This window comes from Acanthochromis polyacanthus, chromosome 19 (assembly GCF_021347895.1).
Source record: "Acanthochromis polyacanthus isolate Apoly-LR-REF ecotype Palm Island chromosome 19, KAUST_Apoly_ChrSc, whole genome shotgun sequence".
Classification (NCBI taxonomy): Eukaryota; Metazoa; Chordata; class Actinopteri; family Pomacentridae; genus Acanthochromis; species Acanthochromis polyacanthus.
In genome coordinates, this window is record NC_067131.1 from 22,367,528 (window position 1) to 22,428,475 (window position 60,948).

Consider the following 60,948-nt stretch of genomic DNA (forward strand, 5'->3'; position numbering starts at 1 on the left):
TGAATAAATTTTCATATCGCGTCATACTAACATTATATTATAGTATCGAACTAGACTAACACATTTAAGCTTTGTTAAACAATGATACATAAATTGAAAACAAACGGAAACTCCGGACACGAGCTTTAAGATGATGATCAAATTAGTTGCCTGCAAATTTAAAGTACCTCTCTGGTTGTTGATTTAATTGCTAAAAACTCATTGTGACATATCACAGGTAGACAATTAGAAGTTTTGCAGATAACCGCTTCTCACCTTAAAATTACTTAGATGTAACTCTATATTGTTTCCTCTAGAGTGCATGGATCGATGTAGTCTTTGCCTCTATCTACTCCCCCTTCCCCACAAATAACAGCTTAACCTATGCCTCTACTGAAGAAAAACATTGATAAAGGAAGTTCTACCCTGCAAGTAGACAGGATTGATTCTTTGGATTTTTAGCACGTAAAATTCTGACTGTCTGAATCTGTGTTTTTGAGAATGTCAGTTGCTTGATGGTGGAAATTTTCAGCCGTGGTGCTGACAGCTTCTTTCATTCATAATGTATCTTCTAGCAAATATAGAAAACAACCTCGTTGCTGCTAATTCCATTCCTATTCAACGAAACTGGAGTTTCAATGACATATACTGACAGTCAATAGAAACTTTGAGGTAGAAATTTACGCAGAATTCTACTTGTAGGGGAGTTGTAAATATTCATTGTGGATTTACTGATGATCTAGTGCCCTGGTAGTTGAGATAATGATGAGTTGTCATTTTGTCATGATTCATTGCACATGGGTTGGTCACTTTGCAAAAGTGAACCAAATACACACCAAGCAATACTCAGTGAGTATCTGCACAATTTGAGAATGGGTTTTGAAGGCCTATATAAAGGCCCAAAAAAGGCCACCATTGTTAGTCCAGTGAACAGCATCATGCTGCGTCTATCACATGAACAACGTCTCCGGGCACTGGGTATGGTGGAGGCCGGTTTGAGCTACAGTGATGTAGCCAGGCATATGGACTGTTCCCAACCCACAATCAGAAGCCTGGTCCAAAGCATGTGCCGACGGATTGCTGCCTGCATCGAAGCAAATGGAGGCCATACTTGGTATTGGCTGTTGTGACTTTGTGTTTGACAGGTGCTGTTTTCTTTTGTGAAATTCTTTATTTTGAAATCATTCTTGAAACTTTTGATTTTTGTTTCTGTATGCCAATATGCTAAACAAATGATTCATATGAAGAAATCCAGTTTCGGGCTTCAAAATAAAAATTATGTTGAAAAATATGGTCTCAAAGTTTCTATTGACTGTCAGTGTACTAAGGGATTATGTTGTTTTAACCAAATCAGAAGTATGTCTGTTGCTTTATTGTGGATTTTTTGTCCAGCCAACCAATCATGTGTGAGACGCATGTGGACTTTTCATGCTGGTAACCTAAAAACTGAAGCAGTGCCAAACCTATAGTAAAAGGGTTGCACATCAAATAGCCACAACATTAAAACCACTGGCATAACATTTGCATAGGGGTTCTTCATGCAACTGAAACAGTTCTTACTTGTTGGGGCAAAGATACAGGATCTCTGATGGTGTCCAGTAGTCACCGGTAGGGATCAGGATGCGAGCAGATCTGGGATTTGGGTCCTGTGGGTTGCAAGGTTTGACTTTGGGATCGGACTTGTTCTGAAGCATCCCATTGACGATTCACTGGATTGGGATTTAGAGAGTTTGGAGGCTGGGTTAGTGCATTGAGTTTACTTGACTAGTTCCTGAGGTCTAGTAGAGCACATTGACCTGCTGGGGGACTGTTATTGCCATATAGGAGTGCTGTTGGTATGGAACAATGTTTAGGTAGGTGATACATACAAAATAGCATCCAGATGAATACTAGGACCCAAGGTTTCCTAGCAAAACATTGCATTATTACAAGGAAATCAATGCTGGACACTTCAGCTGTTGATAGTGATGGAATGTTGCGGTTGATCAGTGTATATTGATTATAATTTTTCTAAACCTATTCAAATCCAATATTGGTGCCTGAACTTAGCCAAGCTTCCAACATGTCGACATCGTTGTTTTAGTCAACAAACCTAACCAGAAAGTGAATTAAAGTTGGACGTAACTAACCACAGAAAACTAAGTGTAAGTCTAAGAATGATGGTCCATTATTTCTGACAGGACACAGGCTCTGGTCTTCTGTGTCTGGACTCCATTCAGGAGATAGGTGAGAGGAGGATCAATCAAAGTTTATTTCTATAGCACTTTTCATACATGAAGTAGCACAAAGTGCTTAACAAGTTAAAAACAAACAATAAAAAGACAATGCCCCACAACCCTCCGAACTCCCGCCCTAATCATACTCCCTATCAACACACACACACACACGTAGACAGTCACACAGCCACGCACACTCACACACACTTCTACAACAGAAATATTATGGTTGGTTAGCTGAGAGCAGAAACACCAGAAAGAGGAAACAACATCATTGAGAGCCGCCCGCACCCAAGGCAGCAGCAGGCCCCAGCAGGCCCCAACAGGCCAACTAGCTCAGGGGCCATTAGGCCCAGGCCCTGCCAAAGCCCCAGATGCGGACGGCTCCCCACTGAGGAAACACTGGAATCTAAAATAGACGCGTTGAAAATAACAGGTGAAACTAATAATTAAAAGACACAATAGATACTAGACTAGGCTTTGCACCCAGCAACAGCCAGCAGTCCTCGGCTTGGCGATGTGGCAGTGCGTCCGAGGCAGCCAGCATGGAGGAAGTAGGAGCCCCTCCGGGCCGGGGGGCAAGCTGGGAGATGGAGGCCATGGCAGCACTTGCCGAGGGCGGTGGATCAACGTCGGTAGCCGGGATGGTGACGTCCAACTCAGCTGAGTCGGCAGACGAACCTGCACCCAGCTTGACTACGGAGTCCAGTAGTTTTTCCTCATTTCGGATCCAGTGGAGGTCGGAGATACGTCGTTGAAGATCAGCGATTGACCGGGATTTTTGGAGACAGCCATCGCACCCATGTGAAGAGGTAAGTGGGGCCGCAAGGGAGGCAGCCATGGAAGTAGATTATAAGAAGGTTCTTGGATTATGATGATCGATTTGGCTACTAGTTTCGGGTTAAACTTGTGGATCTGATTGATCACAGTCGCTTGAAAAATGTGACAGAATTTGAGTTAACTGATAATCATTTAAAACTTGCTCAAAAACTCTCCTGGCTGGGCTAATAACTTGAAATGTTACCAGTTTTCCGTGTAGGATTGACTCAGCAAACAACGCTAGCAACAAGTGACCATTTTCAAAAGGATGTTAGCCGAGCTGTCATCCATCACGGGCAACACCTATCAGCACCTGCATGGAGACCTTAAGCAGCTCCATCAGCAGCAGGCTGCTACATCCATGATACAAAAAGGAACATTATCACAAGTTCTTTGTTCCTTCTGCGGTCCAACTGTTTAACATGGATATGTCAATGCACAGCCCGATCTCACGAGGATTCGTGAAACTGTCACGTAAGTTTTAGTTTCGGTTTCGTGCGCACCAACACGATTTCGTCATGTTTTTCGTGCCGCTCACCACGAAATGCGCACCAATGTATTTTAAACGGCGGACTTTTCGTGCCACTCAGAATGTATTTCAAAAGAATGTGTATATTATATTTTTAATGTAAAACCGTGGCGAATCCAACGCTATATTTTGCATGACATCGTTCCTAAACATAACCCTAACCATAACCATAACCATAACCTAACCATAAGCCGGTGGTACACTTACCAATTTGCATAGGAATTTCAAGAATGTCCGGCGGCCGGCGGCCGCAAACGCGATCACACAAGCAGTATACGCCGATGGACAGCTTAGATCGTCATGAATCCGCCGGTATAAACCACTTTCAGATGTGATTACCACAGCGAAAAACATTTCGTGGTGAGCGGCACGAAAAACATGACGAAATCGTGTTGGTGCGCACGAAACCGAAACTAAAACTTACGTGACAGTTTCACGAATCCCCGTGAGACCGGGTTGCAATGCAATAACATATTTTAATTCTGTTTTATTCCTTCACATTCTTTCAAAGTCAACAGTCTACATCATGCAATATTGCCTTTTATGCCTTGGTTCTTTCAGTGCAATTTCATTGTTAAATGCTGTATTTTCCCTTCACAGCACTTCAGGGCAACAATCCACATTATGTAGCACTGTTTTTATCCTACAGCTTCTCCCAGTGCAATCTAACACTATTTTCTTCCAGTGCCACATCATCCTTTAACACTGTTATTTCTCTCTACAGCTCTTCATAAACAATCAACCAATCCTATACAACCCAAAAACAATATGCAAAACTGTGTTCCCCCTTTACAGCTCTTCCAGATCAATAATGTATGTCAGAAAATCATGTAAACCACTGATCTTTTGCAGCAATAACATTTTTTGACTGCAGGAACAGAATTGTGGGTACATTGTCCTCTATGCCATACCTCTGTATGTAAATTCATCATGTCATATCTGTACATATCCATATGTGAACTGACCATATTTTAACAATAGCCATCCATATGTAAATTTTACTGTATCATAATGTACATATCCATATATAGATTCATCATGCCTGGTTTATTGTTTCTGTGAGACATTTTGTATTATTAGATCTTGATCTTTTAGTCCCGTTGTACTTTTTATAATTCTTGAGCGTCTTTCTGCCTCATCTGTATCCATCTGCTGTAACATGTGAATTTCCCTGGTGAGGGATCAATAAAGTTTATCTTATTTTCTCTTTGCTAAAGTCTGACATTTCCCTCAAAACAGAAATTTAGAAGGTAGTTTAGTTAGTTTAGTAGGAACATATTTTTCTGAGACAGGGCTATACACCATATGAACATACTGAAAAAGCTGATTTTCACTAGAGAGGTCTTTAACTGTCTATTAACTGGGGTCATCATCTTATGTGCGTGTTTTTGTGCTGACTCAGAATGCTCTGACATGTAGACATCACTGGTGACTAGACTGAAGTGTGTCACTGCCCAAATAAATGGGTCATGGCCAGTAAGGTCCAATATCTATAGTGGATTATATAAAAGTATGAGCCACCTTCTTGCACGCTGTGGACCTACATTGTGATTGGACAGTTGCACAGGAGAACTGGAGGAACATCGCATGAACCAACAAGAAAAGCAGTGAGAGAGCACAGTACCCCACCAAGGCTGTTCAATCGTACAATTTCTGATGACTAAAATCTTGAACAATTTCGTGGCAGAAATCATGGCACTGTAGAATGTGGCCATTTAATATAGATGTACCAGCAAACAAAATGACCTTGCGCTGAGCACAGGCATATGTTATGCATGTGCACGTTATGTACGGACACCAAATCGTGTGACCTAAATGTGTAGCAGGTGATGTGACTTGTATCATTTCTTTTTTTTTCCCCCAATATTTTATTTATGAGTTTTCTGGTTACAAAAAAAGCAATTAAGGCAAAACAAACAGGTAACAGTGAACACATGCACCTATCCCTCCCCCAGCCCAAAAGAAATTTTAAAAAATAGAACAGGCATATAAGTGTATACGTGCACACATACAAGCATACATATATATATATATACACACGTGGACAAAATTGTTGGTACCCCTCAGTTAAAGAAGGAAAAACCCACAATTCTCACTGAAATCACTTGAAACTCACAAAAGTAACAATAAACAAAAATGTATTGAAAATTAAATAATCAAAAACAGCCATTACTTTTGAATTGTTGATTAACATAATTATTAAAAAAAAAAAAAAACTAATGAAACAGGCCTGGACAAAAATGATGGTACCTCTATAAAAGATTGAAAACTATTTGACCAGAGTGACATGATTAACTCAGGTGTGTCATTTAATTGACATCACAGGTGTTTCCAAACTCATAATCAGTCAGTCTGCCTATTTAAAGGGAGACAAGTAGTCACCCTGCTGTTTGGTGAAAAGGTGTGTACCACACTGAACATGGACAACAGAAAGCGAAGGAGAGAATTGTCCCAGGACATCCGAAAAAAAATTATAGACAAACATCTTAAAGGTAAAGGCTATAAGACCATCTCTAAACAGCTTGAAGTTCCTGTGACAACAGTGGCTCATATTATTCAGAAGTTCAAGACCCACGGGACAGTAGCCAACCTCCCTGGACATGGCCGCAAGAGGAAAATTGATGACAAATTGAAGAGACGGATCGTTGGAATTGTATCCAAAGAGCCCAGAGCAACCTCCAAAGAAATTAAAGGTGAACTCCAAGGCCAAGGTACATCAGTGTCAGATCGCACCATTCGTCGTTGTTTGAGCCAAAGTGGACTTCATGGGAGACGACCAAGGAGGACACCACTGCTGAAAAAAACTCATAAAAAAGCAAGACTGGAATTTGCAAAAATGCATGTTGACAAGCCACAAAGCTTCTGGGAGAATGTCCTTTGGACAGATGAGACCAAACTGGAGCTTTTTGGTAAGGCACATCAACTCTATGTTCATAGACTCAAAAACCAAGCATACGAAGAAAAGAACACTGTCCCTACGGTGAAACATGGAGGAGGCTCAGTAATGTTTTGGGGCTGCTTTGCTGCATCTGGCACAGGGTGTCTTGAAAGTGTGCAAGGTACGATGAAATCTGAAGACTATCAAGGCATTCTGGAGAGAAATGTGCTGCCTAGTGTCAGAAAGCTTGGTCTCAGTCGCAGGTCATGGGTCTTCCAACAGGACAACGATCCAAAACACACAGCCAAAAACACCCAAGAATGGCTGAGAGAAAAGCGTTGGACTATTCTAAAGCGGCCTTCTATGAGCCCAGATCTGAATCCCATTGAACATATGTGGAAGGAGCTGAAACATGCCATTTGGAGAAGACACCCATCAAACCTGAGACAACTGGAGCTGTTTGCTCATGAGGAGTGGGCCAAAATACCTGTTGACAGCTGCAGAACGCTCATTGACAAATACAGAAATCGTTTAATTGCAGTGATTGCCTCAAAAGGTTGTGCAACAAAATATTAAGTTATGGGTACCATCATTTTTGTCCAGCCCTATTTCATTAGTTTGTTTTTTTAAATAATTATGTTAATCAACAATTCAAAAGTGATGGCTGATTTTGATTATTTAATTTTCAATAAATTTTTACTTATTGTTACTTTTGTGAGTTTCAAGTGATTTCAGTGAGAATTGTGGGTTTTTCCTTCTTTAACTGAGGGGTACCAACAATTTTGTCCACGTGTGTGTATATATATATATATATATATATATATATATATATATATATATATATATATATATATATACATATAGTGCCTTGTGAAAATATTCGGCCCCTTTGAACTTTTCAACCTTTCGCCACATTTCAGGCTTCAAACAAAGATATAAAATTTTAATTTTTTGTCAAGAATCAACCACAAGTGGGACACAATCATGAAGTGGAATGAAATTTATTGGATATTTTAAACTTTTTTAACAAATAAAAACCTGAAAAGTGGGGCGTGCAATATCATTCGGCCCCCTTGTATTAATACTTTGTAGCGCCACCTTTTGCTGCAATTACAGCTGCAAGTCGCTTGGGGTATGTCTATATCAGTTTTGCACATCGAGAGACTGAAATCCTTGCCCATTATTCCTTGCAAAACAGCTCGAGCTCAGTGAGGTTGGATGGAGAGCGTTTGTGAACAGCAGTCTTCAGCTCTGCCCACAGACATTGTTTTTCTTAAAACATTATTTAGAATGCACATTTACTGTACAGAAATGGAATATTTGGAAGACAAGCTTCTCCTTGCAAGGCAAACAATCATTGTCTGGTTGGGGCTTGTTACATTTCAGATACATATAATGTGTTAATAAAGAGTGACATAGTCTCTAAACTTCTTTGGACCTCAAGTAGCTTTATAAATGGAACTGTCCAAAGGGTCGATTGTCTAATTCTTAAAAAAAAAGAAAAAATTTAAGGAAAATGAGACAGTGAATAAATTTCTGTGACAGAACATTACTTTTGTATCTTTTTTAATCGTATCACGAACCGTTTGGATTTATGCTGCAACACGACTTTCACATTAATCACTAACAATATAATTAGCAGACCCACTACTAGTCAAAAATTTTAGAACGCCCCAATTTTTTCCATTTTTTAAAATTTAAATTCAAGTAGTTCAAGCCCAATGAATAGCACGAAATGGTACAAAAGTAAGTGGTGAAGTGCCAGAGGTTTAAAAAAAAAGGTAAGGTTACGAAAAACTGAAAAATAAAGTAAATTTCAGAATGATACAAAAGGCCTTTTTCAGTCAACAAGAAATGGGTTAACTACTTAAAGCTATTCTGCAGCAATAGAGGTTGATCAAGCCTTGAAAGTTGATGCTACCAAATCTTACAAGTGTCCCAGCTTTTCTGGATTACTTACACCCCCCTCTCTCTGCATAAAAATAGTGTTGTCACCATAACCTGAAGAGAAATATTTGAACAGTAGTGTACTGCAGGGCTGCACAGCGGTACAGTGGTTAGCACTTTCGCCTTGCAGCAAGAAGATCCCCGGTTCAAATCCTGGGGTGGGCCTGGGATCTTTCTTCATAGAGTTTGCATGTTCTCCCTGTGCATGTGTGGGTTTTCTCCCGGTACTCCAGCTTCCTCCCACAGTCCAAAAATTTGCTGAGGTTAATTGATTACTCTAAATTGGCCGTAGGTGTGAATGTGAGTGTGATTGTTTGTCTGTATATGTAGCCCTGCGACAGACTGGCGACCTGTCCAGGGTGTCCCCTGTCTTCGCCCGAGTCAGCTGGGATAGACTCCAGCACCCCCTGTGACCCTAGTGAAAATAAAGCGGTGTATAGAGAATGGATGGATGGATGGATGGTGTACTGCAGAGAGTAGTGTGTTGCTATAAAAATGGTGAGGATGGTAAGGAAGACAGTTAACAATAGAAGAGAGGCAGACCATTATTTATAGCACTTTACAATATAGGTCTTTCCTGCAGAGAAATTACAAAATAAGTCAAGGTGTTTTTGAGTATAGTTTTCTTCACCACCAGAAACTGGGGGAAATTCTGACAAGAAGAGGTCTGGAAGACCTAACAACATCATCAGAAGACATCTTTCTGAGAGTCAATAGCTTGGTGATAGGTGGCTCACAGGACAACAGCTTCAAACACAGCTTAATAGTGGTCATAGTAAGGAAGTCTATGTTTTACTGAGAAGAGAAGATTTGAGTTGCAAGTTTTCACAGGTCCAATTGCAGCAAGAAAGGCATTGCTAAAATGTCTAAGAAAAAGACTAAGAAATGACTAAGAAAAAGTCTAGGCCATGAAACACCACCAGTGGACTACTGAAGGCTGGAAGAAGGTATCATGGACTGATGAATCAAAATTTGAAATCTTTGGTTCATCATGCAGGATATGCTATGAATTTGAATGGGTCAAAGGATGGTCCCTTAATGTGTGACATTAACTGTCAAACATGGAGGAGGAAGTGTGATGGTCTGGGGCTGTTTTTCTGGAACCAGGGTCGACGGTTTGTACAGAGTGAACCCTGACCCAAAAATGGCTTCTACAGCTATGCCATAACTACGTTAGTTGAAAGATCAAGATAATAAGCTTGAAAACATGGAGTGGCCAGCAGAGTCTCCAGACTTAAACCCCATGGAGCTGGTTTGGGATGAACTGGGCAGACGAGGGAAAGCAAAGCAGCCTACACAGAAAAATGAGACGTTTACATGCATAATTTCCAGCAAAAAAATGGAAAAATTTGGGTGTTCTTAAACTTTTGACCAGCAGTGTATTTTAATGAGTTAAAGAGCCATTTTTCATTTGCAGCACTTTTAATATTTACTCAAATAGTAACATTGCTGTTACTCAAATAAAGGAGCTGTATGCTTCTTCCAACAGTTGCACAAGTTATATAAAATGCTCTTTAATTCTGGATCACAAGTGAATCCCTGCATGTACATTTCATTATTTTTGCGCTATAATAATTTATCGGAAAGGTCAAGGCGGAAACATGAATAATCTTGTCCTTTTCATGAGCAGAACATGACCAGATAGGACAGTAGATCATGTAAAGACCAGACAAGACATAATGTTACTAGTGTACTGACCTTAAAACTGATATATATCACTAATATTTGTATTTCAACTGAACAATGAGGAGGATAACACATATGCCTGTTCAAAGCCAGTTTTGTGCCTTCAATTGAATTTGTCGCTGCATTGTGATATTTTAATGAGTGAGACTTCTTAAGCAAGCTATTACCATCTCAAAGCCATTCTACGGCCTGAATACCGATTCCTTTGTTCACATGTGGAAAGGGTCTGGTGTATATTTATGTCCATATAATCAAAATGGACATCGTGACTCAGTGTGAAACTGACAGGTTTGGGTTTGGGTTAGAAAGGCAGAAGCCTTTGTGAAAACAAACCTACACTACATGATTCTGAAAAGAGAAGAGAAACAATAATTAGATCATTTTTACAAATGAGTGCAGACTCAATCTTGACCTAGATATTCCTTTTTGAAAAGGTTATTTTCAGACCAAGTTGCAAAGTGAGTAATGTTTTGCGCTTCTTTCAGCCAGGGAAATTGCTGTGAATTCAGACCCAGACAAAGCTGCTGCTGCTGCCTAGAAATATTTATCACAAAGAATAAATCAATGTTTCAGTGAAGGTAAATCAGCTGTCCCTTTTAATTAAATTCCTGTTGTGCTCATGTGAATGCATGAGCTCTGCACAGATGTGATTGGTTCAGTGTATGTTTTTGGTTTTCATTTACAAAATCTGGAAATATATTTTTCCACTTCATTCTGTATCTCCAGCCATCCATCTCAATTAGGCTTTTGTATTTGTCAGGAGGGAAACAACATGATCTAGATTCCCACTCAAAACTGTCCCAGGATCATGCAGAGGACAGTGCCAGGGGAGCGAATGTGGTTTATCAATGAGCTGTTTTTAGGTGGTGGGGATCCGATGATTAGCGGACTCCCACAGTGATAAGGTGGAAGAAAGTCCAGATGATATGGTAAATATAGAATGTTGTCTTAGGACTGAACTTCCCAGAAATCACTTTGCAGTAAAATAAGGCAGCACTGTGATGTTGATATTAAATGTTTGAGTTGTATGTTGTTGATTCTGTTCATCCAGTAATCCAGTGCCAAAAACGAACAACTCATCACTTCATGTGCAGGAAAGATGTGAAGCTATGGGTTTCTTCTTGTCAGCTGAATTGATGAAGCAAAGGAGTTTTCTGAGTCCAACTGACTTTTTAACATCCTCAGCATATGGGTTTTACAGTAAGATTCCTGTGTAAGGTTCTTCAATATGCTAGCTAAGTACATTAAAATGTAATGAGGCTATAGCTACAACCCCTGTCAAAAGTTTTGAGACGGGTTCTAATTTTTTTTGAATGAGAAAGTGTCTCAAAACGTTTGACAGGGGGTTTACATGTTAAAAGCAAAATATCTGCATTTGAACCAGCTGATAATCTCTGTAGAGTAAAGGCAGATATCTAAATCTGACCCTCTAGCAAATGAAAGAAATGTAAACCCCTAATACAACATGACCTTTAGTGTTTTGGTGAAACTTGGTAAAAATTAAAAAAAAAAATATATATATATATATATATATATATATATACATTTTTTATATATATGAAAAGCATATCTGGCCTCAAATACAAACCTAAAACAGTTTTATGATTCAATAAAACCCGAATATACACCAAAAGTCTGTCCACGTATAAAACAAACTAAATGTATTAGATGTACCCTGTTCCAAAGTGATGAGTGCATCAAGGTAAGAAGAGAGGCAGATGAAGTTATGCACTCATCATGGCTAGTGCCTATCATACAAGCCTGTGGGGGTCAGAGTTATGATCTGGGGTTGCTGCAGTTGGTCAGATCCAGGTTCCACAACATTATGTGCACAAAGAATGAGGTCAGCTGACTACCTAAGTACATTGAAAAATGCCAGGTCTTTCCATCAGTGGAGTTTTTCTTCCCTGATAGCACGAGCATGTTCCAAGATGACGATGCCAGGATTCATGGGGCTTACATTGTGAATGAGTGGTTCGGGGAGCATGAGACATCATTTTCATATGTGGATTGGCCTCCACAGAGTCCAGACCTCAGCCCAACTGAGAATCTTTAGGATGTTCTGGAGAAGTCTTTGCTCAGTGGTCCAACTCTCCCATCATCAATGCAAGATCTTGGCAGAAAACTAATGCTTCTCTGGACAGTAATAAATGCTGTAACTTTGCAGAAACATATCGAAACGATGCCACGGCAAATGTGTGTTGTTCTCAGAGCTAAAGGTGGTCCAACGAAATATTAGAGTGCGCAACTTTTTTTGGACAGTGTATATTTGGGTGGGCATAGTTGCAACATATCCAACCAGTGTCAAGCTGCTGCAGTGTTGTTACCTCTGAAGAATTGCAAAAAGTTAGCTTTTGAATGAAGAAAAGAGACAAACATTAGATATTTAATCTGGGAATCAGGAAACCTACTGTTCTACACACTGTCTGCTCGCTGCTGCTGCGACTGATATTATATTGAAGCGTAGATTTGTAAATGTCAGGAGCACAGGGAACAACGTATCACTGCACAAGAAGGTCGCTTTGAAGGGGAAAATTTAAAACATACATATTTTTTATTATAAAAATGAGGTCCTGCGATGTGGTGATTGCACCTTGTACAGTATATGTGAGAGCAAGAGCACTTACAATAGTGTAACATGGTCATCTGATAAATGTTAAAACTTCAACAGAAATGCAAATGAAAAGTTGTTCATTCTAAAATACAAGGTTTGGATTTTTTTCTATAGAAAAAAAGTTGCACACTAATATTTCGTTGGACCACCTTTAGCTTTGAGAATGACGCACATTTGCACATGGCATCATATCAATACGCTTCTGGAAAGTCACAGCATTTATTACTGTCCAGAGAAGCATTAATTTTCTGCCAAGATCTTGCATTGATGATGGGAGAGTCGGACCGCTGCACAAAGTCTTCTCCAGAACATCCCAAAGATTTTCAGTGGGGCTGAGGTCTGGACTCTGTGGAGGCCAATCTATTGTGAAAATTATCTCCCATGCTCCCCAAACCACTCATTCTCAGTGTGAGGCCAATGAATCCTGGCATTGTCTTGGAATATGCTCAAGCCATCAAGGAAGAAAAACTCTGTTGATGAAAAAAATTGGTCATTCAGTATATTCAGGTAGTCAGCTGACCTCATTCTTTGGGCACATAACGTTGCTGAACCTGACCAACCCTGGATCATAACCCTAACCCCCACAGACTTGTACAGTAGACACCAGCCATGATGAGTGCATCGCTTCATCTGCCTCTCTTCTTACCTTGATGCACCCATCACTTTGGAACAGGGTACATCTGGACTCATCAGTACACATGACCGACAACATTTGTTCTTTGAAGGTGATGGTTCACCACTATCTTTCCAGGTTTTAACGATGCGTTGGATGGTTCTGAACCCGATTTTTATAGTTTCATTAATCTCCTTATTTGTTTTCTTTGCTTGATGCAGACCAATAATTTGACCTTCCTGAAAAGATTAACATCCTTTCTATGACCACAGGATATATCTTCCGACATGGTTGTCTTAGAAATGAGACGCTCCTCACTGCATCAGCTAGGGTTAAATAAGTTGTTGTCAGCTAGAACGCATTCATCACTGCAGTAAGTTTTCAATGTAAGGCTCTTACCTGTTTGCTTTGTTAAATCCAGGTCACGACTTTGTTTTTGGACAGGCAATGTGTAAAACTGCTAAATAATGTGTTCATTTTATGACAAGCCTCTTCAGGAATAAACATGATCATATCACAAAAACCATGTGTGAGTCTGGTGTTCTTATCAGTTCAGACCTAATGAAGAGCTTCCAAAATATACAAACAAATCAAGAAATACTGTAAGGAGATGGCAGTTCCACACCCTGTACTGAACTGCAAAGGGCTCCTGTGACAGAAACAACTAGATGAGCCCTCAGTAGATGGCAGAACCACGCCCTCTGCTGGCGAAAACCCTGTCCTCCCTATACAACTGATGCAATATGTATCAATTTTGATCATCGTACGTATCTCCCTCCCTACTTGATCTGCTGACCTGTAACTCCACAGCTGAGCAGGGGACCTTAGACTGATCTTCAGTGCCAAGTTTGATTATCCTGACTTCAGCGGTTGCAGAGATATCGGACCGGACATAGCCACATACATACATACATACATACATACATACATACTGACCCAGCCAGATACCGCACCGAATGCAGTAACCCCGCCGACGTACCCGTCGGGCGTGGTTAATCAGGTGTACTTCAGTATTCTGTCCTGTTTTTTGTTTCTTGCTTGGAATCACACACATATCCCAGTACAATGATCTCTCTCAAGTTTTTGTGAAATTTCCAGTGTTTTCATACCTTTTGCAAGGCATTGCAATATTTATTTATTTTAATAATGTGAAACAACTTCTTTAATTAGTTTACCTTTAATTAGGCTCACCTTCCAAATTAATTATCAAACCTGTCTGAAATTGATGTCAGTGTTTTTTTCAGACATGAGAAACAACCATAATATCAAAATATTTGCTGTGTGCTTTGACAGGGCATAGGAAATAACTCAAATATTGATTAAATTGTTCAAAAATTACAGAAATAAAAAGACATTATCTTGTTTGGATTGAATTAGATTCCCAGCTGTCTGTCCCTGTTATCTTTTTCCAACTTGGCTGTTTCATTGGTTTGTCATCAAAGTTACTCCTGGATCATCACAGCACAGCGTGACAAAGACATTTATACGCACCAAAGGAAAAAAACACTGAAAATAGAACAGTCGGGCTATTTGGAGGGTTATTTGTCATTTGCAATTTGACAGAACTCAAACACTGCGGTAGGTTAGGTCCTTCTCTCCAGGGAACTTTTTGAAGAGGGGGATATTTTGTTTTTGCAGAGTAATTTGCTCATATTTTTCTTAAACTTTGCTCTCAGAGGGAATATTTTACAGAATGAAAACAGCCTGACCTCGATGTTCTGTCTATGTCTGCCAGCTACTATCTACTCAGTCAATACCGTGTCAATGATTTCTCAACTGTGGAGGTCAATTGTGTCTGCTGGACTCTGGGGTCAAATGGGAGACACTGAACCATAGTTGCATCTTACCATTTTGTTTGTTTTTAAAATATCCTTTTGCTCTGCTTCATTTCCAAAACTTGGCCCCATTTGACTTTGGAAGTTTCTTTCCAGTATGCGGTTACATTTTTTATGGGTTTTGGGATTTGGTGTCCGTCAAAGCTTTTAGCTGAACTTTCAGAAGCACGAACTGATCTTGTATGCACGTTCAGCGTTTCGTGATACAAAGCTGGAAGATGTGAGTGAACTGAAGACATCTATTAACTTTTATGACTCACCTCTGAGCTTTGGTAAGTGGAAATTATGTGAGTTTCAGTGCCCTGCACACCGTCCTTGTAGCAGATAATTTTCAAACCCTAAAAACTGCTTTCACTGTAGTGCTCTGGTCTAATACAAAGGGATACATGACTAACACAGAACTACATTTCGATTCTCCTCGGAGCCGATGTGTAACTGGTTTTGTTATTACAGTTTTTTACAATTGCTTAAACACGATTTTGAAAACAGGGCTCGGAATTTCAAAACACTACACACAATTAGCACAACCACACACACAATATGGAAAACACTTCAGATCCTGTGCAAAATGAAACACCATTGTAAAAACTATATACACATTTACAAAAACCATACTATGTTACCATATGAAACATACATTTCATAAGGCTTAGTTCTGTTTGAACCAGTTACACACTGCTGTGTTTAACTTAAAAACTTCTGGCAGTTCTACCTCTGGTATCTCAATCTCAATTCTCCCTTTGGCAATTCTACCTCTGGACCTCTCAGTGAATAGATTACTGTAAGTGAAGTACACAGAGAAAGTGCAAATATACAACATAGTAAATTCAAACACATCACAAGATCAATGCTGCAGACTTTTGAAAATATGATATAATTTTCTTCATATAACCACATTCAGTCAACATAGACAATCACAAGAAAACATATCCCAACACTGTAAACCCACAAAATAGACAAATAAAAATACTGTACTACCAGTACAGGTTAAAAATATGTAAAGAATATGAAGAAAACAAAAAGAAATCTGAGTAAAATAAATTAAATACGAAACATCTCTTTGCCGAGCTGGATCTGGCCAGAGAATTTCATCTACATCACAGGCAATATCTTCGTTGGCAAGACAACGTGGGAAGAACCGTCTTGAATGACGGATCCATCCTTGCACAGCTGCAGCGTCAATTTGGTCACAAGCCTCTTCCATGGCCTGAATGAGGGGCATCTGAGTCTGGGGCCGGAGATCATAAACCTTCCACTGCCATGCCAAGAAAAATTCTTCGATGGGGTTTAGAAATGGAGAGTATGGAAGGTATAGGACTGTAAACAGTGGATGGTGCTGAAACCAGTTGTGGACCAGAGCAGAGTGGTGGAATGACACATTGTCCCAGATGACAATGTAGTGGATCTGGTGCATTTTGTTATTTACTGGGAGAAGGTTGTGCAATCTGTCCAAAAATCTGATAATTTGATCTGTGTTGTAAGGGCTCCTATTGGCATGACGGTGGAAGACCCCATTCAGGGAAATGGCTGCGCAAAGGGTGATGTTACCCCCACGTTGCCCTGGGACATTAATTATAGACCTGTGGCCAATGATGTTTCTGCCTCTCCTTCTGACTTTACTGAGGCTGAACCCTGCCTCATCGATGTAAATAAATTCATGTGGGATTTCCTCAGCATCCGTCTGTAAAACTCTCTGAAATACAGTGAAAGACAAGATTGTGTAGTTCAGCATAGGTCTAGTATGCAGTAAATTTACATGTAAAAATTATTACGTGTGCAGTATGTAACATCACAATGTTAAAGTGAACAATACATACCTACACATACTCATGCTGCAGCTGTTTGATCCTCTCTGAATTACTCTCAAAAGGTAATCGATACAGTTGTTTCATGTGAACTTGATGTGTTTTCAGGATGATTGTTGTCAGAGAGACCTGATGGACATTATTGAAAATGGTGTTGTCACTAATAATTTTGGCTTGAAGTTCTCTGAGCCTAATGGCATTATTGGCCAAAACCATGTTTATGATTTCTGTCTCTTGCTCTGGTGTGAATATAGGTCCCCTTCCTCCTTGTCGTTCTCGGCCCTCAATCCTATGTAGAAAAAAATACATGTAAGCTATTGTAAAATGACACAGGAAGAGGTATCAAAAGTGCCGATATGGTGCATACAATACAGCAAGCATCTGATTACTGTAACTGTTGACAACTTTTTTTTTTTTACCTGTTTTCTTGTCAAAATGTCCTTATGACAGATACCACTGTAAATCTGCTAAGATTTGGCTGAACTCTTAGTCCAGCTTCCTTCAGGGTCAATCCATGATTCATGACGTCATCAACTAGTGTTGCTCGAATCTCATTAGACAAATTTGGTCCTCTTCTTCTTTGAGGGTGTTCTCCTCCTGCTTCAGGTCTTCCTCTTCCTCGACCTCTGCCTCTACCTCCTGCTCGTCCTCCACGGATTCCCCCTCTCATCCTCACTCGTCTTCCTCTGGCTGCTTCCATTTTGGTGGAAAGCAGGTGAACTCACCTGTTGCATTTTTATAGCGCTCAAACCTGATTGGTGTGTCTACAATAAAGCAATCGTGTTTGCACACCTGATGTGGGTGTTTAACCAAATGGCTCATGGGTGTGGTGATTTGTTCATCAGTGCTGTGGAATTGCAAGGAAGTGACATCATGATACATGTCTGTCTAATGTATACAAGTGTGTTTAGTGTTTTGCAAATGACTGTGTGTATTGTTCTGCAAAAAGTGTGAGGCTGACTTTGTCTTTATAGTGGTGAAAATCTGGTCCCGTGTTTTGCTCCTTGAGTGTAAGGTATTGATAATTATGTGATTCTTTTGTTTTTAGTGTTTATGCAATCATAAAAAACTGTAAGCACCAGTGTGGCTTATTATTCAGAGTCTTGATAAAATGTTCTGTGGAGGTGACTGTCATCCACACAGCTACTTTGTCTTCTAAAGTGAATATTGACACCAAAAAATGTTTTTTCTGTAAAATGTTGTTTTTCTGAAGCATCAGATGCAGGCTCTACAATAAAGATCATTTATTGATCAGTATAAGTCGAATTTTGGCAAAGACTAGCCCTCTGACTGCTTTGATTTTTTTTTTACTAATAGCCACTAATTCTCTCAATCTCTCTCATCTCTCTAACTGTCCTTTATTCTTCACTCTTTCGTTCTATTCTTTATATAGTAGAGTTTATACTGGACTTGACTGTAATTCTACTGCACTGTCAATATTTTCTCAGACTTTAGTGTAACAAAATGTTGTTAGCATGTCACAGCATCAGTGAAGGCCTGCATGATGTCGCTTAGTTCATCCAGATATTTACTGTTCTCTCTGATCTATAAGTTCTCTGGGACATCAGGGGTAAGTGAAAGTAGCTGTCATGTTCCAGCAGAATCTGGAGATTGACACAAATAATCACATGAATGTCCTGGATAAAGGTCAGCTGCAGCATGTACACATAGCTGCCTGTTCAAGAAACAGTACAGTCTGTAACTTCCTTTTAATTTTGTAGTCCAAGTCCTGAAAAGTTTAGCTTTTCTCAGTGTAGCATGTACAGTTGCTAATGTATTGTATTTTCACTCTGTGTAGCATTTTTCCTTTCTTTGAGGAGCAGAACTGGTGTTTGACAAGATGATTATAATAACGACCCAATGATGAGCTCATTCTGAGGCTTTTAACCAGAAGTGGAACAAAGTAAGTCTCTGTTCAAGACCAATAAGACTCGCATCAAGTCAAGACCAACAAGTCCTGAGTTAAACACCATTGTAGGACCAACAAGTCTGAAGTTCCAAGACAAAAAGCACTTCAAGATCCAGTCCCAAGTCCAAAATCAACAAGTCCCAAGTCAAAACCAGTGAGTCCCATATCTATAGTCAACCATCAAGTATCAAGTCCACAAATAAAATTAACAAATCCTGCATTAAATCCCATATAAGAACCAACAAATGTAAAGGGCCAAGTCAAGACAATGATGTCCCAAGTCTAAGCACACAAATCCTTAGTCATATCTAAAGTCAAGACCAACAAATATCAAGTCAAAGCCAACAAGACTTTTGTTAAGTCCCAAATGAAGAAGAAGTCCAAAGGCAAAACCAGCAATTCCCAAGCTAAGTCCCAACTCAAGACCAACAGGTCTTAAGTCCAAAGAGAAACCCGACCAAAATCAAAATTCATAAATCTAAAATCAAGTCTAAAATCAAGACTAACAAATATCCAGTGATAACTGAGAAGTCCCAAATTAAATCCAAAATTAAGAAAAACAATTCTTAAGTCCCAACTCAAGTCACAAGTCAAGACTAACAAGTATCACATGAAGAACCAAATCAAGACCAAACAGGTGTTCAAAATCCAAGTTTAGACAAACAATAGGTAAGTTGAAAGTAAAGATGAACAAGTTTTATGTCAAAACCAACAAGTGTCAAGTCAAATCCCATTTTCTTTTAGTCCTGAACTTTTAATTAAAGAATTAAAGCATGTGCCCTCCTGCTTGCACTATATGGTTGACTGCTGTCAGATAAATTCCAACTTATTTATATACTTAGCGTCAAGTCATCCGACTCATGACTTCAACTGAAGAAAACAGGGAGATTTCAATTATCTTGAAAAAGCGGCAAATTATAACATCCATCAACATGAAACCTTCAATTTATCAAGTGACTACTACATCACCTTTATTTAAGATCTATTTTTTTGCAAGGCTATTGCTTCAGAAGTCAGCAATGAACTTTTATGCTCAACCACAAAGCTACTGATTGTGTTGACAGCTTTGTACTGTAAGAAAAACAATAATTCCGGCTGAGTATCTTTGCTTTGCTTTTCATTTTAGTGAATTTGCACAGGAGTGTGTTGCATTTTGTACAACAGATGAATCATAAAGGGAAAATACCACCAATAGCTTTATTTTTTGTCTTCTGTAAGAAATATTTGAAAGAGAATAATCACCCTTGTGAATTTATTCATATTTGCAATGCTTAATCTTTTGTCACTTATTCGTCAAGAGCTAAGTCATACCATTTTGAAAACACAAAATAAACCACATAAATAAACACTCACATAATTCCAAGGGGACAGTAGCTTCTGTTTTGCCAGTCTACAGCATTAAAAGGCACAAAAAGTGTCATTTTCAGACTTCAGAAATAGAAGAATCAGAATTGCTGTCTCACTACTGTTTAATTCATATTATTATTAATATTTCTTACAGCCAAAAAGAAGGAAATTGTTTTTCTTGCATGCATGCCCCTATCTACAGAGCTGAACTGATATGCTGCTCAGCTGAGAATGAACTGAAATAAAAAAAACAAAATAAAAGGCAAATACAATAACACAGAGAAGCAGAAGAACACTATAATGTATAGTGAAATTGCTCGTGTTACGTTATTAAAATGGGGTTTTCATAGGTGTTAAAAGCTCCAGCAATCCATCTGCCAATCTTGTACTTATTCCACACAAGGCTACAAGATTACACCTCTGGGTCTTGATAACCCTACAGTTTTTAATCATAAAAGGGCTCAGTCAGAGTGATGCTATATGCTTATTAAATGGTAGTTCGCATTCAAACGTGACACATCCGGCTTGCAAACTGACCGCAGAATTTACACAGTAGCAGATAACACATTTGTCATTCAGCATGATTCACTTTCTGAGAAATATTTCTGCACAGCCTTGAAGGTTTTGTACCCAAGACACACTTTTCAGCAGTCATGATGTCATCATATGTTGTTTAGCTGAGTGAAGATTTCTGACGTAAGCTCACAACACCAAGACAAGAATGTTTAACATTTAATTTAGACTGCCGGCTCTGTGCCCACTGGCTATGTATATGTAGCGGTCTGAATCAGACACTGTTTTCGGTTTATTGCCTAAGTCCAGTTTGTACAGCGTCATGTGAAACCTTGGTTTTACCCTCACATCTGCACAAAACAAGCTCAAAATGGGAATTTTCACTTGGCCTCCAGTATTGCTTTAGGCCAAGCATTTGATTGGCCTAAAGCAATGGAGGCTAAGCCCAATTTGATTGCTTGGCCACCAGTTTTGCTTTTGCAGCTTTTTTACTATCATCAACCAGCTGCTAATCCAAATTGCTTTTCTCCTGACACTAACTAGATCATTAAAATATTAACATTAAAATTAGTGTCGCAGTGGGCCTGGAGTCTATCCCAGTTTATTTAGGTGAAGGCAGGGAACACCCTGAGGTCGCCAGTCTATCAGGAGCTACATATAGAGACAAACAACCGCTCTCACATTCACATATGGACAAATTAGAATCATCAGTTAACCTCAGTATGTTTTTAGACTGTGGGAGGAAGCTGGAGAACCTAGTAAAAACCCTTTGTTGGGTTAGCTTCAGCGCTAACCCCGAGCCATTGTACAGACGGCCCATTAAAATTCAAATGTTCTAATTTCTTTAGTCATAATCAGCATTGTTGAGAAAGAGGGTTAACCCTACCCCCACCATCTACTTAAGGGCCTTGTGAGTAACTATAAACTGTCTTTTCTTTACTCAGTAAAATAAACACGTTACCCATTTGATTGCCTGTTTTGGGCCCTTACAGAGCAAGCTACCCCTACAAGTATCCCCAATATCACCAAGTTGAACTGTCTATTATGAACGAATGTGTGAATAAACTTCAGTGGCACTTAGTGATGTCTTCTTAGGATACATCCACAGAGTTTATTATAACAACTTGAGATTAACCTCTTTTTTTCAGCCTCTTGATGAATTGCTAAAATGAACTGCCAACTGTACACAAGACAACAGAGTCACTGGCAATGACTACAGCAATGCAAGCTGAAGATCCAAGCTTTCGGACTACTCTTTTTGTCAGAGCTCCCTTCTCATCCCCTGTCTTTCCCATCTGGCATCCCAAATACCTTTTTCCTCATCTCTCTCCCTCTCATGCCCCTCTCCCATCTGCTCCTCTGCCCTGTCTGTCTGGCTGTCTCCCATCCGCTCCTCTGCCCCGTCTCTTCCCCCTGCAGCTCGGTGCCTGAGTGGAGTCTAGCTTCTCAGCTGACTCCACTCAGGCAATCAACCTCCTCTATGGCTCCCGGACAGCTGACGATCATCACACTGATTACTCACCTCCACAATAAGAACCGGCTCATCCTTCCACTCCCTGCCAGATTGTTGAACAAAGACCACGCAACCCAGCTGCCCGGGATCCAGCCACCCAGAACCCTCGTCCATTTTCCCCAGCAACTCATCATCGGTTTCCTCCTGCCTGGACCCTCCGTTCCCCTGCCTGGACCCTCCGTTCCTACCTGGACCCCTCCTGTCCCTGCCTGGACCCCTCCTGTCCCTGCCTGGACCCCACCGTTCCTGGCCAAAACCCCCCACTACACCAGCCGCTCCTGCACCCTGGATTTTCCCCCCATCGAGCCACCATTTCACCTCCAACAATAAACACTTTCATTCTAGCCAGCCTTGGTAGTGTGGCTCTCTGCTTGGGTCCGCTCGTTCGTGACACTTTTTTAGATACACAACAAAAAAGATGAGAAAAAAGTATTTTTTTTTTCATTGCAAAAAAACAATGCCAGCATTTAGGATGGAGCTATCTTAACATAAAATCTGTTGTAACTAATGTTCAGTTATCTTTCTGCCTGTATCTGTTGTCCAAATGCTGAGTGTCTTTGAAATGCTGAACTCTTATCCACTTTCCAACTATTACATTATTCCACAAAAAATGCTAGACTTCTACAATAGCTGAACTGAGCTTGAGATTGCAGATATAATAAAGCAGACAGTGTGACAGTCATGAAATTCACCTTTAAATATTTCTAATCTGACACCTACATTTCATCACATTATCTGATGAAAGCCATTGCATCAGTGTCAGGATTTCACTCACACAAATGAGTGGAGATGAGTGGAGGGGTGCGCACATAAAATTCAGTGATTACAAAGTGGTTTGCAACACCACACTTTAAACAATTAAAGAAATAATATATAGCAATGAAGTTAAAATGAAATGTGAAATAAAGCTAACAAAATGAGGAAAAATGATCAAAACACTAATTCACATACAGTGCTGTGTAAAAGTCTGAGATGTCTTCTATTTTGTATATTTCTCATGCTAAAATGTTCCATATCATGAAGCTAATATTTATATTTATTTAAAAAGAGCCAATGAACCATTAGACAGAGCTAACCCACAAAACACAACATGCAGTTATTAAATGACACATTATTGGAAACCTATGTCACCCCCGTAAAAAAGCAATTACCCCCTAACCTAATAACTGGTTGGTTCACCCTTGGTACCAACAACTGCAGTCAGTCACTCCTTATCACATTGTGTATGTTTAGGTGTGTATTGCAGTATTTAGTAAAGTGCTTGTGCAGAGGATTAACAGTGGATCTGCTGTAGCAGAAAGTTCTGGGAAAAAGTTAGACAGCCTTCCCTCATCTCCGGTGTCAACTGCTGTACATACTTACGTTCAGATGCAATTTTGGACCCTCAGCAGGACCTAAAGTTCTTTTAACAAGAAGGAACAACTGCAAGGGCATGTAAATTCAAGCACAAAGATATACAATGACACATAGACACACAAAGACTTCCGAGATGCAAAGTGCAAAGTGAGTACAAGGGCACAAAATTACCAAAACAGATGCAAAATGACTACAAAGAAATCCAAAATGCATTCAAATACACTGATTAGGCAAAATATTATGACCACCTGACTACTATTGTGTTGGTCTCCTTGATGCTCCTCTGAAACTCTTCTGATCCAGTGGGGCATGGACACAGGACCTCTGGGGATGTCCTGTGGCATCAGGATGGTGGCAGTGTGTCTTGTGGGTTGCAGGGTGGGACCTGACGAGATCAGGTTTATCCTGGCATATTCCACAGATACTCAGTAAGATTTGGATCTGGAGATTGTGGAACATGAGTGAACAGCTTAGCTCTGTTGTGTTCCTTGGGCCACTCCTGACAGGTTTTTGTGGTGTGTCGGGGTGCATTGTCCTGCTGAGGCTGGCAACTGGCATCAAGGACTGCTGTTGCCATGGAGGATGGGGGGTTGCTTGACCGGCAATATTTGGGTGGCTAGTACATGTCAAACATCCAGATGAATGTCAGCAGAGTTGGCTGATAGTATTACCACGAGAACAGGCAGAAGAACCTGGTAAGGATTGTTTTGTTTCAAAGCAGAGTTTAAATACTGCAGCAGTGGGTGAATCTCATGTGTGTCAGGTGATTACCCGGGAAGAGGAACAGACACACATACAAACTCATGCTGCATTCCAAAATACATATTTTTTATTTAAGTACAAACTAGAGCTGCCCTCACAAAGTACGTAAAATCTCATGCAGTATGCACACATCTGGGTCACACTACTTCTTTAAAATAATATACCTTGAAGTTTGACTTTTTCTTTAGTCTGTCGGGCAAAATAAGCTGTCATCTATGGGTACACTTTCAGCAGCTCAAGACTGTTAATACTCACGACACTGCAATGTATGTAACGTAACTTTGCGGAAGATTCTGAGTCAGAATGGCCAGAAAAGCATGCTGGTTTGCATACTGCAACATACGACTGGATGTACACTACCGGTGAAAGGTTTTAGAGCACCCCAATTTTCAGTTTTTGATAGTAAATTATGTATGTTAATGTGTCATTGTACTCTGAAAGGAAATATGGAACAAATAAAAAATGTAATTTTAAAAAATCAATTTAGAAACCAAAATGGAATTCTAAACTTTGGATTCATCAAAATAATCACCTTTGACAGGTATAACAGCTGAACACACTTGTGGCATTCTTTCCACAATGGAAACCAAATATTCTTCAGAAAGTTCTTTCCAACCCTGTTGCAAAAGTTGGACTTAATTTTTGTTCCAACTAGGTGCATGCCAGAGGGTACTGCATGGCACTGCAGAATGCTGCGGTAGTCCTTTTGGTTCAGATTACCTCTCACTCTGTACAAGTCACCAACCCTGGACCCAGCAAAATAACCCCAGACCATCACGCTTCCTCCTCCATGTTTGACAGTTTATGTCACACGCTGAGGAGCCATCTTTTCACCTACTAGACTGTACACAAAAATCCTGCGCGCTGACCCAAAGACCTCAAATTTTGATTCATAAGTCCATAATAACTTCGTCCAGTTGTAGGATCGACCAGCCATTATCAACAGTGGAACAGGACAAGAACAGATTTAACACCTTCACAGCCACAGTGGAGAACAGGCTCCCCTTTTGATCAGCGAAGCAAGAGGGACACCAGGACACCACGCCAGATGTGGGACATGCCTGGCATGGGGGCACGAAGCACCAAGTCAGCAGGAAGCGAGGCCGAGAGCTGACGTTAAAGGATTCCCCCCGATACAGACCTCCAGGATGTGTTTTGGACCTGTCTTAGCAAGAGACTGGCTCAAAACACCCAAGTACCACCAAGCCTTCAAAGGAACCAAATTGAGGGCAATAAAATTCTGACTGATTCCTGAATCACAGAAGAGGGGAAGCTCAGAAACCTGGAGAACCACTTCAAAGACATTCCATTCACATACAAAGGAACTCTGGACTCATCTCAAAGCTAACAAAGACAATCATCTCCCAATTTGGACAAAACTCCCTTTATGTACATCCATTTCACCAAACAAGTGAACTTTTCGATGACTTTGTGATTAATCTACCTCTTGTCTTACTTTTAATATTTTATTCCTCCTGATTAGTATCAATGTCATAATTTTAACATGTCTGCTGATCACATATGAGCATGTTTGGTACCATTTTAATCAGCTATCTATCAGTAATGCTCCTAGATAAACCATGTTCAACAGATTGTAATATTTTGGAAAGTTACAGAAATTTCCTGAAAATGTAACTCTGTGGGACATCTGGACATCAGCCCCCCCTGACAAGGGATGTACCAGACCCCTGCTGAGTTAATGATATGCAGAGGCACACTTTAAAAGGCCACATCTGAAACCACCATTTTGAGTCCTCCTGAATTTTGTGAATTCTCCTGAGTTCTTTTGAGTTCTCCTGAATTTTGAAGTCGACTTGCTATCTATCACTCTGAGGCTCCACTCTGTCCACCGTTGTTCCGACCCACATCAACCAAGGCTGACCGGACCATCCACCAAGGCAGCATCATCATCATCATCACGGCACGCAAGTACCTTTCAGTCACTGGAACTTGGTGCAACTTTCTCAAATTATCTTTTCAAAGATAATATTTACAGGCGAACAAATTAGCCTACTATCAAATTGACGGCTGCTTTCAGGTGTGGTCTATTTATACCTTTTCCTTCAGAACATCATATTTTAAGTGTAATATTAATCCCAGTGTTACATTGAAATATTGTGTTCTCTTCCTTCCTTTTTCCCCATCATTCACATCTCACCATCTTATTCGTTTTGTGTTGTTGTTTTTCGTCTTAATGTGTGTTATTGTTGTTGTTATTGTTTAGCTTAGTTTAATAAATGTACATAAATATAAGTTCAGTGCCTCAATTATTTTGTTGTTCACATCTTGGTCCCTAACTTGTATAGATTCCAGCTACCTCAATTTTATACATAACCTTTCAAGCTAAATAATTTCCCTTATGATTCCTGAAACTCTTCTTGACAGCGCAACAAGAAGTGTTTCATAGGCTAATTATTATATTCATCTAATCTAAATACTTCGCTGGTCGAATATCAGGTAGACTATATAATAATTCTGTATGAAACTCTTAACCCCATTTGAGCAAACATTATCCCTACATTAATATTGGTGGAGAAACATTATTATAATCTTGCGGTTATAATTGGTGGAGAAAACCCTTACAAACAATTTAAACGCATACCGTATATCAATATATCCAGAAATCCTACACAGTCTTCAGTAGTCCATTGGTGGTGATTCATGGCCCAGGCAAGCCTCTTTTTCTTATTCTGAGATCTTAGCAATGTCTTTCTTGCTGCAGTTCGACTTGCTAAACCTACAACTCCAAGTCTTCTCTTTACAGTTGAAACTGAGACGTCCTTTCTATGACCACTATTAAGGACAAATGAGGACAACAAAAGGACATAGGGAAAACAGTGGATGCACAAAGATCAGGGAGCAGAAATAAAGGCACTATGACAAATCTGTGCAGTCAACAACTAAAAAACAAAATGCTGAAATCATTTAAAGATTTATGTGAGGCAAAAAAAAAAAATATGTGGAGAGAGTATTTCTGGCATGAATGCACATTGAAAGCAAACTTTTTCCTATTCTAGCCAAGCAGCAGTGAACTTGACTGTGAGGTGACGGTCTTTTTTGTGTTGCCCTTACTGTCACAGAAACTCAGGTAGGAAAAAAAATTCAAAGAAATATTCAGAGCTCTTTGACCTTGAGGAGCAGTATGTTTCTCTTTGTCCAGGCCATGTGATTCGTAGATATAGAGCCCCTTTGGCTCTTGCTCTCTGCACTAGTGGCATTGCATGAACTGGGCCAGAATATGTGCTACAGTGCTGCTCTGTCACTGAGAGTCAAGGTGATAAACAGCAGATAAATCATGTCACAGGGAATGCTTACTTTGACTCCGGCACACAGCTTTTAAGGTTCTTCACTTTGCGGCAGTATTGAATCTGTCACATTTGTGCCAGGAGCCATGAAGCATATGTGAAGGCGGCTGAAAAGAAGGCAAAAGAATCGCTCTTGACAGGACAACAGGGGAGAGCCGCTGGGTTGCAGAAGGAACAAGAGTCGAACATGGTGTGACACTTTCCTCTTGTTTATTCGCTCTTTCCAGTAACGCCTTGTCTATACCATGAAAACAATGCGTCAGTAGCAAAGCAACCACAGCTAGTCGTACATCTGTGTCTGTTGTGGATCTGTTTAAATGGTTTGACAGATCTCACAGAACAAAGTACACAATTATGAACTAAAGCATCTAAGAGAATTACAGTCTCCTTTGTTTGCATGAAGAATATGGGCAGATTCTTCTGTGTGCATTGTTTATAAGACAGGTGAGTGAGAAACTATCTAATCTCTGCTTTTTATCTTTCAGTCTGATCATGAATGGACTTCAAACTAGGTTTCATGTTGATTGTGTCAGAGTTTAAGGCCAAGCAGGGAGTCATTGACCAATGACTGTTCCAGGTTGTATGTGTGTTTGCGCACAGAGAAAGTCAGAGACCCATTACATGTGTATCATGTGTCTAAAGGCACAACGTAGTGTATTTTGAATGTGGTCTGATGAGACTGCGACCAACAAACAGCACATGATTTAATGAAGTTCCATCTTTCTCATTCTCTTTAATCATTTTCTTTAAGCGGGATACTCTGTGGGTGGTAGTATTGAGCAGTAGAATAGACTGATTTAAAATACTGACATCATTTTTGAAATGCTCTGCTATTCCCTCATAAAGCAAACAGCTTAATTAGCCTCTGAGGTGTAGTGTAAAGTGATTTTTAGATGCTGCAAAATGAACTTGCATGGTTCTATTAACACAGCAATCAACACACACAAAAACAAAACAAAAAACAAAACAGAACAGAACAACCAACTTCTATTGAAATTCTGTTCAACTTGCAAACTCCATTGAGTTGCAGGAATTAGCTGTAACACCACAATCAAAGATATTTATATTAAAAACTTTTAACTTGAATTTACTTTTAAATTAAATAATGCAAAAATGTGAGTTTAAATTACACACAATATTAAGTTGATACCATTACAAACATTATGTCCATTAAACTTATCAAAACAATGTTTGCACTTTTAAAGGTTTGTCTATATCAGTAAATTTAGATTATCATTTAAGTATTTTATCCGACAGCATGCATTGAAAAATATAGTGGGCATAGGTCCCGTACACATGTGACTAATTACAGAAATAATAATTTTGACCTCAATGCTGCTGTTTCTCAAAACCGGCCTCTCCAGATATTTATATAGTGACAGTTCCCAGCTCTTCCTTGCCTAACTGGTACAGTTCTGTATTTTTGCTGATAGTGATGCAAAGACATATTTCTTTCAGCTTTTTCCGATGTCTGTCACAAACAACAACAAAAAATGGAGCAACTCATTTACCTTTCAAACCAAACCAATCACTGCTCTCTTTGCCGCTGTCATACAATCAATAGTGGTTGCCGTAATAGGCATTAAGTTCAAAACCCTGTATTTGCTTGAACTATTTGTAGTATACTAATGATGCAACCATTAGCGTGGAATTGACTCAAAGAAAAAAGGAAAATGGTTTGACTTAAATTCAATCAAAAGCCACTAGCTTGGAAGCTTAGCTTGGCATAAAGAAACAGATGGCCTACCTTTCTGAAAAGGTAGTAGAATCTGCCTCCCAGCACCTGGAGGGTTTGTCCTTCTTTAAATCCATTCAGTGGGTGTTATGTGCTTGAGTATTTCATCTCCCTCACCCCCCTCTAACCTCCCCCCTCTTAACATTTACGAAGAAACGCCCCCCTCCAGAAACTTGCGTAGGACTCGTGAAGTTGCCTACAGCCGCAGTATAATACAATAATACCTGTCCAGAAGGAATTTAGCAACCAAGGCATCGCCCAAATGACTCGCCAATAATCACTTTTGTTTTTGCATTCTCGCGATCCAGTTGTCTTTTATTTTCTCTGACCTCAAAAAATGCCTTTCTTTTTGCGGCTGTGTCCCCCTGGATCTTTATCTGCCATTATGTCAAAAAAGATGAGCAAAACAAGTCGCCAGCTAACTACGAAGCTATACCAAAGCAACACATACACAAAACACGTAAGTCCAAGGTGTACATAATCTACGTAACTAGGCCTGAGCCGGAAGATTTTTGATTGACAGGAAAGGGAGCAAAGCAAACGCCTCGGTCAGAGCGCGTTGATTGGCTGATGTTTTTCAGGTCCTGTCATGTCCACAGTTATTTTTTTTACATTTTTTATTCTTTTAGAAACCATACATACAAGTCCACTAAAGGTCAGTATATTCATTTTATGTGAATCACAAAAATTAAACAACAAAAACATCCTCCATAATGCCTTTAACGTCAAATTTGCACAGTAACCAATTACAGTTTTGCAACGAAAAAACAAATTCCTATGACCCAAAAAGCATTTTCCCCACAGGCCATGATTTTCAGGCAAACTGCTGACAGCACATGATGAAATACAGTAACAGTTGGTTTTTACTTATTCTGTTATAAAGTCTTAATACAAATTCTTGTTCTTGCCCTGTGCTGCTGCAATACCTGAATTTCCCCTCTGGGGATCAATAAAGGATTATCTTATCTTATCTTATCTTATCTTATCTTATCTTATCTTATCTTATCTTATCTTAATTAAAGGCAACTTAATATAATGACATTATGCATTTATGAATTTTACAGCATTTTTGGCTCATGCACAAAGGGAATATCCACTAGTATTGGCTACTTCTTAACACAGCAATGTCAGAAACGCACAAACACACTGGCAGACTCAACCTTGTCAAATAGGTTATGCAACAGCTGGAGCATAGGGATAGTATACACAATAAGACAGATGGTCACCTGAATGACAAGAAGCAATTGTAGATTTTTTTTTCATCTAGAAACACCTTCAGAGGTGCTGTTAGGTAGATACCAGGACTCTCAGACACAGTATAGCTAGCATTTTTTCCCTTTTTTAAGTCTTTATGTTAAGTTAAATATTTAATTTTATTACTTCTATTTTTCCTCCCTGTTCCTTTTTCTATAGTTTCTTTATTTTTATTATTCTCTTCCATATTCATAGGGTGACACCAACAATCAAAACCAAATTCCTTGTATGCTGGCCATTAAAGCTGACTTCTGTCTGACAGCCAACAGAGGGTGACTCCACTGATTCCAGGAAGAAGTTTGATTGCATAGAGGTCTATGAGAAAAATACATTCCTTCCCACCTGATTGGTTAGCTCAGTAAGCATTTTCCCAATGAGTTTATGGTCTCAATTGGAAGTTTCAAGACTTTTTGAATACAACATGATGTTCCTTTAGTAAATGAGATGAAAATAATCGATGATGATGATGAGGTAATGCTTTTACGTGGTGCTATCTTATCACCATGCCCAATGTCCTTTGGTGATCCCATCAGATCCACCCCTCCTTTGTTGTGGTCAGTTTCAAAAGACCAACATGGTGATGACCAAATGCCAAACTCAGAGTATCAAAACTATCGTCCTCAAACTGATGGGTAACATCAGCGGTGCTATCTATCTTTTATACCCAATCTATGTCAAATGTCAATCATTTGCAAACAGAACAGCCATAGTACTCAGCAATTCTGCTGGACGGATGGACAAAAGACCTTCTCTCATTTTGTGTTATGATGATGGTAGTGGAAAACATTGGATGGGAATCCACCATTTTGGGTCCAAAATTTCCCATAAGTGTTTCAGTGGGTTGGGATCTGGTGACTGTGAAGTCATAATAAACACTGTTTCTACTGTTTATTCTGTTTATACGGTAACATACTACCATACTGCATATAATGTACTTCACTGCTTCTTTTGCACTTTTGGTTGGATAATTAACTGCATTTTGTGGTCTTAGTACTTGTACTCTATGAAATGACAATAAAGTTTATTCAAATATAAAGTTGATCTGGAGATGATCATTTCATATTCATCGAACCATTTAGGGACCCCTCATGTCCTATCGATGAGCTTTGTTTCCCTGGAAGAGGTCAACCCTCTCAGGATGTTTCATTGACTTGGTGTTGATTTGCAGTGGCCCTTCCCTCTAAGGGGACAACTGGATCTAAACCATGCCAGCAAATTGTTCCAACAGTACAACAGAGATAACCAGATCTCTGTAGGGACCCATGGGTTCAGGTTTCCTTTCCTGTTACCCATCTGTTGCTAAATATTTAGCATCAGTCTTCTAATCCTGGCACGAAAATCTTCAACTATTCTTCAATAATATTAGAAGGCTACAGGGTCACTTGTGCTGTTAATGATTTCCAGATCAACTGAAAAGGTGACTGGATTGATTCGGCTCATGGTGACACAGAAAATAATGAACTCACCCAGAAAACTTGCTGACCTCAAACACAGCAAGCACACATGTGAACCAATAACCCGTCTGGCTGCATACTGATCTACACTGATGGAGCTCTTTGTTCTGAGTAACTAAACACAAGATTTCCTCAGAACACCTCTTTTTATCAACTTTTGTTTTTTAATCGTGCTTCCCAACTATAACTATCCCTAGTCTCTACTATTATTTTGGTCCCAAATAGGGCTATTAATCTTTAATAGGACGACAGCCAGTATAAGAATAGCTGCACTTTTTAGTTGCTATGCTGAGAGAAGTGGTAGGACATTTTCTCATGGAGCTCACCACTGAGAGAGGTCATGGAAGATACCCATCATCTGCACTTGCTTGAGAACTCCTCCTACATATAATGACAAAAGACTGGCTGTTGGATTGGCTTCATCTTCAGCTCCGGATGCCATCACTGACAGTTATCTACATGTGTAAGGCCTGGGTAACACTTGAAATAATTTCAGTGGAAGCTGACAAATTTGAATAGACAGTCTAATTGTGGTATCATTTTCTGGAGCATTTTGGAGTTAATTTCCCTGTTCATTGATGTGCTTTGCAAGAATCCACACACAAAAAAAAACATTTCTGATGCATCTGGAGGACAAAGGAGAACACACATTTTGGCACTGCAGTTGTCAGAATTCAGGTATGTGCTTCATATATCGATATTCTTGATCGATCCGAAATCATTTGGTGTAGTTTACATCTAGAATGTTACAATGATGCAGAAATAAAGTCTGTATGAAAAGGCACGGGAAAAAAAGTGTCAACTCGTTATGAGTGACTGAAAATCAGCACATCTCCGCACAAAGACGCGCAAGAAGACACGTGCTCAGCGTTTCTAATCAGCCTCTCTGTCCATCCGTCCGTCCATCTCTCTCTCTCTCTCTCTCTCTCTCTCTCTCTCTCTCTCTCTCTCTCTCTCTCTCTCTCTCTCTCTTCGGTGCAGTCCTGCTGCTTCGTCTGACTCGTCGCGGAGCGTCGGGTGCCAAGGCTTTACTCATTGGACGCAGCGCACTCTGAGCGCATGTCGGTTTTCTTCTTCTGTTGTTCTCTTCCGTCGGGTTGAAGCAGCGGTCTGCCAAAGTTTTCTTTACCATTGGAGAATATTTCTTGGAGATCAAAATGACCTGAGAGATGTAGTGCAATCAGCAGCTCTTGTTAAAGGTGGCAAGGGGCGGCTGAGCCCCAGATGCGTGCGCAGCACTGTCGGAGCAGGTGGATGGAGAGGCTGGTAGGATGCAGCTTTCCAGCAGGTCAGAGCCCCTTTGGAACAGGTGGATTCCGTATTCTCCGCGGAGGGACCGCTTGTCACTGTGGACGTGATGTGAGGGGGAAGTTTTCTGTCTCAGAGTAAGTGATGGAAAAGATGTGCTGATTTTTTTTATGGTGTTCCTCTTTCCTCATTTGCAGGCATTTCTGTGTGGGCTTTGGTTCGCTTATGCGCACGGTAATGTGACCCTTACATTGTCAGATCTATTTTTTCTGTTAAAGTTGCATTTTTATCAAATCCGTAATGAAGTACGCGCACTTGCGAAATCATGGCGCAGCGTTTCCTTAGTTTTTGGTACCAAATTAAATATGAAAACTGCAATTTGAATGCCAAACTTGTGCTTTGTGTGTGATTCTAAGTCTCTTTTCCATTTTTGGTTAAAGTAGAGCCCAGTTGTACACAGAAAGATAACGGAAACAGTTGCAAATCCATTACACAAACAGGATAAACTGAGGAGAGCAAACAAAGAGCAGTTGTGTAGTTGGGTAAATTAAATGGTTGGTGTCGAGAGGTCAAAGGTTTGGTGTGCGCAGCAGCCATGTTATGTCAAAATGTCCTTCAGTAGAAAGCAACCTGATCATTATTGGAGGCGTGTTTTCACTTCGGAGTGATTGAAAGCCTCCCGTTGTGCTGGACAAAGCGCACACACCTGCAGGTTAACTGTGAGGCTGGATCAAGCCGAGCTCCACTCAAATCCCTTCATCTATTCACATGCTGAGCTGAGAAGCAGCTCCTAACAGCAATACTGCAATTTGAGTTTCCATTTGCAAGAGTCGTAATAGCACTATATCTCCTCTTACACCCAGGAATACAATTACACTGCTTTATAATTAAACCACAAAAATAGGCTGACACTGCACACTAATTACCAGAGTTTACTCCTGCAAGCCAGTAACACTGAATATCCTTTGTCACTCTGACTCACTCTCAGCCTTACAGGCAACTATGCCTAATAATAGGGCTCCACCAGTATTGTATTTTCAAATGCTAATTCCCATTATTTTTGTGCACGCAACATTATTTTTCTTTGCATTTTCACAAAATCAACCCCCCCCCCCCCCCCTTTTTTTTTTTACAACATTCATTAATTCTTAACCAAAGTATTCAGTGTATTAGAACTGAGGAATGACCTCCCTCTACAGCAGTTCTTATTGTTAGTGGAGGGGTCATCATGTCTGCCTTCGGTGTTAACAGCAGCAACCACAGGTGTTGCCACATCAACCCATGTTTTAAAGGATGCAATTTCACTGTATTTATGCTTCACACTTTTTTTTTCTCTATTTGTGACAATGCATTGTGCCTCAAACTTACTCTCAGTTTGGCCTCTTGAATTCTGCAATGATTCTTTAACTAGTGAGTTTTAAGTTATTTAGCAGATTAAGAAAGCAGACTGATGCAAGTTCTATTGTAGATGCTTTCTTCCATGCAGTTGTCAGTTCCTATTCTACCTCCTATGAAAATCAAGTTTTCTACCTTGTTAACACGTCCACATGGTGTTTTTATATGCTAGAAGCCACACAATGCATGTAATACACAGTGTATCCAATGACTGAGCATTTCTGCCTTGAAAATTGCAGCTTACAAACAACAAAAACACGTATTCAGACTTCCTGAGTTTGCATAGGTAACAAATCCAGGAAACTTATTCTGTCAGCTTGCAGGGTTTGATGATCAGTAACACTATTTTTCTTCTGAATTAATTTCACGCTCAAACATTTATGGCTAAGTTACACCAGTGCTACAACTTGTGTAATGTAGAGTTGTTCTAGAGTGTTGTAGCTGAATTGTAAGTGAGCTGGTGTGTTCGAGTTGCAGCAGGTGGCAGAATGGAGGGTGGAGCGAGAGGCATAAACTTCATAAATCTGCACATTTTACAGAAAGCGACAAAATCGAGTTAGGAAATGATGACTTTCCTGGATAGGAATAAATGAATGTGTTACTCTGATACACAGAGATGAGTGTTTATGGGTTTAATCAATGACTAATGGCAAAAAATATTTTTATAACCAGACATGTTGCTCTAGCCTTGACTCCCTTTGGTTGTTTTCACTGCAGAGAAATAAAACACATTGTGTGATGACGTCCCTTCCAGCTCTGGCAACTGCTCATGTGTCTTTTGTTGTTGTGTTTACCTTTTACAGAATAAAATAGAAAGTATTCCATATGATTGTCCCCCCAAAAAATCTAAACATATAATCCACATGTATTATGATCCTTATCTTTTAAAACTTGCGGTTAATCTTTTATGACCATAATTGTCATTACCTCCAAAGGCAATCTAAATGTCTACGTGCTAATCTCACGTAATTCAGCTAAATTACGATGGCAGGAATTGGACTGTTGTCCCCGTTGAGCCAGATGCTGTCACTGCGGGGGAAGAGTGAGTGATCCTGCTCCAGTGTCAGAGCTGTTTGTCCCCCAAGATCAATTGAATAAACATTTGTCTTCAGTAGCGCGGTGCCCTCATGGTTCTTTTGCTCAGGCGTACCTTTTTACATGTATGCATGCTGGGGAAGGCATACACACACATGCAGCCAACCTGGACTACTGGACTCAGTGTTGCCTTAGAGGATTTATGATCTGACTTAGACAGCAAGGAAAAGGTAGAAAAACAGATAAGACTCAGTAGATATCAGCATATACATGTACAACAGTAGAAAACATATTAATATGACTGTAATGCAGAAGTCATGATAAGCTTTGGTGTCACCTACACCTATGTTTGCCTTATATATGAGCAAATGTGTGTGTTTGTCTGCGATTTCACATGTCCTGGTGGCTGTTATTGCAGCAACTAGCCCTCCAAATCCCCGTTTTTCTATTAAACTGCGCATCATAAAATCTGGACTTGCCCACTTCCTCCACATCTCGATCTGCCAGATTTTTGCTGTGAGAGTAATAAGCTGTATTGGGGATAATTAGGAGGAATAAGAACTGAACATGTGAAATGTAATTTGGAGCATTCTTGAGAGAGAATATTTTATATGTAACTCTGATTGTGTCTGGGTGTGAAAGCGCGTACGTTAGATAATCTTATAACTGTTGCCATTGATCTTGAAGTCAAATTACATATTCTCTGTTCTCCAGCTAACCTTACTATGTTTTCACTCTGCTCTCTCTCCCCATAGAGCTATCTTGCTCTTTTGCTGTCACTGTCCTACTGGGATGTGATAACTGCAAGTCATCATACATGAAAATCCCCTGTCATCCCAATCCCCAAGGTCCCAGACCCTTAAATCACAAATTCTCCAATTCCCAGTACCCCAGGCTCTTCTATCTAAGAACGAACTCCCTGACGTCCCTTTAACCTTATCTCTACAGCCTTGGGTAGTAAAATAAATGCTTTTAAGCATGTGATTCAGAGCCATTAAAAATTACCATCACTATACTCCTTGACTCCTCCTGTGATTACACCTTCATCCCTCACATTTTTACTAGCATTAGACACTTAGAACCCTTTGATAGTTGAAAATCGTCTCAGCTATCATGGCCTTGGATCCGTGGCCCTTCCTCTCTGTTTCCCCCAACATCTCCATTCCCGAGCCCCTCCTGTATGACAGCTATATCCAAGGGAATGAGTCAGAAGTCCAGAACATCACCGAGACCAGGGAGTCTCACCAAGACAAGACCAGCTCAGTGGTCATCACCTTTATCTATTTCATGGTGTGCGCCGTGGGATTGTGTGGCAACACCCTGGTCATCTATGTGATCCTGCGATACGCCAAAATGAAGACAGTGACCAACATATACATCCTGAACCTGGCAGTGGCAGATGTTCTGTGCATGATGAGCCTGCCATTCATCGCCCTGCAGCTGGCACTGGTCCACTGGCCCTTTGGAGAGGCTCTGTGCAGGGTGATCATGACTGTAGGTGGGTATAGAGCAGAAGGCTAATGGTTCACTGCAGAGAGTAGAAACAGTTTCACAAAGAGGAGCTTTAGGTTCCTCAAGAGTGAAATCGTCCTGGAATTATTATCTACTGTGGTTGCAACAGGAAAAAATAAAGTTAGTTCAGCTGCAACTGAAAAAGTGCATGTGGATATGTACACTACCGTTCAAAACTTTGCGGTCACTTAGATATTTACTTATTTTGAAAGAAAAGCGTTTTTTCAATGAAGGTAACATTAAATGAATCAGAAATACAGTCGAGACATTGTTCATGTGATAAATGACTATTCTAGCTGGAAATGGCTGATTTTTAATGGAATATCTACATAGGGGTACAGAGGCCCATTTCCAGCAACCATCACTCCTGTGTTCTAATGCTACATTGCATTAGCTATTTGTGTTGAAAGGCTGATTGATGGCTAGAAAACCCTTGTTTTCGTGGAAAACAAGGGTTTTCCAGTGTGAGTTTTCATGGAAAACATGAAATTGCCTGGGTGACCACAAACTTTTGAACGGTAGTCTATGTATTTTAAAGAAATAGTTTGGTAAATACTTGACAGATCTTAGATGAAAAGACCTATCTTATAGCTCACAGTTGAATATAAAACTAAAGGCAAAAGACTGCCACCTTAGCTTAGCTTAGCATACTGACAGGAAGCAGGGGAAACAGATAGACTACCCCTGTCAAAACAAAACTAAATCAAAACACTTTGAATTCTCAGTCACAAAAAGTGTATCTTGTGTGTTTTTATTTGTAAAAAAACAACAACACAGTTATAAAACCAGATGTGAACTTTTCAAAGAGATTGTGTGTAGGACTCCTTTACAAAGGTTCAGCGATTTCCTAGCATCTTCTTGTTATCAAACCAACAAGATGCACTATAATGTCCACAGATACATTATAATAAGCATGGTTTCCTGCAAACCAGTTTTATTGCCAAGTTAAAATATCATCTCTTTGCCATAATCTCAGCTTTCAGCTTTGGCTTTAGCCACTGGTGGCACATTTTTCACTGTAATATAAAGTCCTAAATGTGTATAGAAACAGCACAACCATGGCTAGAAGAACTCAAAATTGTCTTCTGTGCAGCACAACACAGTTATAATGCCACAAATCAGAAAAAAAACAACTAAAAGGTTTTTATCAATATCAGTGAAAACACAGATTCATGAGCTATAGAGGTTATTGAAATGTATCTTCCAACAACCTGATGACAACTCATTTGCTTTTCTACAGTTTCTAAACTGTGTTGCATTTATTTTATTGACCAAGCCTGTTTTATTTTCCTGTCAGTGTCTCTTATCATCTCCTCTCATTGCTGTGTAATCACAGCCTGCAGTTTCCCTAAAACTTTTCAGGATTTTTGTCACATGAGTCACTCATGACTGCTCAGCTGTACAGAAATTTTTATTTTTTTACAGAATCTGGTGCAAACGATTTAGTTTTCTTCAATTTTCAGTACATTTTTAAAGGAGACATGCAGAACAGTGATTTTCATGAAATCTTACAATGAAAAGGTAATATTAAATCTGATGCTCTTTGTTGTTACACTTCGTGGCTCTGATAAATGAAGTAATTTTGGGTGTTATTTGCATTTCGAAACCATTGGTGGGTTTTGAGGTTTAAAAGAGTCAATTGACAGATAGAAGACTGGTATCAGTCGTTGGGACACCTGACCAATAACATCAGACTGGACTTTTCAGAAGAGACAAGAGATAAAATGGCCAGTTTGGATAATATGAAAAAGTAAATGTGTTTTTACAACATTAAAGCACGTAAACACATATAATAGGAGTCGCTACAAATAAACTGATAAACCTGTAAATTCTCATAATAAGGGTTCTTTAAAAATTTTCAGTCTCACTTTAGAGATTTTTAAGTATGCAACATGTAACGTCACCTCACCTTCATCCTCTCTCCAATCGTCTGCTCCCTCTTTCACTTCATCCCAGACTCTCTTAATCAGTTCACCAGCATCTTCTGCCTGATGGTCATGAGCATCGATCGATACCTGGCTGTGGTCCACCCTATTAAGTCCACAAAATGGCGGAAGCCGAGGGTAGCCAAACTAATCAACCTCACAGTATGGGGTGTGTCGCTGTTAGTCATCCTACCAACAATGATCTTCAGTAGGCTGAACAAGGTGCCAGTATGTGGCATCGTGTGGCCAGAGCCCAAGGATGTCTATTCCACAGCCTTCATATTCTACACCTTCTTCATTGGATTCTTCCTCCCGCTGGCAGTAATATGTCTGTGCTACCTGCTCATTATAGTCAAGGTGAGAGTCTGCCTATGCATGTGTTGCTTTTGCATTTTTTGTCTTGTATACTCAATTCCAAGCCCGTTCAATATTGTCTAGGCCTGACATAGAAATACATCATGATTTTTAAAGTATTTTGATTGAATTTTATTTTTGATTTGTTGACTGTTTACCTCTGGTTTTATATTTCATGATTTGATTTTTGTTAAAAAAAAAAAAAGAAAGAAAAGAAAATTTCATTATTCTTGCTTTCCAATTCTGCATTTGGCACTTGTAATTGGATTATACCATTAGCATCGGGGGAAATAGCCTACAGCCAGCCATGGATGCAGTGCATCACACCTACATTACGTATTATATAGCACATCTGGTCAAGCAATAATTTATGGTACACGCTAGTCTGGGAGGGTTTGGACACACATGAGAGACATACATGTGTGGAGGCACTGGCCAGTGTATTATTGTCAATGTTTTTTTGTTTTTTTTGTATTTTTACATTAAACATAGAATAGTCTTCAAATATTTTTTTTTTACTGTGTCTCTGCCCCCAAATCCCAACTGACCCAGAGGATGTATGTGTAGTGTGTATGTATGCACTGGTCCTTAACCCTCAAGCGATCGAATGGGGTCATTTATGACCCCAGCCATATAATTATATTTGCCGTTTTTATATCTTTTATCTGAAAAATGTTTCCTACCATGAATTTGTCAATCTACTTGTCCAACAGCTGCTCAAAGTTTTTTGTAGAGATCGGCCAACAAAGATAATGGAAACTTGTCTGGGGTCACTTATGACCCCAGAAAGATGTATAGATTTTTCACTATTGTAGGCCTTAGTTTTATTCATTTTTTATTCATCGCTATATTTCAGTGTTTTGCAGTGCACTATAGCTGGTAGACCTACATTTTTAGCCACAGCTGCCCTGGGGCAGACTGACTGGCTGCCAATCCACTCCTACTACCCCTCTGACCACCACCAACATTACACAGCATACACATTCATACACCAGTGTAAGTGGCAGCACTGGAGGTAAGGTGGGTAAAGTGTCTCGCATTGGATGAATGGCTCTGCCACCTGAGCCACTGCCGCCCCTAATCTAAATACTTCTCTGCATGTTACATTGCACACATACAGACAAGATGTTTGTGTAGATTTTGTTTTTATGTACTTTTGATTTACTATTGAGGAAACAAAAAGAATAAAGTTTTAAAAGAAGTGGCAGACAAAGCGTGTCTAAATAAATGTTATTGCGTTCTTACAATGCATCATATTGTTCATATGGTTTTACTTTAGCTCTGAGTCAAAAATGATTAAAATCCATGAATAATAAAAGAAGGTTATTTTAGAATATCCATCTTAAAATGCAGTGGAGTGGAATAGGTAAGAAAGCACAAAAAGAGGCAATAAAGTAGACATATTCCTGTGTAAAATATAGTCATAAATGACCCCAGTCGGTCATTTTAGTCGCTAAAATAGCTTGGTCGCTTGAGGGTTAATTACAGCATGGAAGTTAAAAAAATAAATGAATGAATGAATAAGTAAAATCATGAGTGGCTGAAAGCATATGAAAGTAAAGACAGTCTTATCATAATAGCCCGTTAGGCTACCATTTTATTAATGCTTTACATATAATTTACATACAGCGTAGCTAATACATACATACCATTGCATGGTTACAAGTATGATATAATACTCAATGTAGTTGTGCGATGGGGTCTGGGTGGCTGTAGACTCCATTGTGCTCCAATGGTACCATTTAATCATTAGCACAAAAACACAGAAATTCAAAATGCGAAAAAACATTTTATTAATTCATGACAATGCCACAGCCATTTTTCATTTGATGCATTTCATGGTGCCAATTGATCAAAGGACTGCAGACTAAACAGGAGCTAACTCTCCCAGGAAGACTATCCAGGCAACCTATGGAAATCATAGTAACGATTGTAATTTCACAGGCATTTATTGAACTTGTACTGAAATAAAAAAGAAGGGACATTTCGATTAAAAGTGACTTAAATTGGTCAGGCAGATTTAAATGAACAAAAGCATGATTTACTCTGATACAGATGTGGCCTTCAATTAAAGTCAATACAAGCCATGTAAAATAAAACTGTGCAAGAATTCTTCTTCTTTATCAGCTGCTCTACTGGTTGCTGGAGGTAATATGCAAAATTATTTACCTTGCTTAGCTATTTATTTATTCACTTTCTTGCAAGGAGGTACATGAGAATATCACCTTCCTGTCTGCCCTCTAAAAATAAAGCTTCAGCCAGGAGCCTGTTGACTCCAATTAGTAGAAAGATCAGCTCATTAATGCTCACTAATTACCATATTATAGCTTGTTTGCTAAAGTGTACTAAAAAAATAGTTAAAGTATGGCTAACTGCATGTTATGGTACGTGGTGTGTTCATCAAAACCCACATCACTGCCTTTAGTCTTGAATAAAGCTTCATATTTAACATACTACAGTTGAAAAGTTTGGGTTCACCCAGACAATTTTATGTTTTCCATGAAAACTCACACTCTTATTCTTGTGCTAACATAATTACACAAGGGTTTTCTAATCATCAATTAGCATTTCAACACAATTCGCTAACACAATGTACCACACAGAAGTGAAGGTTGCTGAAAATGTACCTCTGTATACCTATGCAGAAATTCCATTAAAAATCTGCTGTTTCCAGCTAGAATAGTCATTTACCACATTGACAATGTCTGGACTGTATTTTTGATTAATTCCATTCTATCTTGATTGAAAAAAAAAAAAGATTTACATATACAGATGAAATACAGATATTTCTAAGTGACCCCAAACTTTTGTACAGTAGTGTATATTGGAATCTTTTAATCCACGTGAAAAAGCATATATTCTAAAATGTCAACTTAGTTTCTTGATGTTTCTGCGTTAACACTGCGTTCAGGTTTCAAGTCACTGACAGTGATTCTCTTTACCAGGTGAAATCTTCTGGCATGCGTGTGGGTTCCACAAAGCGCAAGCGTTCAGAGCGTAAGGTGACGCGGATGGTGTCCATCGTGGTGGCCGTGTTTGTTCTCTGCTGGCTGCCTTTCTACATCTTCAACGTCACCTCCGTCACCAGCTCCATCAAACCAACCTCCGCCGTGAAGAGCGCATTTGACTTCGTGGTAGTGCTCGGTTACGCCAACAGCTGCGCCAACCCCATCCTGTATGCCTTCCTGTCGGACAACTTTAAGAAGAGCTTTCAGAATGTTCTCTGCCTGAAAAAGGTGGCGGGCCTGGACGAGATCGAGCGCAGCGACAGCAGGGTGGACAGGAGCAGGATGGTGAATGAAGCCATGATCATCAACGCCAACCTAGAGACTCACAATGCCGCTCTGCTCAATGGCGAGCTGCAGACCAGCATCTGAGGAGGAAGGCTTGAGAGCAGTCTGTAGGGCTGCCAGTGCACTGCTCGTGACCCCGGCTCAAAGATGTGGGGGCTGAAGTGTGATGTAATAGCTGCTCATGGACACATGAGCAAAGTCTAAATGAAAAATAAACAATTTCTTAAGGGGGTCAGGGAAAGTACACTGACTCCAGCTCGAAACTCCTGATAACTGGGTTAATGAGCCAACTTAAGCTGTTAACCCTGAGGCGGAGCACACATGTATTTTGAATGAAGTTATTTTCAATCACATACTAACAAGTGGTCTTGAAATTAAATGTTATTAAAAGTGCTGTTTGTGCTGGCCAGCTTATGGCTCCTATCGAGTCATCTTAAGTGATCCTGACTAAATCACAATTGAAACAAGATGCAGGATCTGAGAAAGGGCCACTGTGGATCCAGTAAAGAACTTCACCAGTGGTAGATGGAGGTCTGAGGGGATTGAGCACCATCCATTTTCTCCTTGATGGATTTTTTTTTCCTGAAAGATAAAAGGGTTCAGCATTGATTTCTTTGAATACGGAAATACTACTGAAGAAGTAAATCCAACATTTCTCTGGAAAAAGGCACAGCACAGTGTTTCTCTCGAGACATTCAGAGATAAAAATCTGAAACTACAACCCAAAGATGAATAATTTCACAGTCATATTTTATTCATGCCAGATGATTAGTCTGGTCTTGCATGATCAGGCCAACAAAAAGGCAAAGCCCCTCTATTTACTGAGAATGTGAGGATGCTCTCTTCCCTCTCTGGTTGGCCTTTTCACTGGAGAAGCTGCATTGATCTGTAAACTCTTGAATTTAACATTTCAGATTATTGTTTCGACTGAAGGGTGGTAAATCATCTCTGCAGAAGCTCTAACCTTGCTCTTTCATAACAGTGACTTTGTATATAGGAAGCATTTTCTGTCAGAGTCTTGGGGAGACATGGATGACTCAAATCAAAATGAATTTAAAGGCAAACTCTGCTGTAACAGTCTGTATTGTTGAGATATACTTTGGGTTTGTGAAAACCATCATCCATACTTTATAACATGTCCTGATCTATACAGTAGTCGCCCTTGGTACTGTTGTAAAGAGCCCACATCTACTTGTGAATTTCTGTCAAAATGAGACCCTCACATTCCCATATGGCTCGGTCAGCGCTGTGCTCGCCAAGATCCCTAACAATCAGAAGAACACGTGTCATGCAGTCAAACTCGGAGGGAGACGCAGAGTGGGATATCAAAAGAACTCAGTCTTGCATTGTATCCACTGAGAACACAAGAAACACGAAGAGAGCTACTAGGTGTTTGTGTGTGGGTGAGTGAGAAGAAGAGAGACAACTTGAAACGTCTATATAATCATTTCAGAATCCTTTTCAGTTCCAGCCACAGAAGATCATTTTGGAAGTTTGTTGCTCTCTGCAGTGACGGCTTGGAATAGCCTTAAAAACGCATATAGCGATAGATCAAACACAGTATATGTGCCGTATTTTCCTTTCCGTATTTTGGTTAAAGATGTGTTTCAGCGATTTTCTTTTGACTTCCATTAAGTTACACTGGTATGTTTTCAAAAGAATTGTCAGACTGAAAGCTGCAGGAGCAAAGATACACACAATCTCCAAAAACAATCCATTTCCCAACATGCAACTGGATAGCATCTTTAATCAAACCCTTCCTGTTTGGTTAATGTCCATGTCTTTCTAAATCTGCAACATTTGTAACATAAACTATACATATACTGTGTATTACAGTGTTGGCAACATCCACTCACCTTGTCACAGTAAAGTCAGAAACAAGCCATAGGCGGTGTTCACAGTCAACTACACTACATGTTGTCTTGTTGCCATGACTATCATGTCTTCTAATGGTTCAAAATTAAGGTTGCAAAAATAACACCAAAAACTTTGATTTAGTGCATGTTGGGCAGTAGATGAATCATAACAACAACAGAAAGGCAGCTCTTGTTAGGCATGCTCTTGCTGTGGCTCCTAGCAATGCAGCTGAAGACATGACAATGCTGTTGTCTCAGTTCACTATAGACATTCCATGGACCCTTGGAATTAATCGCAACAACCTTGAGGATCCTTTAACATTCCATCTATCAACTAGGGCTGGCCCGAATAGAGGTTTCTAGCCTCCGAATATTCGGGCTCTGTTAAAGACGAATATCCGAATATTCGTTCCGCCCCCTAACGTCTGCCGGGGGGGGGGGGGGGGGGGGGGGGGGTTGGCGGGCGGCGGCGGCAGCTTGTGGCAGAGACGGCCCTAATATTCGGATCCGCTCGTCTGGTCTCCCGGGTCCCATTTTCGGATACCAAAATTAATATCCGGATACCGCCGTAGCGAACGAATATTCAGATATTTGGGATATTCGGGTCCAGCCCTACTATCAACACTATAAGGTTACATTTTTACATTTTCCAATGCCTTAGTTCATGACCCGATACCTGCCAACCTACATGACAGGCCCATCTTCTTCAGCTACATGCATTCCAGAAGTGTTTATCTCCTTTTGGGATTTGGTTTTTAAATGATTTTTAAAATTATATTTTAGTTGTTTCTGGACATGCAAATGCAAGATTTTCCCAAATCTTGTGACTGTTCATGTTATGGACAGATCCACATTTAATGACCGCACTTACAATGGCTTGAGCACTCCCGTTGTGATTGGGGTTTTTGAAGTATCCTGCTTTTGAATGCCACATTTAAACATCATGACTTGATTTTATAAATTGTATCTTGAGAAATCCATTTAAAAGAAACCAAGATACTGTTAGATGTGTACATCTTATCCAATTTTCTGACAGGCAAGTGATGAGCGCAACATAAGCAAAATTCCCCAAAATTGGCCAGTTTTCTTCAACACTACACCTCCTCTCATTAGTAACACAAGTTGTACTGTTGGTATCATGTAAACTTCAACTGTTGTCTCACAGCTGGTTAAAGGATGAACTACTCGTGGAAATTTTCATTCCACTTTGGGTCACTGAACTTTATCAAGGCAGTCCGATACACTCTAAATAGTAATTCAAGGAACCTATTCCCACCACTTGATTAAATGCAAACCATGCAAACAGTTGTTGTTTTAATGGGATGGGCTGATGTAGCAATGTTGATAATTGCATCAACATAATATTGCATGTGATTTGATCTCAAATTCCTGCATTTGTTGATTAAAAATTAAATTCAAGTTGAGGCAGGTGAGGTAACTTAAAATTGTCTCGATAACTTTATTTTTCCTGATTTCAGGATTCAGGATACAAGTCCCCTCCCCTTTCTCAGCATGCCTGGACAATGTCAGACAGTTAAAACAAAAGGATAATTCCTCTAACTCATTGTAATTTGTTGAAGGAATGAAATTTAATCATGCATCATAATGCAAACTGTTAATTTTTATGTTGAGCCCAAGCATTATTTTTTCAAGTGTACCGGAGATCTTCATGCATCATTCCCTTGTCCTGCACAGTGGTGATATCCTCACACAGCTCAAACTGGAGAACATGTTTGATATTTCCTGTAGCTCCTGTTCCCTGTTGGTGGTGATATCATTGATTAGTCAAATTGAGAGCACTGTGCTGGCTCTTTGTAGTGCTAAGCCTGCTTTAAGGTAAACTGGCCTTATTTTTACAGTCAAATTAGCATAAGGTGTTGGTAACAGTTACAGGAATATCAGATTAAATTGTCAGTTTGTGTTGTGAACAGCACACAGTACTCAGCAACTGGCATATTAATATAAATCAAAAGATTTTTCTTTGCTCCATGTAAAAGAGATGTCTCATATATGATCAAAACCAGATGCTGGTGTTCATTTAATCAATGATCTATGAGCCTCAGCCATTGACGTCATGGAGAAGAGGAAATGAATTCACAGCGCTTCATCAATACAGTGAAGAACAATACATGAGGCGATTGTTGCTGCATTCACTGGTCACCCTTTTCTTCGCCCCTGCTGAGCTCAAGTACAGCTAAAGAGCCACCAGCTTGGCTTTCGATCAGTTGTGGCTGCTTTGAACTGGTGTATCTACTCATTTATTGGCACAGCTCCAAGCTTTTATCTAAACCTAAACCATTTAACAACATCTTCAGTTATTACATAGCAACAACACCAGTAAATGAAGTACTCACACAAGTAAGCTTCCTGTAGAGGTGCAAGAGCCAAGACCATGTCACAAACACTTGAATTCGGAATCCTTATCACTCCATTAATGCTGACTGAATGATTTCACATCCACTGCAGATATGTACTTCTGTCGTAGTTATTAGGCTTTTTGTGCACAGCTACTTCCGCAACGGACCTCCATGATGGAGCCACACCAGGTTGCCGGGAGATTTGTCAAACAACTGTAGAGCCTCGGTGGCAGCAATGAGGTTGCTGACCATATGCTGTGGTGTCAGACTGACTTCGTCCCAGTATATCAGTCATGTGAGAGGCCATCAGTCAGCTCAATCAAAAGAGATGAGGAGGCAGACAGGGCTCACCCAGAGAGGTTACTGCTGACAGTAATTGCATGAGGCCACACATAATCACACAGATAGGCATGTCCCAGTTGGTAGTGGGCAACACATCCCATAATTTGTCATGACATTCACACAGTGCTGCTGGTGTTATTTCTGGCAGGGTCAGTCACACCTTCACTCACAGGTCAAAATGGGAAGATATCCTTTGAGCCTTGTTTGCAGGTATTTGTAGGCATGCATCTAGACACAGTTCCATGTGATTAGGCCTTGTTGCTCACAATGTGTCACTCTAATGTAAGCTCCTTGTACCAAAGTATAACAAAAACTGATGAGCAGTTCTGGTTCAGGGGAGTCATAGTGCCTCTGCCATTATGTAATAAGACCAAGGCCTTCATAGAGACTGATACCCCCAACCAGAAATATGTTACTTGGCAATTACAGAATCATAATGGAACATGTAATATCTTTCTAAATACTGTTATTTTTATTTTTCAGAATTTGTAAATTATGTGTGAGTCCCAGTGAGAAACTCATTTGTCATTCTCATTCTCTCAGTGGAACAACTATTCTCTCAGCATTCAGAGTTAAATTACTTTTTCTCTCCATGTGTCTTTAGATCTGTTTCACTCTCTCCGTCTTTCATTCGTGAGCACAGCAAGTGAGGAGTGATATGAGGTGACACACATTTTACAACCACCCAAACCAAGATGAGCTGAAATGTACTTGACCATACTAAAGAAAGCATACTATGCTTGTCATTGCCACTGGCTATTTGGACATACTTAATGGACTTAATGGACCATTTTGATGTTTAATAGATGTCGCTAAAGATGGTTTGTGCCAAAGCCAGTGCAAATGTAGCGTAGGAGAGCTGGGGCAATGAGACAGTGTCTGGAGTAGCTGCTTTCTTTGTCTTTTTGTAAAAAATTAAGATCAATTGAGATTAGGTCAAGATTCAGAAAAAGTTAGGATTATCTGAGTTGGCATGTATCTTAGCTAGTTGGGTACAGTTCAGAGGCAAATGTGAAGAGGACATTTGTCCAGATTTCTGGCTGGTTCCTGCTACTGTATAGTGTACAGATGAGAGGTGGAGGCAGGGGGATTGGAAATCCCTGTCTTCTTGCGCTCTGTTTCTTTTTATTCGAACCGTAAGTTGATTTGCGAAGGGCTATTACGTGCACTCCTAAGGATGCACTGTTCAGTATAAACGCTATGTATTTGTGGCATCCTCTGTTTGTTTTTGCATGGGGAGCTTTGCATATCCCACCTCTTGTTACCAGTGTTGCTGGGTGCCACCAAGTGGCCACAACCATAGCTTGAAATTGAAGTTAATGTGGGAAGTACCTTAAAGTGCAATACCACTGAGGGTCAGTACGTGCTGGTACCAACTGGTTTCTGGCTCCAAAAGACTCAATTTCAAAAAGCCTCAGAAAAAATGAACATAATACCTTTTTTGCACACTTTCATTATGATGTCATTAGGTAAAATAACTTTGTCTGATGACTATGCTCTTGTTCATTTTGAAAATAATTCCAGCATTAAGTAGATGTTAGGTCTCAAAGAGAGGTATATTTAGGGACAGGACTGTCTTGAATGAGATTCCTGGTGTGGAGCAAACTCCAGTCAGGTTTCAAGTGTCACTTCCTCTGTTCTGTTTCACTCATTATACGGTCTGGATCTAATCAGATGACATCGACTGTAAAGCCATTCTTTAGGCTTCAATTCAGCTCCAATTACTGACGGTGTATAAAGGTGGACAAATCCTTGGTGGCATCACTCTATAGGTTTTCTGCGGAGCAATATATAGGCTCAGTGTGGTCACACTGACTGTCTTGCCCTTAATTATGCATCATTTTAATTATTAATGCAATTTAAATGGGTGAGTTATATAAAAACTCCTGTCTAGTTACCGTGAATGTGTAAATTAGCTATAGAGACCATAACTGTTTTGTTGTGGCAGGCTGTAAACTTGTTTATTTCTACTGTATAGTTGGACATTTTACCATGTGGGACTGAAGGAATGGACTCGCTTTTGAATCCATTCAAAAGCGGCCATTGGAGGAAGAGCATACTTCCATGCTGGCTTCATTTTTCAGCCTCGGAGGCTGCTGCTCAACTCCAATGAAAATCAATAGGTGACGTCCTGGCCATCTTTATATACAGTCTATTGGTGCCACCTTTTTGCTGGATAAACTCTCAGAAACAAAAAGATTCAGAGTTGTACAGCAACAACAGGTTCAATGTTATCATCAGCATCATCTGTATGAAATTCACTGTATAATCCTGACTACACAAACTGTAGGTGAGCTGGTCATAACTGCTTGTGTCTAGCAGTGTGCAGCTGTGGATATGTACTTTTTTGTGCTGTTACTTTTATCTATGTGCCTTGAGACTTGATATAAAATCATCTGATGACATCAGTGTACAGCAAAACAACATTGTAACCTGTTTCTCCCAAAAGCCAACCAACCAAAGGCCTTTGTACTCTACACACATGTTGGCGGCCAGAACATAACAGAGACCTGCCGTATATCACTTTTACTACTATTTCCCCAGCTTACATAGCTTATGTTTGTGTGATATAATGTCTAAAGCAGATGTTTATTTGTGACTCTTTATTGTTGCATACTGTAGATTATAATGTGATCAATGATTGTAATGGACAGGCTAATGTCCTCGTCTCTGCAATTAAAATGCAGACCATGTTCAAACTTGTGTATTTGTGTGTCAGTGAATGAGTGTGTGTACTGTAGCCTGTGAGCGCATATATGTTATTGTCTTAGAAAGTTTCTGGAATAGCAGCTTGATGGCTCCATCCGCTGTGTATACCCTCCAGGAATAATCCTCGGAGGCATTCCAAGTTTTGTCTTGATCCCTCAGCATATCATACAGAATGCCAGCATTCCTCAAGGGGCTTTGTAGGAACTCCCCAGAAACAGAAACAGTTAAATCTCATTATTTATTCTGTCACAATCTGGCTCTGTCGGAGAGCAAAGCACATGAGACTTTCACATAACCAAAAGAAAAAAATACACTTAGATAATCCAAAATGCTTGAGAAGAAGACAACTAGAATTCTCCGATATGTGCCTGAAGATTTATTCTGCCAAAGGCTTGTTCAGTATAGAAGCCTCTTGTATGAGAGGTGAAACAGAAATTCAGAAAATGTCAGGGCCTCCTCCTCCCCCTGCCCTTCCTGACTTCCCACTTCCTTTTCCCTATCTCTCTCCCTCTCCCTCTCTCGCTCCTCCGCTGTGCCAGGTGGGCCCACGGCTGCCTCCACTTGGCAATCAGTGCTCTCCCCAGAGTCCGGGCAGCTGCGGTTCATTCGAGTGATTACACCTCCTGCCATAAAAAGATCGGTTCCATGACTTAAAGTATTCCAGCACCGTGCCGGAATTCCGGTGTGCGGCGCCAACGTTTGGCTCAAGAAAAGAAAGATATTAGTCCATCTACCAATGACGAATGGATGAAAATTTCATCCAGATTCGTTTGTCCACTTTTTTGAGTAATATTGCGCACAGGCAAATAGATGGAAGGACAAACGTATGCCAATCGGGCCCATAACTGTGCCGTGTTTCTTGGCGGACTGAAAATAAATGGTGCTTCCCGTGGTTGGAAGAGTTGAACAGAGACGGCAAGCCCTTTGGTTGCCAGTTCAAAAATATGAAGGAACCCGGTGCTTGACCATAGACTGTATATAAAGATATAAAAATACTAATTTACAGTTTATTGGCATGACAAGGGGGCGCGAGCGACTGTGAGGAAAAGGTCCGTCTTCGCGGAACTAATTTGCTGAACTATTGTTTTAACATCGGCATGTTTTTCGCAGTGCACAAACTGCGCTGGACATTCGCGTTCGTTCGGGCTTGGACGTACGGACTCCCAAGAACGGGAGGACGCATCGTTAATGTGCGATTGGAACACCGGCGTACTTGATCATGTCACCACCAGGATCCGTCTACCCCGGGATGACTTTACAGAGTGTAAAAAAACTATAGAGAAGACATTAACTGTAAATTGTAAATATGTAAAACTAAATTTTAAATAATTTCTAGACCATGAAAAGTTGTTTTGATAATAAGTAAAATACTAGATTGCTCAGTTCCACATAGCTGTGACTAAATGTTGTGTTCCTTTGTAGATAACAAAGGATCAGATCAGAATCTGGCAGTTGTATTGTGTAAATGATAAACTGAGGTATAATACTACTGAAATTGAATTTGCTTCTCTTAAGAAATTTCAAGGTGTTCATGATATTTTGTAAAAAGATAATTCATTAAATGTGATAATTTTAGAATGTACTTTTTTGAACTAAAACAAAGGGAAAAAAGTTGTGGTTAATTATAGGTTATTATGTTGTGATTTTACTGGTGCAGCCCACTGGAGATCAAATTGGGCTGAATGTGGAACCTGGAATAAGATGAGTTTCACTCTCCTGATCTTTACTGTGAAAAACAAGACAAAAATAACACAGCCCCTGTATATTCACATTTTGATCATTTTAGTATTAAAAAACCTCACTGTCACACACACACACACACACACACACACACACACACACACACACACACACACACACACACACACACACACACACACACACACACAAAGTTATTGAGGCGGGGCACGGATGTTTTTGTCCTCTGAAGGGTGGCCTGACAGAAAAAAATTTGAGAACCACTGGAGGCAGTGGTTCTCAATTTTTTTCACCAAGGAACAAGATGTCAAAAAGAAAGAAGAAATAGATAGGGGAGGAAAAAAGATTCAGCTTACCAGTTCTTGTAGCACTGTAAATGTTTTTTAATTGAACTTTAGTTTTCTGTAGTAAACTGTATTTGTTTATTTTCAATTTTCCTATTTATTTCTGATTATTTAAGTTACCAGTTCTTAGAGCACTTTAATCTTTTTTTATTATTATTTTGAACTGAACTATAGTTTTCTCTTATTTTTATTTAGTTAGTTGGTTTTTTGCACTGTAATTGTTTACATAGTTGTATTTCAGAATAAATAGTGCAGATGGTGCGCATATTGTTAAAAGTGAATCAGTGTCCTTTTCCATGTCTTTTACTGATTGGTTGTTCAACAATATATTTGCACCATGTTGTCGTCAGAGCACCTACTACCACCTATTGACCATTATTGTATTACTATAATCTGTAGTCTGAGTTTGTGAAGGCAGATAATCTTCATTTTATTAGTTAGCGAGATTGTGCTCCGACCCCCACCCAAAAGCAAAAAAGTTCAGGCTCAGGATTATTTTTCACTTTAAGCCCTGCGGTTCCTGCGTCCAATCTCCGCCAGATCGTAAACTCTGCCCACGCAGTCAGTTTCGCTCTCGCCGCCTGAAACCTGTTTAATTACGTGTTTCAATACTGACGTTTGTCTGTCCTTTCCTCTGCCCAGAGCGACCCAGCTGCCCGGATCTCCTGCCGTCCTGCCTGCCGCCCCCCGTGCCCCTCTTCGGATTCCCCTTCTCGGTTCCCTCCCTGGACCACTGGACCTTCCTGTCACCTCTTCGTCCCGGACTACCCGCGCCTGGCTTCCCCCGTCTGGCATCTCCGCCGCTCCGTCCCCTCACCATACCCTCCCGGATCCACCTCTGGCTCCTCACTCCTCCACGATCCCCCCACCTTCCCTCAATAAACCTGCCTATTATCCTGTCTCTGCCTTAGTGGTGTGTTCTCTGCTCGGGTTTGCCAGTGTGAAATCGTGACAGAAAAAGGGTGAAAACCAGGGATGAAGGCATTATTTGTGTCATAGTTAGTCCAGGGTGAGCTGAGCCTTTATTTCTGTATGGGCAGGTCGGTGAGTCCTGTTCAGAGAGAGAACTGTGTCATTTATACCCTAATCTCTTGTAAATAAATGTTGTAATGCCCCAAACTGGTGATTTTATGAATGAAAAACTACCAGTTATGTCAGACTATAATCAGGAAAAATCATTACCTATTTATGTGTGTTTATCTAAGAACCTCACTGGTGAAATCTAGTTGTATACCTTGTTAACATGCCCATATGGTGTGTTTAATATGGTAGATAACACATCATGAGCAAAACAAGCAGTGAGCACCATGACTGAGTAGAAAAGCTCTGGGTTTTAAAGGCAATAAACCCAAGTAATCATTAGCATTGTCCTAATGAGCTTATGGTTCAAATGTTTGTTCTGAGACTTTTTGAATACAACATTGTGTTCATTTTCTAAATGAACACAATGTTGGAGCTCTTCACATCTCTATTTTATGAGACAGGTGTTTAGCAGAGCGCATAATTTGAAAAAATACTTTTGATGTTTCATTGCTGGGCTTTAATCAGGCAAACGGTGTGCTACCAAGAAAAGTCATCTTAATTAATGAGTGACTGTAACCCCGAATAATATATGAAGGCATAAATTACCAAACATCATTCCACCAGATGACAAATTTTAATTAGATTCAGACATTATAATCATGAACACAATATATTTGTAAAATTGTTTAGATGCCCAAAATCAGGATGTGCATAATTTATGGACATGTTCCATATATGGAGAAACCTGAAATTGCAATGAAGAAATTCCACACAACATCCATTAGGTAAATGACATTAAACATCGCAAAGAAGACAGGTTACCAATAATAACAAATCGTTTCAATAAAAATTTGCCTTGATCCTCCCCAGAGTGGTTGAGATGAGCTCTGTTTAATATGGCTTCTCATGGCAACAAACCATTTGCCTGGGGAAGGTCTAGAACTGAAAGTGTGCATATAAATGAAGTTTTGCAAGTAAGACAGTGTACAGAAATGTTTTGTGAAAGTTTTGGGAATACAGGTCCCAATTTTATGTGTTTATTTTGAACAAATAAACCCAACATTGTGACTGACAGGTCACTACTATTATTGACTGCATAGTGTCCTCAACTTCTCAGACAGATCCACCCCTTACTTCTACATCCAGTTTCAGAACACTAAGATGGATGAACGTCAGATTTGAATCTTCAAATTAGTAGTCAAAAAACAACAAGTGTCGTCACAGTAACTACATCCTTCTAGAGTCTATGGATGAGACCCAAGTAGAAAATATTTGAAATTCCCAATAGGTTTTGGACAAATACTTGTCTCCGAATCATCAAATTCATGCTTACAAGGCAGTAAAGAGTAAAGTTGTGTCAACACACTTCCCCACTCCCTCCTCTCCACCTTCACCCCAACCAGTCAAAGCAAATGGCCACCTCCCTGAGCCTTAGTTCTATCGAAGTTTTCTTCTTTTTATTGTTCTGCTTGGTAAAAGGGACTATTTTTTTGTTACTTCCCACTGTCGCCAACAGTTTGCTCTAAAGGCAGTTCAAAGAAAACCTTGGATTTGTTGGGTTTCTCTGTTTATAATTTGTAAGCACTTCACCTTCCTTACTATGTGAAGTGCTGTGAGATGACATGATGACATGATATGCTGTGAGTCGCCGCTATAATAAATAAAAGGAACCTGAACTGAATTGTATTTGGTTCCCTGTGACAAATTCATATCAAATATGTTTAATGTGGATTTATTTATATCCCCTGACAAACAGAAGTAGGCGATGCTCAGTCTGATCCCCTCCACATGCTGGTGAGCCTACTTGCAACAGCATTCTTGCACATCGCTTCTCATTTTCTCAGTCGCCTCCATCTGACTCACGACTCTGAATGCTGTGCCAATCTGCACTGCTGAGGATTCAGTTCCACCGTGAGAACACGTAATGTATTCTGGAAGAATGTCGTGCTTGGGGGTGTTTATTGTGGTGGTGGCAGGTGAGATGATGGATATGAGGATTAAATAAAGGTAGAAAGAAAATTTTATTTTCATATCTAAGCTGAATAAGAGCCCAGTCAGGTTTGAATGTCAACATAAAAAAAATCAGCAAACAGCATGTTCTGGCTGTTTTATTATAAAGGGTCACCCAAAGCTTTGGTGCGGTATGATCAAGACTGTATGTACGACCTTTCCAACAACCAGATGGAAAATGTCCAATTAAACCGCTTCTGAAAAATGTTTTGAAAAGTTCTGTTCTTTCTGGATAAGAAGGACTCAGTCACAGGAAAGAAAGTAGGCCAAACTAGAATCAGTGTGTAAAGATGTTCATGCAGCACAGGCAAAAACTCTAAATCTGAAGCTCCCAAGTTAAATTAAACCTCAACAAGATGTGAGACGAGTCTATCACGCTTTTTCAGAGTGGTGATCATGCTTTTTCAGTTTGTTTTGAAATCTCTTCATACACCGAAAGTTATCTTCTTCTTCAGCCAAATGTAACACCAACAGGCTGTGGAACAAGACCTAGTTTGTGACGATATAGACATTAGTCGTGCAGCATTTAAACTTTACAAAAAAAAGTTGTCTTTTAAAGCAAGTTGACCAAAGTGTACGTAGATCCTCATGCAGTTCATGAAAACACTTCAGGACACAACTCTCAGTTTATTACTTCAGCAAGGGACGGCGGAGTTATTTGCTGATCAGCATACGTTTGTCAGTCCATCTGTTTGTCTGTTAGCAACATTACTCAAAAACAGCTTAGGATAAACATTTCAGGGACAGTCAGAAATTACTCAAGGACCAACTGATCAGATTTTGGCAGTGATGTGACTTAAAGTCTGGATTCCAGAGATTTGTTAAAATTTCTGTATTCATTACGATACCTGCACAGCGCCCCTGTAACTATGACAACAAATGAACACTACCTCAGCTGCGTGCTGACGATTGCATGATTGTGATCTTACTAACAAATCGACTGCTGTGGACTTATCGGGACCTATAGTTTGGAAATGCATACAAGGAACAACTGATTAAACTGTGGGGTGTTTCCGAGTCCCATCAATTCTCGCTGCCCGCTACATATTTAGGTCACATGATTCGGTATCTGTACATAATGTACACATACATAGCACGCACCTGTGCTCAGCGCAATGTCATTTTGTTTGTGGGTACATCTGTATTAAATGGCCACATTCTATGGTGCCGTGATATCTGCTACGAAATTTTTCAAGATCTCATCCATCAGAAATGATTCCATGACTGAGCAGCCTTGCTCTCTGAGTGCTTTTCTTATTGTTGAATGAGATGCATTGACAAGTGTTTGAAACAATTTAAAACACTGGAAAAGCTCTGGTGGCTCATATGGCTCTGTATGCCATTTTGCACGAGTCATTTCCCACAATTACACTAGAATGTAGAGAAATTGCCACATTTATTGGAACTCACCATGTTGACAAATTTCCCTTTAAATCGCATCATTAAAGGTACAATAATACAACTCAATGGATGTAGACTTTAGGTAGAAGTCATCCAGAATCACACATTTCCCACAGCTTTCTCCTTCTCTTCTGCTATTTCCATTTTCCAGAACAACAGCAACAACCTCCAGGCAGCAACCTACCACATTTTAAAAATTTAAAGGAGGAGTTGGATCGTGCATTAAAGGCTGTCCTGCTAGTTTTTTCTTCACTGAATTAGTGATTTTTATGACAGGACATTACATCTGTGCATGCATATGTTACACTAAAAATACCAATATTTATTGTCTTTTAATTTGAAATAGTGCACTTATTTAACTTAATATCATTGAAGTTTGAAAAAATCCCAACAGCCTCTCTCCTTTTAGCTCTAATTGTGGTCTCCACCAATTCTGGATTTAATCTCTATATTCACTAGCTAGTCACTAACTTAAAGCTTGTGTCCGGAGTTTTGAATCGCAGCGTCTCCCAAAACACTGTTGGTCCACCCTCCCTCTGATTCGCCCCTTTATTTGTGCACGCGCGCAGTACCTGAGAGGAGTGCTTGCAGCATCTTGCCTGTTTTGCTGTTTTCCACTCTTCTACATTTAGTACATTTAGTAAATAATAAAAGGAATTACGTTAGAAATTCTGTTTTGAGTCTAACTTGTCCTAATACCAAAATAACATGAATCTGCTAGGATGAACGAGTAAAGTTTCAATATGTGATTACACTCGTGATCCCTCTCGATGACGTTGTTTATCAAAACTTAGTGCATTTATGCGTGTATATGTGTTACAATTGTTTTATTTATTTCTATCTAGAGTTCAGAATTGCATGACTCCTCTGACGTAGAGAATGTCCCAGACGCCCCCAACATCTTCCTCCAGAGGTCGGGCCATCTAAACGAAGCCGTCAGGCGGGCTATGGAGGCCGTGGTCAGGAGCGACGCGAGCACCCCGAGCCAAAAAACGTCCTGCAGTCTCTTGGCCTGACAAGCCGTGGGATGGTAACTTTTCTGGAAAGTTGCTGAGCCCTGATGCTCTCTCCTCCACAAGCAAAACAAACGTGCGCGCGGTTTGCGTAGTGCGTAGCTCGCCCACCTCTGCATGGGCTTGCTTGCTGTGCGCATAACCGTTGATTGACAGCATGACAAAGCGGAAGCTCGAACTTGATTGTGCTAGCCTGCCGACCGGCGCTTTTTGGAATAACATGGGGGTCTATGAGAGGAAGGCGGAGCTCATGAATAAATTTTTCATATCACGTCATACTAACATTATATTATAGTATCGAACTAGACTAACACATTTAAGCTTTGTTAAACAATGATACATAAATTGAAAACAAATTAAGATTTCTGATTCTGCCTGCTGTTTGCTGCTGGGCAGGTATTTTCCTAAAGTTTGTTTTACCTGCTTCACTGAAAATGGCTGCCTGTTGGTGGGCTAAAACGACTCCAAGAGAGAGGTGAGAGTCAACCAAAGCAATAAAGCTGTGGGCCCAAAAATCAAAACAATAAGCCAAAGGACACTGAAACGCTTCATAAAACTGTGTAGAATGGCAGAGTTGTATCATAATTCTCTGTTGCTTCCTTACTACAAGCTATTTTTTTCACATAAGTCATAAAGTGATCAAATGTTAGTCTAAAAATATTGACGAGAGCAGCTTTAATTCTTTACTTGATGAGACAAAATTGACTATTTTATGTTGTTTTGAAATCTTATTTAGAATATCTATGTGAAAAACTACAACCTTAAGATTAGGTTGAAGAGTTACAGAAACAAGTTGCAAAAAGAAAAGCACTCAGAGAGCGCAGTGCTCCGCCAAGGCTGCTCAGTAGTATCATTTCTGGTGGCTGAAATCTTGAAAAAAGTCGTGGCAGAATTAATGGCACAATAGAATGTGTCTGTTTAATATAGATGTTCACATTCACAAAATGACGTTGTGCTGAGCACAGACGTGTGTAATGCATGTGTACATTATGTACGGATACTGAATCACGTGACCTAGATGTAGTGGGTGCTGGGAACTGATGGGACTTGGATACACCCCCACAACTGAATCAATTGTTCCTTGTACAATATCTGATGCACAAGTCCCAACAAGTCTGCAGCGATCGATTTGTAGTACGATCGCAATCGTGTGATCGTTAGAAGATAGCTGAGGTAGTGTTCACTTGTCATAGCTACAGTGATGCCGTGCTGCTATCTCACAATTACACAGAAATCTTTAACAAATCAGTGGATCCAGACTGTAAGCTGCATCACTGTCAAAATCTAATCATTTGGTCCTTGTGTTATTTCTGACCGTCCTTGAAAATTTCATCCAAATCCGTTTGATTTCACCCAAAGTCTGTTTTTGAGTAATGTTGCTAACAGACAGACAGACAGACAGACAGACAGACAGATAGACAGACTGACAGACTGACAGACAAGGCAACGCAGATCGTCACATTGCTCTGCCAAGGCTCCGCCTCATTGGCAGAGTACTAATTTTAAAAAAATACCACTGTTGTTTTTCTTTGCTGATTTGGTCGCACTAATGCTATTCAATGCAGGAAGGATGATCTGCAAGAAAAATGCACGAAACAGAACAAATAGATTCATCTCTACCATGTGGTGCACGTGATCGAAGTCAGTTCATTTTAGTGGAACAGCATGAGAGCACCAAAACCAGACACATGAAGTACATCAGATGTCCTTATATTACATAACCTTCACCTTCACAGATGAAACAAGGTAAAGTGTCTAAGTTTCCCGCTAATTCTATAACAAACTGAGTTTTCTTCTGACAGTTCTGCTGTGCTGACACTGAAGAAAGTAAATGTGGAAGTGCAGTGCTGTCTGTTTGATCTCTCAGAGGTGTCCCTGTGGGCGGAAACAGTGTTCAGTGGTCTAGCACAAGTTTCAGGGGAGCTCTGCTCAGCATGTGGGCTCACATCCTTTGATCATATATGTTCTTGTACTTGTCAATACTATCTTCATCTCATTGTGAAGCTCTTTTCATCCTCTCCAAACGTCTAACTGCACACCTTCATCTTTTCACCTTGTCACCAGTCTTAGTGAAAACAGTGTTGGCTACTTTTTGAAACTTCTCCACAGTGGAACCAGAACTGATGAACAGCATCTTCCCACGAGATAACAAAAGAAACTGAAGAGTGAAATGATGCATGGCAGGCTCCACAGTCAAGGAGATTACACTGGAAGAAGCTGTGGCTCCTGCAAAGAAGGCATTGTCTTCATATACTGCAGCCTGTCTCCATCTGCTGGTCTACTTTTGTTAATGTAGATGTAGATGTGGAGTATATCAGTGTATAAAATGTTTCCAGATGAGATGTTTTTGTGTAACATTCCACCTGCTCATGTCATTAAAAGATATTTTGGTAATCTGCTTTAATGCCTGTGATAGCAAACTGCATGCAAACTTGCATTCTAAAGTTTATCTGAAGCACTAATCTTACAAATTTAGTTTTTCTAATACAAAGCTTTCTCCATGACCAAATTTTGCATGAAAAATATTTTAATAAATGAAAGCTTTTTTTTTAGAAAAATATGTTTTTGACTCGTCCAGAATTTTGCATAGTTTGCCAACTCACTGATTTAGTCCTGTTTGTGCCATTTTTGTTATTCTCTGTTTTACTCATGTGAGCAGGCTTCCTTTTCTCATTTTAGAATTTGACTAACCATCTGCAGGGAGTCTATTCTGGGTGAGGTCAGGTTTCTGAAGATGGCTACACAAACACCTTCCTTCCCTTCTTCTGGATTCACACCAATCACTTGCCACCTGTATATGTATTTCACAACAATACCAGCATCCAAGAGTCCGTCTTACTGTTGTTTTAAACATCCTATTTCTTCTGCAGCTTGATTTTATTGCTTTTTTAAAAATTTGAGTCTTCTAAGAAAACATACACACAAATGCAAGTCTAAAAATCTGTGACTTTTATTTTTATTTTTGCTGTATGTCATAATGAATAAATCCTACTTCCTCTTTGGATTTTTTTCTAAATGAAAATTTTGACATTTAGTTCCCCTATGCAGAAGTTTTGATGTGAGTAGTAACACACAGCATACAACTGTTCCTGTTGATGTAGAGGCTGTCTTTTGCATATTGTGGGCCTGTAAATGAGTAAATCAGTGGGTGAAGAACTACTTAAATGCTTCATTTAAGTGAAAGTGATTATACTCATAAATTAGTCAGAAAAAAGCAAAGTACTCATTCTGCAGAAAAAAGGTGTCCTGTCCATGTTTCATGATAATATATGGTGTAAAATAAATAATTAGATTCATTATACTGACGTAGATATTCAAAACTGAACTTATTTTAACTGTTTAGACTGTTGAGCAGCATAATCTA

At 39.8% G+C, this 60,948-nt stretch overlaps 1 protein-coding gene across 1 annotated transcript; it reads left to right on the plus strand.

Annotated features, from left to right (window-relative positions):
• Positions 1 to 33,043: 33,043 nt before the first annotated feature.
• On the plus strand, positions 33,044 to 50,085 carry LOC110960479 (somatostatin receptor type 2-like). The gene is made up of 4 exons (XM_022207729.2): positions 33,044 to 33,454; positions 36,503 to 37,245; positions 39,216 to 39,541; positions 42,484 to 50,085. Exons 2-4 carry the CDS (start codon positions 36,861 to 36,863, stop codon positions 42,913 to 42,915), a joined length of 1,143 nt encoding a protein of 380 aa, XP_022063421.2. The 5' UTR covers positions 33,044 to 33,454; positions 36,503 to 36,860; the 3' UTR covers positions 42,916 to 50,085.
• The last annotated feature ends 10,863 nt before the right edge of the window (positions 50,086 to 60,948 follow it).

Excerpts from the sequence above, each read along its gene's own strand:
- LOC110960479 (XM_022207729.2), top strand. The coding sequence starts at position 36,861 with ATGGCCTTGGATCCGTGGCCCTTCCTCTCTGTTTCCCCCAACATCTCC. Across the intron at positions 37,246-39,215 it reads CAGGGTGATCATGACTGTAG|ACTCTCTTAATCAGTTCACC; the intron begins GTGGGTATAGAG and ends ACTTCATCCCAG. Across the intron at positions 39,542-42,483 it reads ACCTGCTCATTATAGTCAAG|GTGAAATCTTCTGGCATGCG; the intron begins GTGAGAGTCTGC and ends TCTCTTTACCAG.